Source organism: Myzus persicae, unplaced genomic scaffold, assembly GCF_001856785.1.
Source record: "Myzus persicae strain clone G006 unplaced genomic scaffold, MPER_G0061.0, whole genome shotgun sequence".
Taxonomy (NCBI): Eukaryota; Metazoa; Arthropoda; class Insecta; order Hemiptera; family Aphididae; genus Myzus; species Myzus persicae.
In genome coordinates, this window is record NW_019104391.1 from 1 (window position 1) to 64,972 (window position 64,972).

Below are 64,972 nucleotides of genomic sequence, written 5' to 3' on the forward strand. Positions count from 1 at the left end.
GATACGTCTTTTTTCACCGGAAACGTTATCATGACGTGAGATTATAAATATATTTTAATATTATGAATTCTAACCTCTCTGGAATAGTAAAGTTACTGCCGTTTTCGTAGGAAATAGAGAAAAAAATCCGTTATCAGATTTCATCAAAAAGTGAAAAATGATAAAATTCGAGTTACTTCCCTTTTCGTTGGGGGAGTCGATATGAGTAGCTGTACGTATATGCTGAACAATTTGAAACTTCTTTGAACACGGCACTTTTTTCGCACATATCTGGCAGTACACGCCATTCCGTCCGTAGTAAACGTAACTGGATATTCATTTATTCAAACCTGAATACGTGTATTTTTAGTTTTGTGGGAGCACTTGAATGAGACTGAACAGTGAATATAAAAAAAAATACGATTTGATTTTGTTCGAGTACGGTGAGTGCAAACGATGAGACGATAATACCTTATCGAAAACTCGATAAGATATATGAATAACGACGGCTGTAGAAACTCATCTGTTCAATTAGTTCGGTCAGTATGTGTTTTAACACATTTAATCAGTGTGTTTACGTGTATAAAAATATGATTACATGTCGTTTACATCAAGAATCAATGAAATATGCATACCTGGTAGAGAAAGGCGATTATATGAATTTTCATATGCAAATATGCAAATGCATATAATCCGCAGTCTAGTTATAAATTTAGTTGGATCCTTCCAAACCATTAGTAAAATGGGAATATTTTTCTGAAGTGTACAGGCTTGATGAAAATAAACTAAGGAAAGTATGTCCAAAAATTACTAGGAATCACATATATTTAACTAATTTGTCAAAAATGACAGTTAAGTTTGCAACTCAGGTAAATCTGATATCTAAATTGGTAATATATATTAAATAATAATGCTATTAAAAATTATCAACTAATTTTAATAATTATATTAGCTTTTCAGTAACTCAATGGCTGTAGGTATACAATTTTATAGAAATAGAAATTAACAAAATCTTATACATTCCGAAGAAATAGAACAATTTACCTTGTTTATAAATAATTTATTTGATCCTACGTTAGATTGTAAATTTCCTGCTGAAAGAATCAGAAAAAAATCTTATGAATTTGAGGTTTTTCTTTATGTTTAACAAATATTTATGTTGCATGAAGCTTTTGTGGTTTATTGTTTAAAACTATAACAACATAAAAATAGAGTTATGTTTGTGTAACGTTTTCATATATTGTGTTCAATTAGAAAACTTCGTGGAAATATTTTTAGGTAAATGTAAAAAACACTATTTTATTAATTAATTCAAGTCCATTTTTAAAATAATGTACTTAGATTCTTGAAAATGCAATGAAATGGTTAGATTCTTGGGAGTCAAAAGTCATATCTTCAAATTAATTTTTAACTCAGCAAACAGCTGAAGGATTAAGAGTAATAATTAAATCTACCATCAAACTTTCAAAATATCTGTTGGACAAATGTAATTTTTCATTTTTATTAACTGCTAAAATGAATCAAGATATTCTGGAAGTATGTAATATTTAATTTTAAAGATTGACCATCTTACGCTTTCTAACATGTATTGTTTAAAGACATTTTTTGTTGTAATACATCAAGTTTCTGGTCTTAACGACCATCCGCCTACGCCAACATTTTTACTGTATAGAAAATTGACTGTATCTTCTCTAATAAAACCACCTAAATTTTGGTAACTGTACAATTAATGATGGTGAATAATTTAAATGGGTATACATGACCTATAATAAGTACTTTATATATTTACCTACATACTCTACAGTCTAAAAACCAGTACTTCAAATATGCGACTTTACAGATCTTATTTCAAATAAATTATTGCGTGAAGAAAAAATTAAAAACATGAAGAATAAATTAGACTTGATAAATGAAGATAACTGGGACTGTGAAGATATATTTTTAGAGCATGATTATACAAAGAGTTCAGTTTTTGAATGTGTGGTATACTATTTAACGTACATGAAGTTGGCCCCCCGACTTTGTGCAAAAGTTTTCAAAATTATTGCAAACAATTGTAAGTTAATTGTAAATAATTGTAAATCCAATCTCCGAATTTGTAAACACCCCCCTCGGCCGTTGAGTCAAAAATAAATTAACTAAAGATTATGTACTTATAGATCAAAGTACATTAAATGGAATTAATGCGCGTAAAGTTGCCCCCCTCCCCCATGGCCAATTTCTGTGAAAATTATGTAATCATTTTGCAAATGCATAATTTGCAAATATTTGCAAATTGGTTTCCAGAATTGCAAATAAATACCCCAACCAGAATAAAAAAAAAAAAGATTGGGGGGCCAACTTCACGCAGCCCTCCCCCTTTTAAGCAACGAAATTAAAAATGCTGCTAACATTTTGCCAACAGCCGCTAACTTATTTATAATTTCGAGTCTAAACTCATACCAAGCGTCGATGTTTATTCGTATGTATACTGTATAGTATAATATAAAATTATATTATGTAATACACAATTAAAATAATATACTAATAATAAAAGTATTTTACATAATTCTATTTAGGTTATTTTATTCAAATTTTTTTTCATTCTATTTAGATTTTTGTTTTTTAAGTTTTTTTTATTCTTTTTACCTTTTTTTTACAAGTATGATTTTTTATTCAATTTGTTTTCTATTTAATTTTTTATTCTATTTAGATTTTAAGAAATTATTTTTTTGTTTTTTATTCTATTTATTTTTTTATGATTTTTATTGTTTTTTCTATTCATTTTATTTTTTTATTTCTATTCTAATTGTTTTTTTCAAAATCATTTAGCTTTATTCTCTTTAAGTCTAAATAGGATAAAAAATAATTTTGAATAAAATAACCTAAATAGATTTATGTAAGAAGTAGTATATTATTTTAATTGTGTATTACGCATAATATAATTATATATTATACTATACACTATACACACGTATAAACACCAACGATTGGTATGAGTTTGGACTCGAAATTATAAATTAGTTAGCGGCTGTTTGCAAAATATTGGTAGCAATTTGAAGTTCATGGTTCTAAAGGAGGGCTACGTGGAGTTCCCCCCCCCCTATATTATTTTTTTTATTCTGAGTGGGGAATTTATCTGCAAATTCTGAAAACCAATTTGCTAATATTTAAAAATTATTACACAATTTTCACAGAAATTAGCCATGGGTGGTAACGTGTACCCCAGCACTTGGATCAGTGTTAATTTTCACGAATTTCAACTTTGAACAGTACAGTACCTATTATGTATCAGAAAAACAAATTGTATTTTCTAAAAATGGAAATAAATTTAACAACAGTAAAAATCACAATGAAAATGCCGATGCAGAGTACGAAAAAATTGATAAAATTCACATAGATACATTTAACATTATACAATTACTAACAATTTAGACATATGTGAAGTTAGCATTTCAATGTTAGCAGAACTTTTCAGAAACCTTCCAACAATGTTCAAGTGAACTTGTTGGACATTGTTGGAATTTGTTGGAGCCTACCCTCCTCCCACCATTTAGTTATGCAATGTCATAAAAAATATATAAAAAAGTGATATTTAAAAAATCAATTTTTAATAAATAATGCAAATTACAAAAAAATATGTTTATTAAAAATTTAAATATATTTTAAAAAATTGATTTTTTATACATTTTTTTAAATTCCTTATTTAGTTTTATGTTTTATGAAGAAATCAAAATTTTTGTAAAAAACACTTATGATAAAAAAAATGAAAGTAAATAAAGAATTTAAATAAAATTTTATAAAAAATATACACTTAAAAATTTTTTTTTAAATATGTATATTTAAATTTTTATTAAATATATTTTTTTGTAATTTGCATTATTTATTAAAAAATTGATTTTTATAAATATACTTTTTTTATATATTTTTTATGACATTGCATAACTAAATGGTGGGAGGAGGGTAGGCTCCAAAAAATTCCAACAAATGTACATAATTGTACAAAATAAAGTACATAATACTGCGTGATTAAAAATCATGATTTTGAAATTACGGGTGCTGGTGTAACACACCTTTAAAAATGTCATAATTTTCAGAAAACAATTTTTTCTTAAATAATTTTTAAATATTAAGAACTTTTCAGAATTTGTAACGCCTTAATTTTTGCGCTAAGCCTTTTTTATATAAAAAAAAAATTATGAACTGATTGTTATATTTTTTAATAACTTTTTAGTCATTTTAGATTTTAACGAGAGCGACGATTTTATTGGTTGTATACACATTTTAGGACAGTAAAAATGCTTAGATTTTCTTCAATAGTACCTTTTCTGATATGAAAGTGAATCTAGTTAGTACTTTGGGGGATAAAAGTAAAAATTTTCCTTTTGTAAATCAGTTGCTTGTGGAAATTCCCCAAAAACTATATGTAAAGAGCGAGTTAAATTAATACGGAAAATATTTAAAGAAAATGACGGAGTATCTGGTTTGAAAGTTATAAACTCTGAGTGCAACGTAACATTCATAATTTATAAATTATTACAAGAANATGACGGAGTATCTGGTTTGAAAGTTATAAACTCTGAGTGCAACGTAACATTCATAATTTATAAATTATTACAAGAATTTCCTTCAGCTAAAGAAGATATCAAATGTTCTAATATAAATTGTAAAAATGCCAATAACTTCAAAAATTGTAGTACAATTATTTTGGATACAGAAAAACTTCAGAAAATATCAAATTTGGAAGGGCTGCTAAAAATATACACAGAAGAGAGAAATTATAACTGTCATCAACCATCATGTAACGGAATAGTTTCGGCAAACAAAAAATTAAGCAACCATATATTTATTGAAATGGACCAAGTCGTGGGAACCAAACATTTTACTATGTCTCACTTCCCGATAGAATTGAGTGTCAATAACGAGAGTTACGTATAATTTATTAATTAATTGAATGAAAATGAAATTATACTACATTATACTGTTTATCTAGCTTTTTATTAAATGGATCCATCAACTATACTAATGGACATTATGTAAGCCGTGTACGCCGTTTGCAAATATGGGAAATTCATAACGATTTGGTGAAAAAAATCACGAGATTTAAGAAACCTGGACAAATGAAAGTGAATCCACATTTATTGGTTTATACCAAAAAGTAATATTTTTATCGAGGAATTTTAAAGTTGTATTCTTTTTTTTAAACTAAAGATACAAGTTAGTGTTTTTAATTAATCATAATTTTTTATTTTAAAATATGTCATACTGAAAGGAAATAAACTATGTTTTAAACAAGCATATAGAAGATTTTAACTGAAGATGATCTCGGTAGGTAATGTACCAACAAATATTACAATTATTCTTGATTTAAAATAAACGTTTGATAATACTCACGAATACTCCAATCGAAGTCTTAACAAACATCATATACTAATTTGTAGGGGAACGTGGGGGAATGGCGGCCACCTAAGCCTTTTTAATAAACAAATATAAGTTACCTAATATATAAAATATAGGCAGGTAAATATGTACTTTCATAATATAATAATCATTAAATAGAATAGATATATAAATTTCAGTCCACATACTTGGTAAAATAAAAAAAACAAATTATAGTATGTATTATAGTACTTAGGTAAACAGTCTTTCATCAAATTTAACAATTAATAATAAAATTATCACTTTCATATAATAAGTAAACTTCAAATAGGATATATAAATTGCAGTCCTCTCCTGCTTGGTAGAAAAAAAACAAATTATAATATATGTATAAAACTTCAAATAGAATATATAAATCGCAGTCCTCTCCTGCTTGGTAAACAAAAAAAAAACAAATCATAATATGTATAGCTCTTAGGTAGACAAGTCTTTTCATCAAATTTAACAATTAATAATAACATTATCACTTTCATATAATAAGTAAACTTTAAATAGAATATATAAATTGCAGTTCTCTCCTGCTTGGTAAAAAAAAAAAACAAATTATAATATGTATAGCTCTTATGTAGACAAGTCTTTTCATTTAATTTAACAATTAATAATAACAAATACTAGTTAACACTTAGGTATAATTTAGTATACAAATATCAGGAACTTAATTATTCATTTCAGTCTTTCTTAAATATCGATTACATATATCACAAATGTAGCCTTCTGGTGAATCTGCATCGCTGCAATCAGCGTGTACCCTAAACCCACAACTAGTGCACCGATACCAAACTTCATTTTTACCATACTCTTCACAAATTAAACATACTTCACTGCCATCATTGATGTTGTCATCACTATCATCATCACATATCTCCATTATATCAACACTTTCATCATCACTTGATTGATCAAAAAGTCTTTTTGCAGAGACTTTTTTTTTTCAGCTATAAAAACACAAACCAATTTGATTACATATTTTTTTGTAGTTAGTAAAATATACCTATCCATCTTAATAATTTAATTAAATACTGATTCTACTTACATTTGTGTTTTAAATCATTTTCAAAGTCATCAAAAAGGTTTCGTTTTGTGATTTTATCTTTTTTTGTGCCTAAAAAAATAAAAAAATAAAATGAAAATAATATATTATATTATAATATATTATATTTTTTTTAGCTTGGTAAGCTACCAAACTATATTTACTTACATTTAGGTTTAGAATTTCTTATTTTTTGAAGTTTTGCTTCTGTTTTTGTTGACTTTTCTTTTCTTTTTTTTTCTCTTTCTTGCAGTTTATCTTTCATGGGAGTACCTGTTATCAAAGTGGAGTGCTGTTTAGCAGCTACTCTTCTCACTATTTTTATCGGCATTTTTTTAGGAATTGGTGTTAATTCTTCAATACTAACCAGGCTTTGAGATATTTGAGGTGAAACAAGAGAATCATCAGCATTCTTAGAAGATTGAGGAGTTGAGTTTGAAGTATTAGGGGTTTCAATTACATTAATTGGATCATCACAATTTAATGTGGCAGCAGCAAAATAATCTTCATCGGTGAAAATATTCGGATTCAGTGGCACAATGCCCGTTGAGGCAAACCCTGAAATCCCTTTCTGTATTGTAGCTACACAAGAATAAGCTTTATTAAATAACTCTGCTAAATCATATGGTGTTATTTTTACTAGGCAATGTGATTTAATATATAAGTCACACTCTCTTTTAAATGCAGCTTTTAGTGGACCAAAAAAACTAACATCTAATGGCTGTAGTCTATGGGAAGTATGAGGTGGTAATGATAACATAACAATATGTTTTGATCTGCAAAACTCATAGGCTGCCATGGAAATATGACTGTTGTGGTTATCTAATATTAATAAGACAGGATATTCTTGTGATGGTTTTGCATAATGATTGAAATGTTTGAGCCATTCAAGAAAAACTTCTTCATTAGTCCAACCATTTTTTGTACATTGATATAATGCTACAGGAGGACCATTTTTAGTTAATTGATTGCTCATCCTTTTCCTAGGAATAATAAAAGTTGGTGGAATAAATGTTCCAGATGAACTCATTCCACAGATTACTGTTACATTCTTTCCTCTTTCCCAACTAGTAATAGAGCCCACTCTTTTCTGGCCTTTTGGAGCAATAATTTTGCCTGGATCCTGTACTGTACTAATCCCTGTCTCATCCATATTATAAATATTAGCTGGAGTAAAATTATATTTTTCCATTACTTTTTCAAGATTTTGAAAGAATAGTGAAACCTCTGTTTTGTTAAATGCAGTAATTCGACTCGTACTAGTGGCTTCAGGTTTTCTTACAGTTACAGAAGGATTCCGTCTAATAAAATTTCGAAACCAATCAACACCAGCAAGCTTATGATGATGATTAAATTTGTTTTTAATATTATTTTTAACAGCAAATGTATAGGCAGCTGCTCTTAGTTGTAAAGGGATCAAACCATAAAAAAGATTAGCTAGTTTAATTACATGATCAGCAATTTCTTGTTCGTTTGATGATGAAAACACTGACATACAACCTAATCTTGGAGGTTGATAATTACTGTGGTTTATTCTTTCTTGGAGAGTACTGTATGGTATATTGAATTTTTTAGCAGCCTTACGCATACTCATCTCTTTATTAGCAACAACATTTATGGCTTGTACTAAGTCTTCGGTATTCCAACTACCTTTAGTTGTTTTTCTAATGTATGTTCGTGGCATCTAAAATAAATTATTAACCTATTAAAATTATACCTAATATTTAATATAATTTATTTGAGGCGGGGTAATGACAGTCAGACAAAATTTGACCGCAATTACCTCATCACATTTGGCCGGTAATACCCCTTTCATAGTTATTTTTAAATAAATGCATTTACTTAAAAACCATACTATTTAGGTGAATCATGATCACATAATTGTAATCCTCATAATATTTAGAGGTAAATACAACCATTAATGTAGAAAAAAAAATTAAAACTCTTACCTTCAGATGATTTTCGGTTTTGAAAAATATTAGATCAAAAGTGATAATAAAATTGATAACCAACTTTTGGTGGGAAAAATTGTGTTTATCATTTTGAGACATCTGATATTAGGTTTTGATAACAACACTTATCAAATAACGTGAAAATCTAAATTTTAGCTATCATATTTCATGAGATATGTCACTGACCGGTATTACCCACTGGCCGCCATTCCCCCCACGTTCCCCTAACAGTAAAAACAATGCATAAAAACTAGTCAGGTGTTTTCACAAAATTTTGATTATTTTGATTAAATTATTTTTTCAATTTTATGCAATCATATAATTATAAAATGTTTATAATATTATAGATAACTTTTTGTTTTGCCATAAAAAGATCGGTTGACAAAAATTTAGATTAAACATAAAAAAAAGAAAATGTTTAACCTAACCTAACCTCCCAGAACCGTTTTACACTTCTACCGATTTTTTTATTGTATCCGGGAAGACCGATTCTATAGTTATATAGAACTATAAAAAATCAAGTGAGCTAAAATGGGTAAGGTCAAACCTTAACTTTGGCCTTAGCTTTTAAGCATGTAGTTAAACAATAAAATTCAGCCTGATGGAAAATATAATTTATTGTGATTTAAATAAGTAGATATCTACCTAGGTATTTTAAATCTTGAAGTGGTTAAATTACAATTTATTTAACAAATACTAGTAGAGTTATTGCAAATATTTTATGGATACTTAAAAATTTACTTTTATATGGCATCAGAACGCTGTGATTATCTTGGAAGCTGTGGTGTGCGACAATTAAATGCACAATAATATTTATATTTACTTAGTGGCTAGTACGATTAGTACCAATGAATTATTCATTAATTATAATCAGCATTGGCACCTAAGGTATATGTAAGTATGTAACAAAAACAACACTACATGTAATAATTATAGTTTAATTAAAAGTTTGTTTGTCCCCCTCCCCCTTTAATAGTAATATTTTAATAGTGTGATTTAATAAATTATATTGAATATAGGTAGTTAACTTTTATTTTTAGAATTTAGACGTTTTTATATAACTATACGTCTCAATTGATGTTTTTCAGCTATCATAAATTTACAGAGACTTAACATTTTAAAAATTGAATTTATTTTTCATTATTCTTGGTACATAAACGTATTGTATTATATTGGTCAGTAACATATTTGGTCTTATTTTACTAACAACAAAATTTAACAATGAACCAAATTACCTAATATCAACTTACTAAATAAGGTATTAATATTTTTGTTGTATAGATTACTTAGGTACAGTATTTTGTAACTAACAGGAAAATTTACTATTTTTTTCTTGGACCATAAACTGTGCAAAAAAACCGTAATCACGATTCCATGCGATAAAAATAAAAAAAAATGGAAAATATGCAAGTGCTTCACAACAAGTTTCAAAAGTATCATTAGAAATAAACAGTGAAAAACTAAAAACCAACAAGACAGTGTTTGATAGGTACGACGGTACCATATAATAATATACATAGCATTACATATAAATACTGATGAAAATATATAGTATGTATTTATACTTCTTTACTAGGCTTCTGATAGGTCCAAGGATAACAGTAATAGTAAATTAATAAATAGATACTAAATAACATATCATAGTTTCATTATCGAGTCAATAACAAATATTTGATATATTTTAATAATTTAATAATAGTTTAACATGAGTCTTTAAAGCTTTTGAGGCCTGAGGCCTGTGTGCGGAGCACACTCTGCACAGTCGATTTTTTTGAATTGAATTGAATTCAATTGAGTAGGTAACAACTAATATTATACGACAACAGTCAAATTAAGTAATAATAACATGTTTATAATATAATACATTTGTAATAAAGTTAATTTACACGCAAACAAGTTTTGAAAAGAGGTAGATGGTAGAAATTCTATAAAAATTATAAGAAATTACAGGATAAAATCAAATAAGAAATTAATGTAACTTCCACACTACCTTATAACTTAAAAAAATATTATTAACAATATTATTCTTAATCGTCTATTTATTAAATATCAGCCAACATATAGTTGGTCGGATTTCTGGGCTCTGGACCAAAGTCGGGGGCTACGTGAACTTGGCCTCCCGACTTCTGTTTTTTGATTTCTAAGTTTTCTGATAATTTACAAATTCGGGTAATTGCGTTCACAATTATTTACAATTAATTTAAAATCGTTTAAAAATTGTCCGAAGTCAATCGGTCAAAGTCGGGGGGCTGCGTGAACTTGGCCCCCCAAAATTTATTTTTGACTCAACGGCCGAGGGGGGTGTTTACAAATTCGGAGATTGGATTTACAATTATTTACAATTAATTTACAATTGTTTGCAATAATTTTGAAAACTTTTGCACCAAGTCGGGGGGCCAACTTTATGTATGTTACTATTTAGGAGGGTAAAGATGGTTTAATATTATTTATTATATAAATGTCTGATACATTTTTAATTAAATCTGCAGGTAGGTACTTAGCTTGATGACTATGCAAAAAATCTAAGGTATCTAAGTATGTTATACAAAATGTAAAGAGTGAAAGTAATTTACTTATGGATCAGTTAGTAAATTTAAAAAGTAAAGGTTTTTAACTCGTTCTAGTGGTAACTTATACAAAATATTTAAAGTATTAGAAACTTGTTTTTGTAAACATGCAAGTGCTGGTGATGTATTTGAAAATACTTACAATGAATTTTTTCTAAATGTAACAATCCTGACATTTTCATGTTCTATTCATAAATATGAAATTATTATAGATATGTTTACCATGTATATAGTAATGCGTATGAGACAATTTACATACATTGAAAATAAAAAAATCAAATAAAAATAATAGGACCAAAAATAAACTTTCAAAACTTGTATCCAGTTGGATATTATGTTAGTACATTTTTTATAATATCCGTGTTATCATCATGTATTATAATTGTTTATTTAAGTAAAAAAATCTCATAAAAATCTTAAAATAATATGTAGATTACCTTGTATGTTAGGACTAAAATACATGGCGAAATTCAAAAAGTATCATAGAAAAAATAAATAATTAAATTAAATAAAGCTTAATATTACCGCATGGGGCGCTAGAAATCATTTTCGCTGGTATCCGCGGATTGACACACTAAAGCCTCAATAATCACAGCAGCGTTTCTTAACCTGTTTATCTTGAGCTATTTTTTGTGCTTTCAAAATATTTTATTTAAAAACAATTCTTAAATATACACAATCAAGGGGAGTTAAGCTGATGGGCGGCGGTAACAAGTCTTTCTGATGTATCAGCAGAATTGGCAGAGGCGGCGTACATAGCGTTAGCGGTGTTGGTAATAGCGATTTGGATGCTACTGTGGATGGTGTCATGTGTGAGCTTTCCAGTCAGCATCTCGCGTACAGGGTTATTGGTTACGGAATGCCGTGTCAAACTGTCAAAGATGGTTTGAAAATCAGGGAAATCCTGTAGGAATTCGGTACAAAATATCTCAGATTGGAGGATCTATGTGGGTACGGTGAATCTCCGTAGAGTTTATGTACTAGATGCTTATTTCCTATTACACAATCAAGACTGTTATATTCTATTCATTTTTATTTTCTCTACTTTCCATCATTTTATATTGCATTTCCTTCTTCCCACCTTCACGGTTCTTGGCACCTGAAAACCATCGGCTAACTTGTCTTGAAATATCCTTCAGTTTTAGACTCGGACCTTTGATAGTACTGACTTCTGGCGTAACCGCAGTTAAATTTTCTGTTACTTTCATACCACTTTTAATATTTATCATCATAAAACATTTCTAAAATAATAAGATAACAGATTTATCAATAAAATAAAACTGTACAGTTCGAGAAGTAATTTTACCAGTTTCTTTATTAGCTCAAGGTCAGTTTTTTTTTTTATAGAGAATCGAAATTCTGAAAATCTTGCAAGTTCAATTTGGTCATGTTTTTATTTGTTCTTCTTGCATTATTCTGTCAATATCTCCAACATTATTATAGGCTGCAAATAAGTGTCTTGTTGTTTTGGCCTCTTGTGTTATCCTATATTCTATGCTTCTTCAGGCCGATTCCAAATTAGCTTTTGTAATAATTTCTGAAGCTGACGTAGGAACCTAATAAAAATAAATAATTTAAGTATGTGAAGTTGGTAATTAACATAATCAAATCATTTTTTTGTTGATAATTATTAAGAATTATAATAATAATGTAGGTAACTATTACATTATGATTCTAACATCTATTTAACTATTTTATAGTCAAACATTAATAATGGTAATCAGTTAATTGTATATAGTATTTTAAGGAAAGTTTTAGAATATCCTTTTAGTTAAAATTAACTGTTAACTGTTTCAATTTAGAATACTCAATGTTTTTTTTATATAAGATGTATAATGCCTTATGAATTTAACTGAAAATATACCTGAAGAGCATGTACAACCACATGTTCTGCATGGTTTCATCTTTTTAATGTTTGAAGAAGTTTGAGCTAAAGACAAAAAATATTTAAATATTGTAAATATTTTAATAACACTGTAAGTTAAAAAAAATCTAATTATTGGTAGATTAATTTGAATATGTGCCAAGTTAATAAAACTCACTAAATCTATGTAAATACACAAGATATATTCCTTTTTTATTATTGATTCCTTGAAGTGCATTATTCTTTAGATTTGTGGGAGACTTTATCTTTTTATTTTGCAATTTCATTATTTTAGTTGTTGCTGATGGCAAACCCTTTAAATGTTGGTGTAGGTGATGACGTGGTTGATGAACTAGAACTTGTAGTTTGGTCTGAAATCATAATTTATCATTATATAGATATTCATCATGTAATCATATAAAATATGTTATTTTCTTAATTAAATTAATGTAACCTCATGAAAAAAGAAGGTAGGCTAGTACCAAATTTAAATAATATACATACTATAAAAGCTAAGTCTATTGAGAATTTAAAAGAAGTTTATTCAAAGAATGCAGATGTTCTAAAACAAACTTTTTTCTGTTGTTTACTTTTTGATCGTGCATCTGGGGGAAAAGTATTTGTGCAAAACATACTGTGAACACTATGAGCTGTCACTGTTAGGTGCCATATTAATACAGTTTGCGGCATAATGGACTCCCACATTTCCGAGGAGAATTTAAAAAAACGATACAAGATCAAGAAAAAAAATTTTATTTCTAAAAACGTTATTATAAAAGGTTTTTTTAAAAATTATATCGTCTAAATGATGCCTTCACGAGCGACGCACATATGGAGCCGTTCTCGAAAGTTTTCCATCACTCTCGCCAGCATATCGAATAGAATAGCGGAGGTTTCTTGACGGATGGCCTCTTTTAGTTCTTCAATGGTTCTAGGTCGGTGTATGAAAACTTCAGTTTTAAGGTATCTCCATAAGAAATAGTCACACGGGCTCAAATCAGAGGAGCGAGCAGGTCATGTAATGTTTTCCCGTAAGGAGATCAGGCGACTAAAAAACATTTTTTGCAATAAAGCACGAGAACAGCGGGCCGTATGAGCTGTGGCCCCATCCTGTTGAAACCAGAAGAATTAGTTCGAAAGGTAGGTTCTTCTATAATTTTACTTCGTAACTTAAGTCCACTAAAATTATGCGATGGTATACAAGATTACAAATATAATCTTTAAAAAACTGTCTTCTTGAATGTATAATCCTCACTGGATGTGGAGCTGGGGAAATGGTCTTGGTTCCTAGAATACCAATGATACCAACCAATTTGTCATTCCAGTTCAAACGGCTCCAATTTCCTGTGAATTAAAGCTTAGCAATGACTATTAATAAGGCACAAGGTCAAACATTAAGCGTTGCAGGTTTAGACTTAACCGTCCAGTGTTTTTCCCATGGTCAATTGTACATAGCTCTGTCACGTATCACGTGCTACAAAATCTATTTGTGCTGGCCTCAGAAGCGAGACACTTGAAGTGGTGTATCCAGAAATATTTAATGCTTAAGACAAATTGATATGATTGACAAAAGAATAAAAATCACACATCATAACGTAAAAAATATATTCCACACTTAAATATAAAATTATACTAAATAAATTAATCAAATTAAATATCTGATATAATTCATATTAAACTTTTCACATATTCCTAAACATATATAAATGTACTGAAATCTAGCAATAGCAAAGCATTGCCGGGTCACCTAGTATAATAATAATTAAGAAAATAGAAAATTAATGTTTACTGCAAAAGAAAATTTGGACACACTTCATACATTTAAAAATTGGATGGCAGATGGAACATTTCAAGCAGTTCCGAAATTATTTTGTCAATTATATACAATAAATGGTTATAAAAATAGAACAACTATTCCGCTTATCTATATTCTCATGACCAACCGAACGACCAATTCATACAACGAAATGTTACAAATGCTATAGCATAATAATCCGGATTTAAACCCTTATTCTATCTTAATAGATTTTGAAAAAACATTTGAAACAGCGTTTAATGATAAATTTCCGCAAATCAAAGATAAAAGGAAGTTATTTTCACTTTCAACCTGCCTATGGCAGAAAGTCCAAGAAAATGGTTTACAGGAGCTATACTCTGGAAATGTTGAATTCTCATTACAAGTACGACATTTGGCAGCTTTGGCATTTGTACGAACAATTAAAGTTAAAAACTATTTTGAAAAATTAGTTGACTCGACTTATTTTGTTAACTATGAAAACAATTTATCGACGTTAGTAAGCTACTTCGAGGATACCTTCCTGGATCGGCCGCGCAGATTCAGATTAAGATTTAAAATCACCATAACTCCCATGTCCTATAAAACCCCATTATCGTGGACCTATTATCTTAAGTAGGTACATAAAGTTAATTAACTCAAAACTACTCATTTCAATTTTGATACCAATACAATAAAGTTTTCAAAAAAATTAACAAAAAAATAACTAATAGAAGAAAATGTTCTCATTTGAAAATCAGAAATTTATATCTCCTCAAGATACTTCTTCAGCAGATGCCGCATCCACATGTGTTGTCTCCGTTTTAGTACATACGACATGGCAAATTTTCGTTCTCTAGTTTCAATATTGTATTGTTAACTTTGATTTAAGAATGAATTGACCTATTATCAAACTTTAAGGTAAAACCATAATCTGTGTTCTCTCGAGGTTATTTTTACGATATTTTAATTTCTAAGTGAATTATGGACATTTTCAAGTATCAATACTTTAAGTACTCAAAACTTACTTTAAAACAAGGGTGCCCCAGGGGTGGAGGGGCCATGGCGCCACCCCCCTCCCACTGTTATTTTTTGACAATGATTGTACTTTATAGTATATTTTTATGAATATTTTAAAAGCTATATGTTTTTCATTTAAAAAACTAATTGTGTATTACATTTCTTGTTTGTACTGTTTTTTAGTATTAATGAATACTATAATAATACGGACCAATTTATAGTCCATTGATAAGTGATACGTATCGTGCTATCGCGATCGTGGTCTAGCATCTGACTTGTCTGTTGTAAATGCATTCAATAATATCTTCTATTATTTTCCTTGGTGTACGCGGAATACCACTTGGAGGAAAAACTGATGACACGGCTAATTTACTAGTTTTTCAACATTTTAGAGTTGAAAGTATACTTATAAGTATCGTAGATTCTATTATGTAATTTGTAATATGATTTTAAAACGTGTCAAGGAAGCTGAATGTTATTCAATGGATATAGCGGGAATAGAACAATTATCAATATATTTAGAATATGTGACTTATGAAATTAACTAAACCGCTATAAAAGAAGACTTTGTTGGGTTTATTCCATTGGAAAAATTGGACTCAGAAAGTATATCAAATAAAATTATTTTTAGTTTACAAGAATAGGGTTTGAACCCAAATTAATTGATGAGACAAGGATATGATGGCTTGGCATGTCTATTTACATACCTTATTTAGATTCACTGATAACATCGTTAAATGAAAGGTTTTCAAAAGACAATTCAAAGAATGAGATTATTTCAGTTCATCCCAAGTATTTAAAACAAACTAAAAAAGAAGAATTTATTATAGAACTTTAAAATCTAAAATCATTTTATGGAGAATTTGTAGAGAATATTGAAGAAGGCCAAGTATGGTATAATATGTGGATAGAAAAAATGATAACAATATGGACTCTCAAAAGGTATTAGATGAAGCCACATTTCTACCTTCAATAAAAAAAATTAATTTTAATAGCACCTACACTTCCATCTGCTACATGTAGCTTTGAAATGTCTTTTAAGCTTGTATTACAATTTATAGTATATTGTTTTGTTTGGACTATTTCAATTATTAACTATGTTTCATATTTGTTTTAAATTAGCTAGCTCAAAAGACTTAAAACATGGCATCGTAGTACTGTGACCGAGAACAGCTTGAATGGCTTGTCAATAATGAATATTAATAAAACTTATGTGCTAAGTCAAAAATCAAACATAACAAATGAAACGATAAAAATATTTGGTAGGAGCCTAGGCGCATGCAATTTTTATTCAATTGCTTATAATATTAATATTTTATAAAATTACTTATTTAATATAATATAAATAATGAGTTAAAAGTTTTTTTCAGAGCTCTTGATGTATCATAAAATATTTTGATGAAAATATACAATCCATCATATTATATCATCAGTTTTTTTACAAATTTTGTAATAAGTTATACACTAAATAAAGACAATTATTACAGTACAAAATAATATACTCTGTTCGGCGAGAGACCACGACTGCGCGGCGGACGAAAACTGGACGATCCCAACCACTCTTACTCGCTACGGCTACGCGCCACCTAGCCACCGGTAACTGCTCAGAATTCGGTCCATGCACACAGTGTCATGTATTTGTGATTTCAATTCACATGTTTGAGCTCGTTTCGTGTTATTTAATAAATAATTAATTTTAAAAAAATGTGTTGTATATACTTTATAATAGAATATTATTATATTATTATCATTGGTATAATACGTAGGATATTATTTTAACAGCCGGCACAAACGTTGATTTGAATTCATTACGTATACAAAATAGTTTTAGTTGTAGAGAGGGGATATGTGAAGGAGCGCCCCTATTTCCGTCAGTCATATGCGAGAAATGGTCCTGGTCTCTCGGCGAACAGAGTATAATATAATGTGTTATGGCTATATATACGTGTAAAACACACCTTCCCCCGGTGAAAATTTATGCGGGCGCCCTTGCTTAAAAATTGTGATGAACGACAAATTGCAATGTCATACGCGTGTAAGACGGAAACATCCATGTGGTTGCGATGTCCTCTTAGTATTACAAATATCCTTAATGATTTCAAAATCATAAGGACTTAAGGTATCTAAAAATCAGAATTTAAACAAATGTTTTATTGAAGGGAAAATAGGGAAGATTTTAATCAAAATATCACTAACGTCAGGGATTTCTTACTGTTAGCTATGATTGTTTCCGTCTTTTATTGTTTTTTTTGATTTATTGTAATAAATAAAAAAATGTATCTGGTTAACGATAATTGATGTTTGAATGCTTATATCGATAGACTGTTTATATTTATGTTTAAATAATTATTATTTATAAAAATGGTCCATAAAAACATTTTTGATTATAATACTCATTTGTAAAAATACTGTTACAACACAGTTATGTCGGGATGTTCATCAAGAAAACCTCTTATCGTGTTATTAGAGAGCAGAAGACGGCAATTTATTTTTACAATGTTGGGTGAGGATAAAGTTTGTAATTATATTAGTTTTCTTTTAGTATTTATACATACTGATTACAGGAACGCAAGCCTGGGCATAAACGACTTAAAAAGTTATAGCTAAGTTGATTTTAATCAAATCCAAGTTACGTTTATCACTTAATTTATAAGTAATTAAATAATAAATATAATGAAATCATTATTAATGATACATATTCCTTAAAAATTTACTTTTTTTTTCTTGTAAACCTTATTACTGGCTATTTATGTTGTAGAAATAAAAAATATAAATAACTTAGTTAATTGTAATGTTCCACATTCCTTTTTTCTTAACTGAGTTAAAAAAAATTGGGATAATTATTAACTTAAAACTCTTTAAAATATTTTATATCAACTTAACTTAACTCAGTTAAAAATTATAATTAACTTGCCCAGGATTGCAGAAACGTATATAAGGTGGGTTATTTGGGTAGGGTTCATTCCCCAAAATGTTTTCAAAAAATATTTATTTTTATGACCTACTTCCGTCCACAAATTATATTTTTGTGAGCATACCTGTAGACTTAATATACAGAAAAATAATATGTTTAAGTCATTTTAATTAACTGATTAACTGCGGAATACTAATACCATTATTAAATTATTATGAAGAAATCCAATTAAAAGAAGACGTGATGTAGGTTAGGGTTGGATACAAATGAGGGAGTGGTGTTATTATAGCTGAATTTTTGGTTAGGTACTACTTCAAATATTTTTATCTTTTATAATAGTTTATTAAGGTTATTTACAAAAAAGTGTTAGGTAAACTTTATTGTTTGTATCCGTACCATCTTCAGACTGAAAACCCTCATATGTAAATAACTTTTCATCGATATTTTAGCGTATCAATGGCCTATTACATGTTATAGGTGGGTACGAGTATTTTATTTATGTATCGTATATAGGTGCTTATTTAGTCTAGCCCAATAAACCCATTCTTTTCTTTTTTAATTCTTAGATCACTCCGGTTCTTTGAAATTGATTTCTTAATTATTCCTTAAGTATGCAACAGGACTGTCAAAACCCGATTTCAATTATTTAAATTGTTTACAATAGTTTGTACTAAGTGGAAAATGATACACTTCCAGTAGATTCATCATGCATTATTACTGATAATGATCATCTCGACATTAAATTTTGCGTCTTTAATAATATTAACATTATTAAGAATTTAACATCAAAACTCTCGATTAATCTTTAAATATTCCAAAAAATATGTGTCATCACTAATCACATTTTACAAAATAATTGTTTTGATTTTGTTGATTCATGAAGATTTCAATGAAAGTGTTCTGCTCCAGCTTAATTTAATTGAGAGGTATATAAGTAAAGAATTTCAATTAGTGTTGAAAAAATTATGTCTATTGAGAGAATTTTAGGAAATAAATTAAAGATTATCTATCTATTGTTTTTAAAATGAATAAGTACCTAAATATTATTATTTGGAGTTTATATTATTGTAGTTTTAAAATTAAATAAATCACATTTGAATTATTACTAACCAACCTTTTTTCCATATGTATTGCTCATTCAGAGTGAATGTATTGAGGCATTGGTGAAAACACTTGTGAAGCAAAAACACTCGAACATCACCTTAATTATTATCTATTATAAATAAATGTTATAATATAATACATTATGATACCTAAAATTATTAGTTTTATAAAAACTATGATTCCTATTATTATTTTTTCAAAGTAGTAAAATGTAGGTAGTTTTTAATTGTATTATTTAGTAGCTTCGTGTTCATTAACGATTGGTATGTGTTTGGAGTGGACGTGGTGTTCGACAGACATAGAAAAGTACCAATCGAAAATGTTGAAAGATCTTCTGTTTCTTGGAGCAATTACCAGCGCTGGACCTGCGGCAATTGTAGCGTCATTGGTTGGTCTTAAATCGGTACTTGCCATAGGCATGGTTATTACTTTCTGTGGATCCGTCATAATTGTGTATTCAATGGGTGTATTGACGGCACTATATACAGGACGTATCTTGCAAGGCTTTGGCGCTGGAGTCGTGTGTGTTATCGTACCCAACTTTGTTGCTGAAATTGCAGAGCCAAAATTCAGAAGTAAATATTTTATTGCATCAAATACATATACTTTATAAAACACGTTCGTAAAAGTCGTAAATACAAAAACCTCCTTTAGAATCTAAACAAATGTATCTATGTGGTATTTATGTTGTATGTGTAGTGATCTCTAGCGTACAGGTACCGTTGACTGAATAGGATAAGGTAGAGTTGTGATAATTGGGTGCACAGAATACTATGTTAATTGTTTTTATTTAAATTCTTCAAAAGTGTTATGTGTTAAAATTAAAACTATAAAATATTTCTATACTTGTTCAAAATAAGATCATCACCCGGCAGCCAAGTTGTGCGCATGGGCGTGGCTTTGTTCTAAAGCACTGGTCTTGTGAGTCGACATGGTAGGGGAAATGTCTAACAACGCATCTGACCGCTGCTTGTCGAAAACTGGTCACCGTAAGGTAATGATCTCATTTTGAACACAGTATATGTATCAGAATATTCAGATCTTGAAATATTCTAAATATCTAGAAACTACACGATTTCAACTCGTATATTTTCTGAGTTCAAAATATCGATGAACAAATTAAATACGTCTATTATAAGTATAATTAAAACTTTCAAAAGTCTACTGGCTTGAAGAGGCTCGTTATACATCTGTCAAATCACTTATAAAATATCAATTTATAAATCATTAGTGTCTTATTTAAAACTATCCTCCACCAGACCATTACAATGAGAATACTGCTCTCGAGGGTCGTAACGCGGTGCAATTGAATTCGCTAACAAATACAGGTAGTTAATATTTTGCCCATAATAAGTATCTTTGAATAGCTCACTAATTTTTTTTCCTAATAATATTGGTTACTAAAGTGTTATTTTCCAGTTATTATCTTACACAAAATTATTTAGTTAATATAGTGCAAAAATCTTACAAGAGGGGAAAAAATAAAAGTTAATTAATTATTAAAAATAAATAATCATAAACATAATATTAATATATCATAAATAAAAATATTATATTAAACCATTTGTCATGGCTTATACTTATTGTCTTATATATTTTTATGTATTGAAACATAGAATTTACATTAGTGTCATGTTTTCACATTTTATCTTCTAAAAAAAAATTGTATTTTTATTTTCTTTCCAGTGTGGTTTTTTTATATAGGAAATTCTCATAATAATTGTAATAACAACTTGAATACTATTTTATGCATTTTTTTTTTTAAATTTGAATTTATTTTGATGTGGTGAATAAAGTTGTGAATTAAATTTAGAATGAAAAGACGAGTTAATTGGTCGATATTCACTATTGCTTTTTTTCTGACCAAATTTCCGATGGAAATATTGAATCATCGTCTAAATAATTTCCAACTAAACAATCATTTAATTTGATAAATTTTTCATTCATAGGCTGTATTTTGGGTAGTTAAACGGAAAAGCAATCCCCAACTAATTGTCGATCTAGAAATGGCAATCCATTAATATAAGATAAATATTGCCCTCTTTCTATCTTATCCCATTTTCTTCATGATTAACATGTAAAAATATTTTTTTCTTACGTTTTCACATCCATGTCTTTCAAAATATCATCCCTCTTGTCTACTACTAGGCAAGTTTGGACGTAAAGATGCTTGAGCTTGAAATGTATTGTCTTATATATGTCTTTGGTTGTTATTGCATTTATATTATCCTCCCCATTTTAAGCATTTAATGTTTGTTTCATTTCATTAATGACTGTCATTGATGATTGGTCTCAGTCGTAATACCTCAAAAAAAGTCAAACAATGTTTTAAATATTAACAAATTTGGAAAATGTTAATGTTAGCATGTTGTGAAAATTTCAAATGTCTACGGTTATTCGTATTGTAATTACAAACATTTTTTTCAAAAATCGATTGATGGAAATTCGTTAATTTACCGATGAATTTTTAACATCTCATAAATGTTAAAAACTAACCGAACCAATGTTAGAGGGTCTACATACAAAATTAAAATATGTCTTAACTCTATGCCTAAAAGCCACCCTAATAATGCTCTTTATTATTTTATTTATTTTTTTTTATATTATATAGGTCTGTTAACTGGTTTCCATTATCTACACTTGTTAATTGGTATGATTTTGTCACGTGTCATAAGAGAATTCTATAATTATTCATATGTGAATATGGGAACTGTAGCTATGGTTGTTGTGAACCTTCTAGCACTGTTAGCTGTCAACGACCCACCTTATTATAGGATGAAGTTTTGTGAAAAGTGGTCTAGTATTTATAATCTTGATTATAATCTACAGATTCAAGATTATTGTCATACTAAAGTGTTACATCATAATTATTACAAAGTATGATTCCAGGGACTAAATATCTACTGAATTATTGTTAAATTTATATGTATAATTTCACAGATTTTTAAAATCGAGGACAACCACTATTTGTTTTTGTATTTTACGAAAAAACGATTTTGGCGACCGCTATTGATCAACGTCTGTTTAATTAGTATTCAACAATTTAGTGGTCAATTTTCTCTAACGTATAAGCTTCAATGTCTTTACGGAATACTATCTATAAGTGAAATAATACCAACCGTGACTGCAGTCCTACTTCTTCAAGTAAGTATATCCGTGTTGCATGAGGATATTAAGTATTTCTAAATGAAATACCTATATATAATTGAGTATCTGTGATCTACAGATACTCCTAGTACTTAGTCACAGATTGGCAACACGCATGCCAAAGTTATAGCCTATAGCCCAGGTGGGTTCTCACGGCTTGTGGCTCGGCGCACAGTGGGAGGAATATGAGTTCTAGCCGGCCAAAATTAATAAGGTCAAAAATCAATACATAAATGATAGATAAATAAATATTACATATATACTAAATTGTATTTCAACAGAATTTATTACTTTATCATTTATTACTATCAAGAAAAACAAAACATCACCAAATAACAATAATATTAGTTCATTTTATAACTTAAGTCAAATACTTATAATTTATTATTTGTTTAAACGTTGACATTGAATTTGAATAATAATATTACAAACAAAATCGTTTTATTTTTTATAATAAACATTTATGTATGAAATTTAAAAATTAAATTTATCTGGTACTTAATTGGATAACTAAAAAATTAATAAATATAAAAAACATTAATAATTATTCAGAATAACTACTATTTATTTCACTATCACTAGTTTCTGTTTCATTCAGTTCTGAGCTTTCGATGTTAAGTAAATGAATGGCTTCTGGAGGTAATTTAGTATGTGATTTGTTAGGTTGTGTTCTTAAACTTGTAATTAATGGATCAGATGACACTAATAAGAAATTAAAAATATCTGTATTTGTATGAATACGTGATGATTTTCGAGAATGATGTTCTCTGAATCGATTGTAGTTTTTATTACTTGCCTCTTGAGCCTCTTCCGACAACTGCCCAATCGGTACAAGAGCATTTTTTATAATTAATGAGCCATGCATTAAAATTTTGTGTATACTTGGTGGCATTCTGTACCAATTATAATGTTTGACATAAAGTTCTGCAGTATCTTTTGCATAGTTTTCGAATTCGTCATAATTTATTTCAGAACCACAAAAAATAACTGTTAAAATAGTTGAGAATCGGTTTAATAAATTTAAATTGATTCCAGTGATTTCAGCAACTTTTTCTGTGTTCCTAAAAAACCGTCTAGCTAAATTTCCTGTATTAGACGTACCTCTACCCTGAACAACTTTATCAACTTTAATACCTAATTCATTCCAAAGACGAAATTGTATTTCCTTCTTTTTTTCCTCAATTTTCTTCTTTTGTTCGGAAGTTGTTCGTTTCGTAGTAGGAGCCGATTCTAATTTATACGCAATGTGCAATACTAATTCTAAAAATTAACAGAATAAAACAATGCTACTGTCAGTTATAGAATTTTGTCTGCACTCGGTATCATCAGTTTCTATATCATGAAAACTTTGGTGGTATTCGCTGTGACCCGAACTACCATCGCACCCCCACTTACATATAAATTTGAGCTCGGAATACTCTTCCGCATAATCAATTGTATCATCAAAATCTAATGTTTCCCATAACCGTTTAATTGTATGGTCCAACAAATTTTGAAGTGGAACTGACGCACTTATTTCACTTATAATTATACTTTCAGGGTAACATCTATATTTAGCTAATCGAACTCTATCATACGAAGGGTATATGTCAGCTCCGTGTTTTTTAGCACCTAATCTAGTTTTGTGATACGCATTTTTAGTCATGTGAGTATCGATGATAAATGCTACAGCCTCATCATCTGTGTAAGAAGTATATTTATTTTTCACTTCAGTTTTATACAATTTTCTAATCTTTATTGCACGTTGGGGAGAATACTCTGTTGCCTGGGAAAGAAGATCGGCTGCAGCACGTTTCCCTTCAACATACAATGTCGATTTCGCTGCACAGATTAATTCATCTGATGAAGTTATTTCTCTTAGGTTTTTTATTTGCCTGCGCTTAGAACGATCACTTGACTCTAAAAAAGATTTACGTGGCCTACCAGAACTTGTGGAAGGTTCGTACAATTCTTCACATTTTTTCAATAATGGAATTTTAAATTCTAAATCCAACCAATTATCATTTTTCTTTAAAAATTTAGTCAAACACCGATTTGAATCTAACCATTTCTTCTTTAACGTACTACTAAATCCTTCAACTTTATTTTGAATACATTTATCAAATTCCTCATTGCCTTCTAAATTCGATTTTTCTCCCAGCCTATGAGTTATGTAAGCAATCATTGCATTTCGTGATTCATAAGTACTTGATGTTAAAGTAAAACTATTATTTTTTAAAACTTCAAATAAACAGCGATTTTTTACGATGCTACTTTCATCTAGAAAAATAAATTTATTTCAATAAGGGGCAAATCGGGGCAACTTATAAATGAAATAATTCAAAGTGTACATATATATGCTTAAACTAAAACAAAATTCAAACCTCTAAGAGCCTCTAAAAAAAATGTCTACACAATGAAAATTAAATAAAGTGGAATTTCTTTAGATTCATGATATCTATGAATTTTTGTTACGACATATTACTTAGTAAATAGTACTTAGAACAAATGTAACTTACTCATGTCTGTTGGTTGATCCATTTTTGATTTAGCAAAAAACAATTACATTTATACTCATGAAATAACGACAACGGACAAACTAAAATGAAAGCTATGAACGAATAACAAGTGATTGCGCTAAATGCAATAATCTTAAGTACATTACCTACTCCTATCAGCTCATTAATTAACAATTATTACATAACGTGATATATTTACCATCGTCATATCAGTGGGTACAAATATTCTCAGTATTAATCGTTAATTACAATACCTAAATTTTCTATTTTTGGCCAGCTAGAACTCGTATTCCTCCCACTGTGCGGCGTGCTTGTTGTACCGATCTCTAATATTTACATTTTTCCACCAAATATCTGAGTTTAAAATTACTAAACTCTGTCTCAAAAGAGAACAATCACTTTTTGCGCATCGCAAATGATTCTATTGGAACCTCTAAGACCACGTGATCTCGCTGAGAAGTTAACGCGAAGAAGCGCTAGCACCAGAAGTTGGTTGGAAATGCATTATTCGCTTTTGAGACAAAGTATTGTGCTGTAGATTAGATATCAAATCTCTGCGCAACTGAATTTTTTATTGACCACTTATGACTGGCCCACGAACCACCGGTTGGGAACACTGTGTTAGGCGAAGAGCACGGGCGCAAATAGTGTTTGTTAGCCGAATACTCATATGACCATTGTATGTCCATAATATGTTAGTATTTCAAAATAATTTGACTATTTTTTTAACTATTTATAGACATAAGATATTTTTTATTTTTATTAGATTTTTGGAAAATTATTGTCGATAAAAATAATTTTCGCTTAGTCAAAAAACTTGAAAATTGCTACGAGGTTTTTCATACATTTTTTATGATACAAGTTGAGAATATTAAAAATGCACAGGCACTAATTTTAAGAAGCATTTTAAGTTCAAATTTTGGGAAAATTATGACATTTTGAAAAATTATTTTTTAGTTAAAAATGTATAAAATGTTCAATTTATACAGCCAAGGATTGACAATTTAAAATAAGGTACCTCATAAGTTGCTACAATAACAGTTTAAAAATATTATCGATTAGGCACAATCTGTTTTCATAGACATTGATATTATTGCCTAGTCATTTTAGAGAATACCTATCCATCATAGACAATTAAAGAAACAATTTAATAGTAATACATTAGTTGTATGATTGGCCAGTCATTGTCATTATCGACCAAGACTATGTAGTCATTAACAATTTATACAATGAAAAACTAACAGCCAACCGGGTAGTGATAATAGGTACATAATATATTATGTTATTTACTTTTTAGGAATAAACAATGGGTACTTGATGAAATCAAATTTTTAATAATTTCAATAGTTGTATGGAGATCATGTATGGACATCACTTATTATCACATGGTAAGCTGCCATGGAACTTTAACGTTTAAAGCTGATTCGACAAGTATATTTATTTGTTTTGTATCTTTGAAATCCTTTAGTTCCTATAACATTGTTGACCCAATCGACTTCACGGAGTGTTATTTCTTTTTCGGCAAAAAACTTCAGGTTGTTTTCAAGGAGAATAAAACTTTTTGTCGCAAGGAAAAATATCTATTATTGTGTATAAATGTTAGTGAAAACCGTTCTCTGTACCTTAACATACTTTTTATTAATTTAAATTAATTTCTTTATTTTTAAATTTGCGTACATAATTTATACATGTTGTATCCTATACTAATGACGACAGTCAACAAATTTCGGGGTGAGCCTTTAGCTTGGTCAACATCGGGAATTGAAACTCGAACATTTACCCCTACTTCAAGATCTTCAAATTTTTTATTAGATTTTTTAATCATTTTTTTGGCCTGATTTTCCAAGCATTTTGCAGATAATTGTCTTTCATTCAATATTTGGTCATGTTTAACATTGACTAAAATATAAAAAGCAGTTGTTTAATCGTCGCGATTGTTTTTTGGAATAATTTATTTTTTCATTAATTTGTCATTTGCCTCATTTCGAACCTTGCCACTTTCACATTCCTGGGAACCCTCCCAGGAAGCTCAGAAGGAAATGTTGTAGAGATTTTCTCAACGAGTTATTAAAGTAGCTTTATACATTAAAAAAAAAAAATATATCAAGTAGGGGTAGTGTAACCACTGGGTGACTCCTCCCATCGCGTTTTCATATGAATACTTTCTAATATCACATATTTCTGAAGGAACAGATTGTATATCTAATAAAAAATAAAAAATTAATAAAATTAATTCGTCATTTGATACATAATAGTGTACACTGTACACTCTCTGAGTCATTGCTTATAGATTTAATTCCTCATTCTTTTACATTGAGAACATCATACTCAAAAATGTATCTATAATCATTTGCACTTTTCTTCCCATATTTTTCCTTAGCTAATTTCACTTGATGTAATCTTAACGTTTATTTCTCTTTGTTTAAAAATGATTTATTTTCCTCAAGTTTATTCTTCAATAAATCAGATAAATGATAATGCATCGTATAACTTTTGACGCATTTCATTTGAATTCGTGTTTTAAAAAAATAGTTTAACTGTGATTAGTTGCTGTGGGTAAACTATATAATATTTGTTAAAAAACACTAAACAGGAATCTAATCTTGAAGTGGGTATTAAAATTAAAACCATTAAAGATAAAATTGACTACAAGACGATACGAAATGTTATAATGACTAGCCAATCTATCAAATTACAATATCGTCTGATTTAGAAAGTCAATGTTATAAATATATGTCCATTAGAAATAATGACAAAGTTACCCAGACATTATATATTATATTATATACAAATGCAACCTCTGTCACAAGAACGCCTTTACCGATTTCATTCATCTTTTTTTTCAAGTAAGATGACATCATGGAACAGGTTTTTAGACATAAATTTGGTTTGAAAAAATTACGATTGGAGTGAAATGTGTGGTGGATATGAAATGACAGTGGCGATCTGTTCATCAAAAAATAAACTAAATCATAATATATTTTTTGTTACTAATGACAACTATTAGATATACCTTAGTAAGAATGGTATTCCTAATTTTTCGTCGGTTGTCCGAAAAAGCTAGAGGATATTAGATAGGGTAGCTTGAGCCTTGTAATTTTTATTATCTAAATATATCTAGGTATAATTTTGACACTTACAAGTTAAATTATACATATACATACGCACCATGCATTTACAGCGCGTGTAGGGACCACTCCTGGTTATTTGACTCGTGGCTCTATCTACGCGCCGTGGGAACCACCCTTAACGATTGCTGCTCGATTACCATTTCTATTTAGTATTTTATTATATTGTATCATATGGTACGGTCAATTTATGTTTAAAAATTTAATTTTTGAATTTATTCATCTTTTTTAGCTTATTACATGTATTGTATGTTTATGCATCGTCAGTGTTTTGGAAAAGAAAAATTTATTAATCATTTCGGGATTTGGAATGGCAATAACTTTATCTTTAATGAATGTCACATACCATATAGAAATTAAAGATAAAGATGAACTATGGTTAACTAGTTTAATTTTAATTTATATTATATTTTATTCAATCGGATATGGTCCAGTTCCTTGGATGTTGATGCCTGAACTATGCCCAAGATCAGTAAGTTAACTATTACATGTATAGAAGTATTTAACTGTTAGGTTAGGTTATTTATAAATATTTTTATAATTAAACTGTACTGTGACAAGAAGATATTTACTGAATTATTTTGATAGGTAGCAGGTACCTAATTTATAATATGTAATGTACAAATAGGTAGGTACTGAGCAATTTTAATTCAGTTAGCTTTTTTTTTTCAGTCGAGATTGTGGACTTCTGGCATCACAGTCAGTTTATACGCTTTCCTGAGTTTAGTCAATAATCAATCATTTTATATTATCAATTTTAACATTAGATTAGTTTACGGAATGGACATTTTCACAATTGTAAGTTTAATTGCTGCATATGTTGCGTATTTGTATGTACCAAAATTAAAAGACTGTGTTCTAACATAAAATATGTTTTTTTTTATTGAATTCGAAGTTTTGTAAATTGTTTTATGGTTGCTACAACAAAAATATAATTATCACAATCATAGATAGTAATAATTTCACACTAATAATTTTGTTAACAACTTTTATATAAATTTAACATGATTCATATTTATAAAAGAAAATGTACTGTAATAGAGTTAAAAAAACTACCATTAGTTTAAGTAATCATGAAAATACATCTTTGTATTTTCTACCAAATTATCATTAATTGTAAAGTAAACATTTTGTTATAATGTCTGAATACGATTTTTATATTTTACATTAACAAGATGTTATTCAATTATTACCAAACCGCTTGGTAAATGGTACTAGTGTTAGATAAAAATAACCGATTGTTTGGTAAACCCTATCCAACAGTATCACTGACATCACAATTATTACAACTCGATCTATATTTTCGCTGCAGCATCGTAGCGACCTGCACACTATATGTTTGCATTATTCAACTGTAATCCGTAATTACTACGACCACAATGCCATATTTTCATTTTTCAAATGTTTGTACCTACATTTTAGGTTACTCAGTTGACAGTTTTTTGATTTTTCGGTTTCAAGTGTTATTTTAAAATACCTAAATAAATCTGTTCTCATTTCGGTCGTAATGTGCGCTCGTTAATTGTTAGAAGCATGCTCCCCGCTCTCTTATCAAATCTTTAACCACAGAAAAAACGGAAAGAAATCTCAAGGCTTATCAAAAAAACTATCTTAAATTTACATATTTTAAATTTAACAGTGATGCTTGGATTCAGATATTTCCCTTTTTTTTGATTTCTGTGGTCTGTGGGTACACGGTTAATCTGAAATTTTTGCCACGTCACCAACATACATAACTTAAAGCGGTTTTCGGGCAAAACGCTCTTACCACTTTTCTTCGTCGACGTCCGAAAAGCTAGCAATAGCATAGACATATTTGAGGTTAAGTTCCTTCTTAACTCAGCAATCGTTGTCGAAAATCTCCATCCATCAAAGAGCCCTCCACAATGCTATGCCAGTCTTACGGACATACCCAAAAATACTGTTTCCATGATTCACAATGTGTGAAATGTGAGGAAAATCACACCTCGGATTCTTGTACCAAGACACTCTACTCTCCAGCTAGATGTGCTTTATGCAATGACAGCCACCAACTTCAAAGGCTGCCCGATTATAAAAAACTTAAACGTCCTATACTTCCAATTAGGCAAGATCCTCCCGCACCTACTCTTTCTGAAAACAATTCTACCAGAGCTTCTCCTGCTACTTTGCTACTTATCAACCGTCTTATGCTCATATCACTTCCTCCGGTTAAAACTACTCTCAACTTTATTCAAGTATTGAAACTATATAAACCTAATTTATCTCCGAATTATCGAATATCATAAAACCAATCCTTTCCCTTATTCTTACTTCACAATTAAGTAAGGTCCTATTATAAACAATTTAAATATATTAATTTTATATTATATTAATATAATATATTAATAAATGTAGTAAATCAAGCTTTACCACATTGTTGACTATCTATTTACGTTCACATTATATCATATATATTATATTTAGACTTGATTGTAATTTTATGTTCAAATTATCTACTATACGTAATGTAATTTTATCTACCTAAAATGCAATGTTAAGTTATCAGTCTTATACTTGTGGCTTTAAAAAAAAAAATTTGAACTTACTAAAATGTTGTTATTGTAAAAATTGCCGACTCTGATGTTAGAAACATGCTTTCAGCTTGGGAAATAAATTCGTATATTGATGTATTTAAAGGTAAGACATGTTTTATACCTACTTTATGGTAAATATTATAAGTAGGTGGTATCTATTTAGATAATAGCATTGAATATATACCTATAAATATTATATTATATAGTTTACCTACAAATACCTACCTACTTATTATGTACTCAATGGTGAAGTGTAGAATATAGATTATACATAAGTGGTTGCCGGCTTGTTAAACTTAAAGGCATTAAATTATTTATTGGCACTTATTTTATGAAAATGTACATACCTACAAGGAATAGATTTATAATAACTGAAAACTGTTAATTGCATTTGATTATGTACTTTTGTTTTTATATATTATTGTCACAACACTGAATAGATTTATCTATACAGCTTGGGAAAATACCTTATCATGATTGTACTTCCTAACTATTTGGAATGCTTCACAAAAAGAATACCAAATATTTTTGACTTCTATTATTGTGGGCACCGAAGACGATTCTTTTCCTCATTGACCAAGGTACGACTAGCAATTTTACGACTATTACAAAATGTTACCATAATCTATTGTTTTCTCTAAAAATAAAGAAAATCTAAATAATTTCATTAATTGGCAAACATATTGGATTTACGTTCTTTAAAATGTATTTTATGAACGGTTGAAGATACGAACAAATGTTTATTGTTTATTATTATATTACAAATAATGTAAAATTACCGTCATTGTTATTGAAACGTAGATAAAACTTGAATGGCGTTAAAAAAAAATTTAATATTAGCTATGAATTATACAGATAAACAATATAATAGTTATTAAAGGACGTTGAATATTCAAATAACTGGTTCTAAATTGTCTTCCAAGAAGGACTGTTTATCTGTTTTCTTCTATTATATGCGCTTAGTAAACCTAAATTTACATGATAGTTCACTCTTGGTTATTGATGAATGTTCAATATTTTGGAAGAAAGCTTGAATTCGAACACATGATAATTCAGATTACATTAAAAAACTGAAAAAAATATATGAAAAATGGAGAAAAATAGACAAAAATAAAACAGGAACAACAGAATTACAAAAAAGTAAAACACATGAAAACAAATTCAAAAAACCATTAGACAATTTATTTGATGTAGCCCTCGCCAATGACTTACAGTTAATTAAAATATTAGGAGATAATCAATTTTTATTTAGACAACGAGAAAAAGGTCGTCCTGGTTGTATGCTTGGTACAGATATGAAATTAGCGGATATTGAAAAACGTAAAGCAACTCTTATAGAAAATGAAGAAAAAAACGAGGAAAAGTTAAAATTGACCTCTTAACCCTTTCAGTCCTGAATTTTTTTTTTTTCCAAAAAATTTTTTTTTTCATTATTTCTTTATATTAGGGTATAAATCACGTGTATTACCAATTTGGTGAACTTTGGACTTGCCATATGGGTAATAAAGTTATGGCTTTGTACGAGGCCACTGGTCGGTAAGGGAGTCAAATAACTTAGTGATTGACAGTTGTTATTATGCACAATTTTATTGAATAAAATTATAGAATAAATAAAAAAAAACATTTCATTCATCTTGAATTTATTTTAATTTTAATTCATCTTGAGTTCATAATAATAATATTATTATTATAATATATAATTAATTATACATATATATTGATAGTAAAGTATATGGTTTATAATAACAACAAAAAAAATAACATAGAATCTCATCTTGAGTTCATAATAATAAAATAAAAATAAAAATAAAAATAACATTGAATCTCATCTTGAGTTCATAATAGTCTTTTACAATTACATTTGGTTCATGGTAAATAAAAATAACATTGAATCTCATATTGAGTTCATAATAGTCTTTTACAATTACATTTGGTTCATAGTAAATAAAAATAAAATAATGAATAAGCATAAATAAGTAACAAATTTTAGTCTTATAAATTTATATATCACAAATTGGTATGAAATTAGGAACTTTATTTGATGTGGTACAATCTGAAGCATACATTTCTTTTAGTAAAACATAAATGAACACCACATTTAGTACATTTTACAGGACTTCGTAGCTTGCACCCCTCATTTTTACAGCGAACAGGGTAGTTACTATTGTCATTTGTTGGTAAATGGTCAATGTGATCAAATCGTACCTCTTCAAATGGTCTTTGATCAATATTCCTGAGTCGTTTTCGAACTGGAGTTGATAATGGTGATGGACTATTGCTAGGCCTACCTCTTTTCTTTACAAAAGTCTTACCTACTAAAATTAGGGTTTCACCTAAGCTTTCCTTGAAGTGCAGTAGGTCCATTGTTTTATAAATGCCAATATGTTTACAATCTAATTTGTATTCCAACCAACTATTTACACAGGCCATGTCAAAGGCATGTGTGATCATTCTCAGTGTCCACTTTCTAGATTTAATAAATGTTCTGAAAAAACTTACAAGTTGATCATGCTTATCTACTCCTCCCATAGACTGGTTGTAACATTTTACAATTTCTGGCCTATTTACCATAATGTAAGTTTTTTCTTTCTTGTCATACCTTTTTATGTCATCAGGAACCCCAGAGGTTATGAAATTAGACCCTAATACCACTGCCTTATTGTCATACCATTTGATTAATCCAATATTACTATTAGGCATGTTAGAACTCACTTCAAATGATGATCCACGACCCATTTTTGATAGTTCTTTGTCACTGATAAAAGGCGGATTTGCAAACCGATTAACTCTAACTGTGCCTGCAGAATATATGCAATTTTGTTGTAGTGCATGTAATAAGTTGAAAGAAGTGAAAAAGTTATCCATGTACAAAAAATGACGGTTTTTTTTTAATAGCATGGTAAGTTTCAAAACCACAGCACCACCTAAACCAAATACTTTTTGTATATTACAATTTAGTTCAGTGGTAGATCCTTGGTAAAGAAGAAAATCATACACCAGACCACTCTCGCCACACATAAGATATAACTTAATTCCCCAGGGATTTGGCTTACCACGCATATATTGTTTTACGCTTAGTTTACCTTTAAACGGCACCATTTGCTCATCGACACACACATTTTTTTCGACAGGTAATTCATTACATCTTTTTTGCAAAATATTGTAGATTGGCCTTACTTTTACAAAACGATCTTTATTGTTTATTGGAATGTCGTTGTTATCCATAATATGAAAGTTTGACCTTAACTCAAAAAACCTGTTTCTTGTAATATTTTCAGCAACAATATTTATTCTGGACTTTTGTTCCCAATACATTCGTATTCGTGGTAGACCAAACACCCCCATAAGTAAATGAACACCAACAAATATTTTCATTTCCCTGGAGTTTGTTTCAATCCAAGTTAATTTACCATTCTGTTGTGCATAAGTGTTTGTATATGTAGCCATCTCATCATACACATTGTCTGGAATATATTTCATAAAATAATCTAGTGGTGTTGGTATTTCTTCGGGAAAATGACGTTCTTCAAGTTCTTCTAAACTAATTTTCGAAGGTACAAAAGGCTGTTTTTTCCATTTTATACTTCTTTTATCAACAAACGCTGGCATAAAATCATTTTGGTTATCAAATGGATCTGTGATTGAATCTGGCACAACCTAACATTCAAAAATGTATTGTACATAAAAGGGAGTAGGTATCAATTGTTCAATATGTATTGGGTACTTACATCAATAACATTATCATGTTCATCAATATCCTGTGCAAGTATAAAATCATCATCATCTTGCAAATCCTGTGTAGGTATAAAATCATCATCACTTTGCAAATCAAAATCAAAATTCTCTATAAAACGATTAAATTCTTCGGATTGAAAATGTATGTCCTCTTCGTCAGAGAAATCTGATAAATCCGAATTTCTACCATCTCCTAATAATTCAAGAATATCTTCATCACGTAATTTATTACGTGACATTTTACGAAGAAGTAAACAACAATAAGTCAATAAATAAAAATTGTAATGTTAACGAATAACACTGGTAGGTTAACACTGGTAACGAATAACGACCATAGAAAATAATATAATTTAATAACGAATTAATGAATAAACGAAGATACTCCAGCAGACAGTTTGTATAGTAATTGAGTGTTATAATTTTGTTACTAAGACTAGAGAGTAAACCAATTTAAAAAAGGAAATAAAAATATAACTATCATCAGAAATGTGTTGATAACGTAAATCATAGATAATATATTATCTATGACGTAAACGCCCAGTGGCTTCCCTGGATGCCATAATATAACCATGGTTGTACGCTTCCTCGTGAGTCATATTGACAAAACGACAGTTTTTCACTATATGAATACCTATTTTCATGGAAGAAATGATAAAATCAGATTTTTAATATCACAATTCTTCGAATTATCAAAAAAAATAAAACTGATAAGAGGATTTTCAAAATTTTCAAATTTTTTTTTGTATAAGCTCAAATAAACCTTTAAGTACATACACCACACGTTTGGCTCAAATTTTAATAGAATCTAAATAAAATTTGCTTTTTAAAGAGATATATAACGAGTTTATACATTATGTAGATGATTATCTATGAATTTCTCTAATACATGGCTTCGTACGAGGCCAAGGGGACCGAAAGTTATTAAATTTAAGTTATTAAATAATAAATATAGACAAATAAAAAATAAATAATAATAATATAGACTATTTAAATTGTATACATATTTTCTTAATTTTTATTAGTATTATAGTTTATTTTTAAATGATAATTTTTCAGAATTAATTCAACTTTATAGTTCATCTAGTTCTGAAGATCAAGCTAATACCTTTTAGAGGAGGATTTAAATGAAATTCATCCTTGCTCATTACAAATGCCTAGTTCTTCAAACCCAATACGGGCAAAAAAAATATTATGACATCTCGCTTATCAGCAGTTCTAGATAGATGCAAAATTAATGATCGGGATGCAGTGCATTTATTAACAGCTGTAGCTGAAAATTTTCATGTAAATTGTTTGGAATTTACAATAAATGGGTCAACTATTAAATGATTCCATGAACATTTTCGTAAGCAGTCATCTGAAGCTAATAAATCAACAGTTATTGATCAAAATTTCAATTATTTAATTGTACACTGGGATTCTAAACTATTGCCTGATATATTAAGTAAAGAAAATATAGATAGACTTCCTGTTATTGTATCAGCTTCGAATGTAGAAAAACTTTTAGGGGTTCCTGCTCTAACTTCAGGTACTGGAGAAAAAATATCTTCGGTGGTGTAGAATTTATTATTAGATTGGAATTTGGTGAATAGGGTTCAGGCGTTGGTGTTTGATACCACTGCAAGTAATAGTGGTCGTCTTAATGATGCATGTGTTCTTTTAGAACAATTAATAAACCGTGATATTTTATTTTTCGCATGTCGTCATCATATATTTGAGATAGTTTAGCAAGCTGTATTTGCTCATATGCAAGTTACAGTTATGAATGACCACCCTGACATACCTTTATTTAAACGGTTTAAAAATTACTGGAAAAATATAGATTTAAGCAATTTTAGAATATATTCTACTTTTCAATATTCGCATAAATATATTTGAAAGACGTTGAAAATGATTTATTTTTATTTTGTATACAAAGATTAAACCTTATTTTCCCGAAAGATGACTTCAGAGAATTTCTCGAACTGGTTTTAATATTTCTAGGACCTCCTCGTGGAATTAAATTTCGACAACCAGGCGCTTATCACTTGGTATAATGGATGGAAAAAGCCATTTATTGTATTAAAATTGTATTATTTAGTGATCAGTTTAAAATTACTACAAGAGAACCAAACTCTCTTGATGAAGTTTGTTGTTTCATAGTTAAATGCTATATTCAAGAGTGGATCACCGCACCAAATCCAGTTACAGCACCCATGAATGATTTGTTGTTTTAAAATAAACTGAAGAACTACGATGGTAAATGAGGAGAATAAGAAAATGTATTAACCATTTATGGTATTTGAAAAAAGCAAGTGAATAAAAAGCGAAGGAAAAAAAGCAAGTGAAAAAAAGCATATGGAAAAAAAGCGAATGAAAAAAAAGCGAAAACCAATTATTATTATTATAGGTATACATTTTACATAATAACAAAATTTACTACTAAAGTATTAATTTTAGGATTATAACCTATGCAATAGCATACTAGTGAATTATTTTGATCAAATTTATATTTCGGGAATAAATAGACCAATTGGAATTTCACGGCCAGTTAAAAGAACTTAATTTCGAAATATTCCCCCAATCTTCCCACCTACTACTTGGAATGTACACGAAATAACTATTAAAAATGCAGAGCGTACTAATAATCAAACAGAAGGATTTAATCATCGATTTTTTAAACTCGTTAGCTAGTTAGCTATAATCATCCCTCCATTTGGACACTGATTATAAAAATAAGATTAGAGATAGATTTAAACAGCACTATCATGTTGATGCACTTAACATGTAATACTTACACTTATGACTTATTATAATATTATAATATACACAATATATTTAATTAATGAATTATTTTTATTTGATTTTTTTTTAACAAACTATTTGTAATAATTTATACTTAAAATAATAATAATTGGTTTTCGCTTTTTTTTTTCAATTTGCCTTTTTTTCCTAAACTCATGTTTTCTATATTTGACGATCGTGTTAATAACAAAACAAAACAACGTATGGCAAACCACATATTAGAAGGGAAAAAACAATATTATAGTAATGACAGCGAGGAAAAAAATGAAGAATCTAAACAAAAATTAAATTAAAAGTTCGATGACTTAACTCATTTTTTAAATGAAGATCCTCCATTTGATTTATTAACTAATATATCATGGAAACTATTTGCACGGTTTCAAATTTCTGATATATTTTAACGAGCAGACCCAAGTACTTTGAAAGTCATAGAAGGACATAAACAAGCTAAAAAAGTTATATCGGCATTAAAAATTGTTAACGATGCAGCAGAAAGAGGTATCAAGTTGACAGAATAATATAATCTTTTTATTTTCCAAAAATGAGGAACCGACAAAATTAACTTTACAAGAATTGTAAACAAGAACTTGTTCTTTAAAGAATCAATGGAATGCCTAATAATTAAATATACTTTTCAGGTTGTTCAAGAATATCGCAAAACATGTTAAAAAAAAATGTTGAATATTAATTTTATTAATTTCTTCTTCTTCTTCTTAACAGCTTAGCGGACCATGTAGGTCCATCGCTGCCACCATTATTTCACTCCATTCGCATCTTAAATTTTTACGTTATCATGGATCATTTTTAGATCTTTTACTATTACATCCTTCCATCTTGTTCGAGGTCTTCCTACAGGTCTTTTCCCCACAATTCTTCCTTCTGTAACTCGTTTTATAGTTTTCCCCTCTGCCCTCCAAACATGTCCAGCCCATTCTTTCCTCTTGCTTCTACTATACGAAAATATATTTGGTCTTCCATATAAATTCTGTAGGTCATTGTTATGTCTTCTTTCGTATGTTCTTGTTTCTATATTGTAAACTGGGCCAAATATTTTTCCGAGCGCTTTTCTTTCTGTTGTACATAACTTAGCGTAATCACCTTTCGTAGTAGCCCATGTCTCACATCCATATGTCAACACGGGTCTCAAGTAACTTGTGTATAGAGTTACCTTCGATTCTCTCGATAATAGCTTCGAGCTGAATAGTTTAAGTAGGCTTTAATAACATCGGTTCGCGCTAGCTACCCGTTCTTTTATTTCTTCATGTACGTTGTTTTTGCTGTTTATGTTTATAGTTAAATATTTAAACGCCTCTACTTGTTCGAAGATATAAGTATCTACTTTTAAATTTAAATCATTTTTGTCATTCCGTGAAATACACATATATTTTGTTTTCTCTTGATTGACTTCTAGACCCATAATCTTGCCTGCTTCTAAGAATTTTATTGTGGTTTGCTTCACTTCGTTTCTAGAATTACCCAGAATTACCACATCGTCTGCATAAGCAAGGGTGGTTTCAATTTCACCTACTTCCATTTTTCAAGTTTCATTTGCTGTTCTCACTATCCATTCCTAAGCAATGTTGAATAACATCGGTGACAATGTATGTCCTTGACGAAGGCCAGATTTTACTTCGAACTTTTCTGACATTTCCTGTTGGAATTTTACATTCAAATTAGTCTTACTATTACACATCTTGATTAAATCTATATATTTAATTATAATTATAATTTATATAATATTCTTATAATTAAACTGAATAATTTAACAAAACTGTTGATTCAATAATATTTTTACTCATAACATTATTTGTAGAAAGTTCAATTATATTTAAATGTATTAATATTGTTGTTCAAATGTCAATAATCCGCATGTCAACATTATATATTTTATGTTATATTGTATAGATTATCAAAATAAACTAATGTTTTGGAATCATGTACCAATTATTATGTAAAAATTGAAAAGATATTATATGGTGTGAAACCATATTGTACAAATTCATTGATTTGAATAAAATGCATATTTATTGTATGATATATCAAGAATTGTGTAATATTTCCAAAAACTTTTAAGATCATTGCCCTCATCAGTTCTTTTTTTAAGCAAACTTGTTCTATAATTTTTCTTCATAGAAGCAATTACCCCCTGGTCATTGAGTTGGACGAGGGCTGTGACATTAAGAGGCAACAATTTGACAAAAATACTTCCATCTTCCGATTTCAAATCAACTGGGTGGGATGGGGTATTATCAATAAGCAATACAGCTTTCTGGGGTAAGTTTGAGACTTAAGATGTTCTCTTACTTGGAAAATAAATTTTTTTCCAAACTACTTTTTAAATATTTCTTGATTCATCCAGGTTCTTTTTTGGTTAAAGTAGTGTACTAGGAGGTTTTCAGCTCTTGTCCCTTTAAAAGATTTCGGCTATTTGATTTACCAACCACAACCAGTTTTAATTTTTGAGAACCTGTTGCATTGCTGCACGTCATTATGGTTAGGCGTTCTTTACTGTTTTAATGTCCTGGGCGTGCAGCTCGCTTTCAAATGCAAGTGTTCAGGTTGGAAAAAATTTCCAGAACAGCCCCGACTCATCAGCGCTATACAATTGTTCGCAAGATATTTTCTCTTTTTGAAGAAACTTTTCAAATATAATTTTGAAATCTTCCGCTGCTAGTGAATTCGACATGAATTCCAATTTCTCTTATTCCGTGGCGTTTTTTAAACCTTATCAATCACCCTGATGACGCGTCAAATTTCCCTTCTAATCCTAACATTTCAAAAAACTGTTTTGTTTTTGCAGAATCAATAGGTCCAGAAACAGGAGTTCCCTCACTTCTTACTTGATTTATCCACAGTAAAAGAGTCACATCTAATTTTTCATAAGTGCTAGTTTTCGTGGTTTTTCTTTTATTCATTGATGAGCAGTTGTCTGATGCGGACGCGAATTTCATTAATTTATCTTTCTGTTTAAAAATATCCCTAACGGTGCTTTCTCCTATTCCATTTTGCAAGCTGATTTGTTTTTTCGACGTACCCTTTTCAATAGTGTTATTCAATTCAAGTTTCTCTTGATTTAACAATACCACTTTTTTTCTTTTTTCACTTATTTCGTTATGGACTTGCAATAAAAAATATTAAAACTAAAATGACGCATGTATATTTTTTTGTACACATAGGTATGTAGACGATTCCGCGGAAGATAGCGGATAATCGAGAGTACATTGTACAGAAATGGAATTAGTAAATACTAATTAACTATGTTAACTATTACATACAATAAGTATAAGGTCCGAGTTTAAAATATTAATAAAAGCTCAAATATACTACTACTTACGGACCCAAGAACACCTAAATAAAAAATCATAATTTATTATAGTTATATAGGTACCTATATGATATATAATAACAAAACAAATTAAATATTAAGCATGATGTAGAGAAGATATAATATCTTCAATAGAGAATAGAATATATTAACAGTTAAAATAATGTTGTCATCCGGACTCAATATTGCCATACAAGTTTTTCGATTACTTTCGACAAATGCTCTAGTAAGACCTCTTCTTGGTTATAATGTCTCTGGTGGAAAACTATTAGAAACAATTACAACTATGAAGGACATGATAGGTGATGAAAAATATAATAAAAAGATTGATTTTTAAAATAAAATTGATGACATACTGGACAATGTTAATGAAATACCAGTCGATAATTTGATCACAATAGTTGATCATGACTATACTGCTCTCCAAATAAATGAAGATGCTTTAACTGTATTAAGTGGTTATGTTACAAGGAAGATGAGAAGATTAAAATCTACCAAATGTTGTCAGGAATGTTACACCATGTTGTGTGCAACAAATGATAATGAAGTACAAGATAGAGAAAAATTGTTAGAACTGAAAACTCGTGGTTATTTGCATGTACCATCTAAAGAACTTAATGAAATTATTTACGAAGTAATATAATAATATAATATATAAATATTTAATAAATATAAATATTCAAACAATTTGCATAGGTATGATATATATATTTGAATATTAACTAATAATAATTACTTTTATTATTTGTTTTAGCTCAGAGATGCCATTTGCTTAATTATTGTAAAAACATTTATTATTTTTAAAATTAGATGATCTAAGGATAGACAAATTTAATATAAACTTAATCGGGTGTGACGAACATGCAAATGCATTAACCAAAGATATTATAACTTTTTATTTACAATCTAGAAAGTATTTTGTATGTGATGCAGAGAACGCCAATCGAGAAAAAAATAAGAGCCAAAAATATTCAGCGAAGCAGTCTAAACTCCTATAACAGTGTAAATAAAGTTGTTAAAATATAATAATTATATAATAAAACTTCCTTGATTGAAACTATTTTAAATGTTACCTTACTGAATAAAATATTTAATTAAAAATAATTCGTACGTGGTTAATATTTTAAATGTTGAACTAATTGTATCAAAAACGACAAAACTTTATATAATTTTTGATATTTTACACAAAAAAAAACAATGTATTCACAATATAAAAATCGGCCATCGTTTGAATGGTGGCGCTTCCTGCATGAGACATTTGTACGAGTGAACTGCCGGGAAAATTTGCGACCGGAATACTTATAAGTAGTGTTACCTTATCTTCTCTACATCGTGCTTAAAACAAAGTAAGGTATTGATTATTTTTTTATTCAGGAAACTGTAAAATTGTTGACAATTCTAAAAGTTGAAAGAAAAAATCAAAAGCATCAGTCGTCACAGGAAGACTTGCTTTGCTTTGATTGGGTGCCTTTTACGGCTATTATTGAGTATCAGACTTTCGGCTATGACTCATTACCTGAGGTTGGTCTTGGGTTTGACTGTTATTGATTTAACTTATATAAAATTGAAAGGCCTGATTCTTCACAGGAAGAACTTGTATGATTAGCTTATAAGCGTTTACGTCAGACGGAAGATAGTGATGAAGGAAAAAAGCTGTTGCTTGGGCATAGGAACTTAAAAAAATGAACGTTCAACAACAAATATTTGCAAATCAACGACATTTTTTTTTGAAGGTCAAATGAGAACATTACATTGAAATGTAATTCAAATAGTTGCAGCTTCAACTAGATCATCAATCACGTTGTATGGTAATCCTCCAACGCCCTACCGTCATTATTCTCCAACAAATAGTGGCCCCCCTATATTACAACAAACGGCCTACCATGTACCAATACTTCTTTTACATGAACTATTGATATTTCAAAGAATTATTCTACAATTGAGAATAATACCTGCACAGCTTCAAATTTTTTTCAAATATTTTAATAAAATTAATTTAAAATTATGTTAAATAAAGTGAATATAATAATATAAAATAAATGTATGTTTTTTGACATTAATATATGTTTTCAAACTATTAATAATTGCTTGACAAGTTTCTTGTACAATATTACTGATGAACTATGTTGACATTTCAGGTCTTCGAACGTAGGTATTACCAGTGGCAAGGTACCGTCATGTTATGGATAGTCTCTCATTGACAGGAATAGCTTCCTTCATTGTGGTATTCTGTTTTCGGAAATGTGGAGTTACAAGCTTTAATGATGATACGATTATTATAGAGTCAAGTAAATTAAACTTATCAAATATAGGCCATTTCACATACTTTCAATAAATTCTTAAAATATGTAGGGTCCATTCGCAAAATTTTTTCATGACTTTATTGCGCTTTTTGTTCATACCACTCTTTTATCCAATGTCTTCTTTTATTTTGTTTGGGATTTGTTTGGTTGAATCCAAATGCTACAGCGATTCAAATTAATTCGGTATCTTTAAGATACATTTGCTATTGACTGCCATCCCGCGTTAAACTTTATTAGAGCATAATTAACATTGCATTTCCCTCCAACTGGGTGATCGGAAGAGTATAGGCTAAGTACACCAGGCACAAGTAATGATGTATGAGGGAGGAGGCGTGTTGAATAGTAAAGTATCGTGACAATCGTAGGACTTGAATTACCGGAAAAAGGATTAGTATGTTAGTATAAAGAGTCGAGTTTATCATTTCGTAGAAATCCTATAAACAATGTGGACATATAAAAAACCACTGGAACAATGATTGTACAAAATAATAATACAAAATAAAGAATATAATTGAATTAAAATAATATGCATAAACGCACTCGTAATAGTAATTTCTGTTATCGTGTATTAGATATTAGGAAATGCCACCACATCCAGGATGTGCACTCATAAGTCATATCAGAGAGTGGGCAGTAGGTATTTCCGAGAAGATTTTAGAAGGACACAGTATCCGTGTGACGATACTCGTATCGAGGAGGCTAGGAGAAGGAGAGGGTAGGCTAAGGCATATAGAGAGCCCCGAACAGCAAATATTCAGATGTGATTGGACCAGACGAGCCAAAGCCTACCAACAACTTTGTCATAGATTAAAGCAATTAAAACCTAATTTATGTCCAGATTTTTTATCTTGTGATTTAAAAAATACTACTATAATATCTATGAAAGATGCTTTTCCAAAAGCTCAAATCAATGGATGTTTGTATCATCTGATGAAAAATTTCCAATTAACAATGTGTAGTTTAGGTTTGGTTTCATATTACAATAGTAATGAAGATTTTGCCCCCTCCGTTAAAATGATAACTGCATTAGCTTTTGTGGAAATTGAAGAAATCGATAAAGTCGTTAATGAGCTAGCAGAGAATTTACCAGACGACTTATAAGATCTTTTGAATTGGTTAGAGGATAACTACATTGGCAGGAAAAATATATCCAAAAATGGACGTAGACCAGCACTTTTCCGAAGTTCTCAGAATATATCTTTGAAATGATCTTTTTATTTTAATTACATATTGACGTATGTTATGCAGGTATCTTATAATTATAAAATATTTACAAGTTTATGCTTTTTTATGAGTTAATTGTTTTCAACAGAGAAGTGGCGACGGCGATTTGTCTGTGTTCGAAATTATGGCTAGTCTGAAGGTACTTAAGTTGGCCGTACTCCAAACAATATGCATTTTAATTTCTATTATTATGAAATGGCTAGATTTATAATTATTTTAGGTTATTTGCTATTCTTATTTGTTCCCATTAGAAATGAGTAATGACTGCTGTACAATAGAGTCTGCAATTGTTTGGTTGATTGGTTCTCTTCGTTTAAAATGTATGGTTAAATACATTATATTTCAAAGAACGCAAGTTCAAGTAAATGAATAATTCAGGAAGTAGATGATGACACTGCAGATGACATAAGATTCCAATAAAAATAATGAAACATCAGAAAATGCATCACTAGAAACCTTACAAAAATCATTTTTATTTAATGAATAGTTCTTTACTATTCTACATAGCGACGGACTTAAGTTAGTAACGCAATGCGAAAACTGTCCAAAAGTAATTCATGGTCAAACAATGTCGGGTGGACATTTCCTAAGTCACTTAAAAGTAATTATTAATAACTTGATTAATACACAGATATATTATAAAAAGCTTTAATAATTTTAATTAACAATTATTATTTACGTCCTGCGGTTCGCCTTTATAAATTTTTAAATTGTACTTCTTTATAGCATAAACATAAAGTATTATTACATCAAGTACAAATGCTCGAAGCAATGCAAAACTTTCAAATTAAATGTAATCCTCTGAGTGATGATATGCTTGAAATTCTTTAATGTTGTAAGTCTAGTAAATGATTTTTTTCTTCAAATAAGTAGAGGAATCTTGTTGCATGATGTTAAATGAATAAATAAATTGTAGTAAAAGTAACCCATGTTAAACATTTATTTAATCTGTACCTATTTATGTATATAAATATAGCCTTTTCACGTCCGCTACTTGTCTTCGATCCCTCTATTTTTCCCTTGTCCGCTCTGTCTTAGAATATGGCTCAGTTGTATGGTACCCGTATCTAGCCAAGGACCAATTACGTTTAGAGCGTGTCCAAAACCGCTTCCTTTCCTACGCCGCTTTTATACTCAATATTGATCACCCACCCCATGATTACCTATCAGTTAGAACTTCCTTAGATATCCCTACTCTCGCATCTCGTCGTATCGATGCTGACCTCTCATTCATCACCTCCCTCCTTAACGGCTCAATAGATGCACCGAACCTTCTGTCCTCTGTCTCTTTCCGGGTTCCTGTGCATTTCACTAGAAATCACTCTTTATACCTTGTCTCCTCTCACCGTACTAATTACTCCCATAATAATCCATTAGACAGAATGCTCCGCCTACTTAATAGCTCCTGATCTGTAGCTGACTATATTATTATTTATCTCTACTGAATGTTTTTGTCTTTGTTTTATTTTACCTTAGCATGTACTCTTTTTAGCTGAACGCTGTTTAGTATAAGTTTAAACTTAAGTCTATAATTATATCTATATTTTCCATGTACTTTATTTCATTATTATCTCTTCATGTTAATCTTCTAATTGTACAATGTATCTATAAATTGCCGTTTGGCGTTAAATAAATAAATAAATAAATAAATAAATAAATAATTGTGTTCCATAAAATAAAAAGATTTTCTCACATGCAATTATATTTAAAGTTTATTATTAAGACATAATAATTTACTTTTATTGATTCCACCTTAAAAATAAGACTTCATTTTTAGTAGATAGTGACTAGCTGTAATTTATTATTTTAACCTTATATAATACAACAAATATTATTACCAAGTTTATATTTATTATTCATCCAGATCTCTCTACTCCATTGAAAGGACACTGAATTCTGTAGTTGTATTAGTTATGAAAATAGTACAGTTAAAGATCTGTAGTAAAAAACTATAAATTTTCATATTTTACAATTGATCTTAAATTTTTTTTTTTCATAAAATGGTTGTTTAATTATCTTTATCTAAATACAAATTGAATTCATTTATTTCTATCCTTATCAAGATAACATTTTTATTGTTTATCTTTATCTATATAAAAATGTATTTATCTATTCCCAACACCAAGTCTATTAACTGTTAAGTGACTGGAGGACAGATATATAAAAATAATAGATAGCCGACTTGGAAATGATTTTGAAGCCCACAAAATGGCCGAAATTCTCTTATCTAAGAGGTAAATGTTTATATTTTCACAACAATGATATACAAAGATATGTATGTATATCTGTGCTGATATATGATATTTTGTAAACATTCACCTCTTAGATAAGAGAATCTCGGCCATTTTGTAGGCTTCATAATTTTTACATTGTAGGAATAGGGAGTCATCTATCTAGTATTTTTATATATCTGAGGACTGGAGCCCCCTGTCACTGGAGATTTATGATAATGTGATCATAACAGTGAAAACAGCTATTTGGCCTGACTTAAATGTTGGGACCTCTATTTAAAATCTGAAACGGTGTCCACCAATGATGTGGCCTCCTTCTTTAATAGTAAGCTATCGAATGCGATTGATAAATGTATACACTTCAAAGTATTTCATGGTCATAAATTTCCTCTCTGGGTATCTCCTGAACTCAAAAATTAATTCGGAATTAATTTCCGCATTGCCTATTATATTACGCATTGCTCAATGCTGTGTAGCTTTTTACCACGAGATTCGAAGTGTTATATTTTAAACTGTGTGTTTTTAGTTTTGAACTGTTTAAAAATGGTTTAATTGTGAGAAATGGGCGATCAAGATGTTACGGATATGTTAACGGCTTGGAGTCTAGAAGCGTATGTTAACATATTTAAAGGCAAGTCGTTAAAAAGAAATTATTTTGCTTAAAGCACATGCTTATAAATTTTAATACTAAAAATTTAATCAAATACTAGGTACGTACATACTACCAAGTAAAATACTAAAAATGATGTACCTATACTCTTTACAATTAATTCAATTTTTTTGAAAAAATCAGAAGTCTTCTAAGACATTAAGTTATAAGTATTATACCGGTTATACCCGTTAAAGTATTATATTATTATATTTGAATAACTCGGCTTCGCTCGTGTGTAGTTATTGCTTTCTCTAAATGAAATACTTAAATCAAATGTTTATTATTTACATTCTTTCTTTTTCCCGTCCCCTAGCAACATTTCTTAAATAAACGAAGTGTATTTTCAAACGAAAATATAAGCACGTAGGTTGTACAGTTAAGTTAGTTTTATAATAATTAATAGCCAGCCTATGTGCGCTTCTCAGCATCAAACAAAAATGCAATAAAAATCATAAAATTTTTCCTAGAAAATCATTTATTTTTTTCCAAATTCTTTATAATCAATCCAACACATTTGGGTTAACAATATTCTTTGTTTGTTCATTTGGGACGTACACAAATAAACAATTTGGAGTGCCAACTCTTGAACTGGCCACGTACCTATAGTAACTTGCCAAGCCATACCAAAAAAATTGCTATAAACAAAATTATATATCGATGTTATATCATTGAGTATACATTGTGATCAATAGTTATATACTTATATGAACAACACAAATATTGTTAATTAATAATATTAGTAAAAACTCTAACTATAATAACTTTTATAAATTTTATAGATTTAAGGTTTTAAATAGTTTAAATACGAATTCATGTTTTGTACTTTTGAATCAATTTATTAGTATTTTAGTACACAAGGTAACAGTTACAGTCACTATTGTACCTTCCCTAACATTTGAGAGCTATACCTTTCCACCCCCAGTCATGTAAATCATAGTTCGTAGTTCCCACCTGGACCGCTCGGCGACCGACGGCGCGCTCTGACGACCGACGACAGCGCGCTCTGACGACCAGCGGCACGTCTCGATGATACCGTCATCGGTACACCCGCCACTCAAGGAGAGAGAGAAACGAATAACGAAGCTTCGGCAACCCGTCGGTCTGCAGTCTGCGTCTGCACTCGTCATTACACACCGTAGAGTACAATAATAGATGGACGGTTATTCTGTTAAACAGTGAACATGAATTAGCGCTCCCATTATTATTCTTTAGACTTACTTTCAGCTTGTGTGCAGTAGTGGCACTGGAGCACCAGTGTTTATTTTCTATTAATTATTAATTATTATTGTTATTTCTAATCAACTGCTTTGAAGGTTGAACAACAAACTTAAAAGAAGAAAAAACTTTGCTCGCTCTTGTAAAAAGTATGCTTCGAAAGAATACTAATAAAAAGATGTGAACAAACTAAAAGTAGCCTCCTATGTAAAATTAGGGATGGACTTTAACAGCATTAGTATTGTTAACAGATGCTTACAGACTTAAATTGTGCAATGTTTTATGATTGATATCAAGTATAAAACTCCCCTTACAATGCCAACTACTCTACAATGGAGGCGGCGCAGAGCAATACCCACTTCCACTTTTTATTATTAGGTACTATTTAAATAGTTAATTTAATGCAAAGCCTGAGTTGAGCTATATGTTTTGCATAACTTTAGTAACCTGTCTGTTGGATGCTTGATTTCTGGCTGAATGAGATCATGTACATACAAATCAGATTGTTTGATAGGCGAAACCTTTCAACAAACTCAATCACGAGGATGTCGAAAATAATCTGGACGCTGCCTGAATATTCTTTCGATGTTCATTCGCAATCAAGTTTAATGAACAAAATCCTCATCCTACAATATTTCGTTATTCATTTTTAAATAACATAAAAGATTCCTCGCACGATTAATTATTTTAACACAAAATATCAGTTTAAATGTATTAATGAATGAATAATGGATCTATGGCAAAAATATTGATAAACATTTTTTTTAAACCATCGAGATAGGTTTCTTAACTCGCTTTTAATCGGAGTTAAGTATAAACTTATTTTGGACTAGACTGGTATAACTGGTATAACCCTTAAGGATCGAGGACAATTGGCCTCCGTCATCCAGCTCGACGGTAGTAAAAAAATAAAAAACGGAGCGGTCATGACCGTAGTACATTACACGAGCCAGAGTTTACCCATTGAATGTGCGTAAATTTTCCCATTTTCTTTAGCCTGACCTACAGACCTAATGAATGGACATATTGGTCGGTTTATGGTATCAATAGATCGGGCATGATATGCAGATTATACATTTATTATTATTGAAACAAATTGGTGGAATAATACAGAATATATTGGCCAAAAAGTTAAATATTTTTGAGGTAATAAGGTATTGTGCTGAACCGTGTTTTTAGTTGTAACGTTCGACGTTGCAGCGCTAGAGACCATATAGTAATATAACTCCCTATATGCCGTATCGTCATACACTTGGCAGCGATTCCCGTCGTTACCTGCGTATTATTTCAGCCGACATTCTGTGTTGACATGTATATTCATTATTCGCAGCTGTGCCGTAATATATAATAACAACGTGTTACTTGTTGTAATTGTAACTACAAGTAATAAATAGTTATTTTATTATTTGTTCCTAAGTTTTTTTTAAATGGATTTTTAAGTGCGTCAACAGAAATTACCATTGTCTATCTGTGAATGAAGCCTATTATACTCGCATAATTTTACACCAAAATAAATGGCTACGATGTAATGACACTGTACTTTGAACGATGGTCTTGAGGGGGTAAAGATGTATATACTTATTATAATGAGAAAAAAAATTGAAAATGATTAAAAAAAAAATCGAATGTATTGAATGAACAAACATAATAATATAATATATAAATAAAAACACGAAAACCTGCGAATCCTGCCGGTACATAAAAATATGTTACAAAAAAAAAAATACTGATATGACAACAAACACACTACGTTCAACTCTGTATAAAAAATTGCTAAGTAAAAAAAAAATAGTCATTTATAAAACATCAGCATTATAAATATGTGATATCATTGACAAATGCGAAGTAAATTAAATGTAAAATACAATTATTCTATTTCAATAATTAATTTACTTAGCTAGAATTATTTCGACAAATAAACATGTCCGTTCACAACTAGACTATTTAACAAATTTCCATTACAGGTACTAAATTTGTTTTGTAAAAAGGTTTTAATTATTAATTTATAAATAAAATAAAGTAAATAAATTATTGAGATGGAATACATGTATTTTAAATTTAATTTACTTTGCATTTATCAATAATATCACATCTGTATAATGCTACTTTTATAAATGTCAATTTTGTACACGGAGTTGGACGAAGTGTTTTTGTTAGACACTATAGGTGTATATATATATTACACCTGACTGACACTTCATCCACTACATAAAATCTACTTACCTTGTACAATGCCACCCGTTTACGTGATATAATAAAATATTATTATTATTAACGGTTTGTTTTCTAATTCTAACCTGTTGTGAATTTCGAAGTGGTGAGATACCCACCTATATTTATTATGTTATATGTACAGAGTATTTCATACTTACAAAATAAAAATTATAATAAGAGTGACATCTATTTGAAGAATTATACCTATAGTGAACACCATGTTAATCGGCAGATGCGTTGATATCACGTGATCACGATGTATGGTGTTGATAATATCAACTGGAGGTGAAAATCGTTTTTCGTTTTGAAATACCTATATACGAACTACTTTCAAAACTAAACCGAAAACACGTTTTGAAACGTACTTCGTACTAATGCACTGCTGCATACCTGTACGTCTGAACACTGTACACTATAAGCGTGTGGACTTGAAATAATATAGGATCTATTGTCCTAACGTTAAGTAAAAAATAATGTAATAATATATAGGATAGGTAAACTATAGAAAAAAATATAACACAACTATATGGACACAAGATAGGATTTTGGTACATAAAGAAACCAAAAAAAAGTTATTTTACAATAACAATATTATTTCCACGGCTGACACAGATTTCACTCAATCTGTATAGTAATTATGTTAAAGGTATGCCGATCATAGGCACACATTCAGTCTTAAACTTGGGAGTGCTAAAATGTTTAAGTCCAAAGTGACCCGTGGGGGGCTTTGCCCCTATACGGTTGTTATACGTATCAAACATAAATTATTTAGTTTTAAGTAAAATCATAAATCACAACATTAAAAAAAAACCAAAGTAGTAAATCAAATTTTCAATAAGAATTATTTTTTCCAACATGGGATCTGTTAAATACTTTCCTTTAAATAATAAATCAATGAATTAAATAGTTTTACTAATCAATAAATTAGTTCGATATTCGAGCGCCGGGCGCCTGGATAGATAATGGAGCACCGGGCGTCCGGTAACACTGTAGAGTACCGGGTCACACTGTAAATTACCCGCTGCATTTGAATATTGGCGTCTAATTAAATATATAATAATAGTTATTTTATTAGGAAAACCTTAATCGTTTATTTGGCCTTACTAATCTTTATAGGTATCTTTCCCTTCAACCTCATGAGTGTAGTACAGTACAGCACAGCACGGTATATGATATAGTTTTCAGTTTTGTTTTTTTCGAAGTTTAAAGTTTTTTCCAAATATGAAAATTTTTGATGTTTTTTCTTCATTCGATGAATTTGAAAGAGTTTTAAGTCACTACAAAGACAAAAATTATGTCGACTATTATATCAAAGACTGCAAAACCTGGCATCAATCAATGCTAAATTCCCAAATGGGAAAATGGTAACAGCATCAACCAAAATTAAATATTACGATATAAATATTGTTGTGTGCATGGAGGATGCCACAAAAAAAAAAAAATACTTTAGACCAACGTGCCACCTCGTAAGTACATTTATAGTTTATACATATTTATACATATTTTATTTTATATTACTTAGTTACAATTTATAAAATATATAAATAAATTTATATTCAAATGTTTAAGTACAATGCGCCAATGTTGTGAAGCTTTTATATATTTAAAAGCTTCAGCAAATGGACAACAGTTAGAAATAACTAAAATGAACGAGACTCATAACCACGAGATATCAAAAATATTGTACAGCCATCTTCCCAATCAGAGAAAGATCACACCGGAAAACAAGGCCATAGTTAGAGTTGATGGATATGAAGACAAACAAAAAACTTATACAAGAAAAAATCATGAAAGAAAGCGGTAAAATAGTTACACTTAAGGATTTATCCAACATCCGTACCACAGCTGGTAAGAAAAATAATATTTTAGTTTAGTGCTTTTGATATTTCTAGTTTTTTTTGTAGGAAATCATTATTCAAAAAATGATTTAACCGAAGTTGTAACTAAATTAAAGAGGAAATTCAACTGTACTGTAGAGGTATCAATAGACGAAGACAATAATTTAAACGGTATTTTTATTCAAGATATGATTATGGTAGAATCATTCAGTTCATTTCCAGAGGTATATTATATTATATAAAAGTAACAATTTATAAAAATACTTTTTTAAATTTTTTTTTGTACAGGTAGTTTTTGCAGATGCCACGTACAAATTACTTGATCTGAGGCTTCCCGTTTATGTTTTAATGACTGAGGATGGCAAAGGGAACAGTGAAATTGCAGCGATTGGACTGTTGGTAAATGAGGAAGAGTCAACTTTGCGTTGGTTTTTTGAAACATTCAAAAAGAACAACCCAATATCAATTCAAACTCGCGTATATGTAACCGACAAAGATATGAAGGAAAGAAAGGTAATAAGGCAAGTATTTCCAAATTCTTCATTAACAATATGCTTATTTCACACATTACGGACCTTCAATCGGGAAATAACATGTGAAAAAAGAAATATAACTCCCAAAGAAAGGGATGATGTGAAACTGATATTTCAAGAATTAACATACTGCAAATCCGAAGAAGAATATGATACGATATACACCCACCTTCAATCCATAGCACCTGAATCAATCATTAATTATTATAATAAAAATTGGCACAATATAAGACAGGAATGGGTGATGGGCATGACATTTAACACTGGAAATTTCATGAACAAGACGAATAACATATTAGAAAGTTTTAATGCCAAACTTAAATCGGTAATATCTACATTTTCCACACTGGAAGATTTTGTTGAAAAACTTTTTATTGTTTTGAGCTGTGTGCGACTATAACGGGATAGGAATGCAGTGAAATTGGTCCAAAAGCAGCCCACTAAAATAAATGATATTCCAGAGCTACGGCAGTATCATAGTTTTTTAACGACGTATGGAATTAATTAGGTATTGAATCAATAATACTACCTGGTAAAATCAGAACTTGTGGTCGGCCAAAAGGCGCAATTATGACAACAATCGGCCTTCCTAAACGGCTTAAAACTGGTAGAGCATTGGCTAAAAAAATGGAAATAGGGATATAGCTGTCGATTCAGATGAACAAATCTATTGTCTTTGTAATCAGATTTCATATGGAGAGATGATATGTTGCGATAATGATTTATGCACAGTAGAATGGTTTCATTTTTCTTGTGTTTCATTATCAACAAAACCAAAAGGTAAATGGTTTTGCCCCAAGTGTCGCGGAAATCGTCCAAATAAAATGAAGCCTAAAGTGCAGTTTCTCAAGGAAAATGAAAGATACAACAAAGAAGATTTTGTTTTTAACCAATGACTATTGGTATTCGGATAAAATCTGTATTTTTGTGATTTATTATACTATTATAAAAAGAATAACTATTAAGTAACTATTAACTAATAACTCACTATATTATTATCATAGACATGTATATAATAAGAGATTATAATATTATTATCATATTTTTATAATTACAGTGTGACCCGGTACTCTACAGTGTTACCGGGCACCCGGTGCTCCATTATCTATCCGGGCGCCCGGTGCTCTAGACACAGCGTATATTTATCTAAAAGAATTACAAATTAAAAATAAATTATATTAAATCTAACCTTCTTGATTTTTAATCAAACTTAGTAATTATATCTTCATTTTTTAATACGTTCGTTAGTTCTCTATATGATTCATTACATTTAAATATACTAAACATATTTAAACAAGTAATATTATGTAAGTACACAAATTGAATACAAATCACATAAATTACTTTACACCGCACTAGTAAATTGTTGGTTGGAATTATGTAGACAAATGGAAAGAATAATGATATAAAAGTAGTCAATATCAGCTAGTAATATTGTCATTTGTCACTGACACAAGAACACAATTGAACAACTAATGGATCAACTACCTTTGATTCATATCTTATGGTTATACTAAAAATAGACGGACGACGGTTGAAAATGTCTGTATTATAAAACTAAATAATATTAATTAATATCATTATTTTCATAACAATTAACCTAACCGGTATCGGGAGGTGTACAAAAACAAGATCCTATTCAGTATTCCAGTAATAAAATAATACTAAAAATAAACATATGAACGCAAAATTATATTGTAAACAATATTTTTAGCTCAATATAAATTGGGCCAGTTGGGGATGCTAATTTAAGACTCCCCTGGCAAACCCCGTATGTGCGCCAATTATGCCGATAGCGAAAAAGCGGCTCTAATGTAATCCCTCCGTGTTATTTTCATAGTACATAATTGTAATTAATCCCTTATTAACGCGATTATATAATTATTAGATATATAAAATCGAAACAAACAGGATATCTATTAACAAAAACTAAAATAAAAATAATAGAATTAATGAAATCACCCGGTGATACAACCAATGCAATGTACCGTAAAAAACAAACAACCCAAGCCGCATCCGGGGTTGTCGCCTTGGTCGTCGATGGCTTCAGTTCCACCAGCCGGTTCCACGGGTTCCTGATGTTCACTCTCGAATATGATTTCCCTACCGTGTCCATGTCATCAGCGGGTGACATTGATGGTGACGGCGGCGGAAGTGCATCAGGGAACTTCATCCTCTGATGCAAAGCTGGCACAACTTCCACTCTTTCGGTCAAAGCGGCGACCTCTCTTTGGTCCTCCGGAACTTGTCTGGGTGGTGTCGCATACACGCCGGAAAATACGAACCTGTTGACGGCAAACCAACAACGATCTATTTATGGCTCGTGGTAGCGGCTGTGGATGTGACGGTCATCTGCACCGAATTCCTAGGTGGCAGTGGCTACCGCTGGACCGAGTACTGCAACATTTTGGGTTGTACCTTTGGAGCCGGTCAAGAAATAATAAGATAGATAATAAGTTGGAAGTTATAGAAAAAATTGTATTTACATTTAATTCTTCAGATACTAAAGTCTGTATTGATATTTTTTCTAAGGTTGAAATAAGAGCAAAAAGACTATCCGATGGACGAATCAAAAAACCTATAGAGCGCATATCAATGAGTTTGTCTCTAGATGAAATAACTTCATTTTTTAAACTTAAGAGACACCTTTGACATTTTGTGAATCTGGTTGATTTTCGAGCAACGTATCCAGCTAAGTAAGATAAAACAACTCGATGTATCAGTCAAACTATATTCATGATCATGAATATATGAAGTAAATTCAATTCTTTCAGAATGTCCTTTGTCTAAAATGTCATCTAGTTCTTGATTAATTCTTTGGGCTCATACATTATTGTTGGTTATATTTTTAATATTCATAAGAGTATTTATCATATCTCTACCGGAAACAACTTTGGCCCCTGGGCCTCAAAATGTCTTAATCCTGACTTTCCCATGTGTTAGATAGTTTATTATTTATTTATTTATTTATTTATTTAGCTTACAATACGGGCGTGAGCCCAATTTCATATAGTATAATATAACAAATTACAATAATTACAATAATGTGATAATAGTGAAAGTATACAAATACATAAATACTTGGTTACAGGTTATGAAATAGAAAAGAAAGGGTCTGAATTGGCAATAGACATACAACGTCGAAGTGGTTCATTTAAACCATAATTTGTGTAGGCGGAAGGTAAATGAAAAGAGGTGTGTTGACGAGTGTAGCGTGGAGGGACATTTAAAGGAATTAGAGAGAGAAGGTGCGGTGAGTCAATTTGCCCATTTAATAATTTAATAACCTTTCAACAAACTTTATTCAACTTGGCACATCTGACTAATGTAACCCATTGAGACGGTACATAAATGATTTTACCTTTTTTAGCACACTCTATTGTAGCGTGCATACTGTTGCCTTCATTTTGGGTGTGTCCCACCTCCAAAAATCGATGGACAATGGTAACTTTAAGAGTTGCAGGTGCATATTCCCACATCGAATAAATGAATCGGTTTCTGTTTTGACCGCCATAGTTGTCAGAATAAAAACTGAATTCCTTAATACCACTGTAACTCATAAGTTCATAAAATGTAACAAACATGTAGCAATTTCGTTTGATCCTCGTTTAGCATCAGACTCGGTCCACATGTAACAATAACCTTGGCGTTTTCCAATGTCAAATATAGTGAAAATGTAAGTTGCATATTTACGTTTTTAATAAAAACTACTGACTTCGCATTGATGAGCTGTCAATACCTTTTGAAGGTCAAATACGGCAACACAAAATGTGGGATCTGCTAATGCCCTTCTTTTGTCTTCTTCTTTAAGTTCTCTTAGTAATGATTTGTTTGGTAAATGTTTATCATATAAATCTTTTTGTTTACGTTTTTCTTCAGGACAAGCCAGTTTGTATACCTCACTTACATCACGTTGGTCTTTCTTAGGTTTAAAAAAAGACAAATTATACTTAGTATTGAATATATCAGTATACTGTCTTAAAGTTGCATTTATTACACTGTTGTTGGAATTACTCAAAGATTCATCTGAAATCCATTCCAAATATAACCTGTGCATTTTAGAAATACCGAGATAACTTTCAAGATATTTATATGCTTCCTAATAGCATTTTTAACATCTTTTATGGATAATGGTCGATTGCTATGTTTTCCCCTCAGATCTGTATTTAAAACTGAAGATTGTGTTATTGTTTCGCAAACATTATCAGCAACTTCGTCGGATATGGCCAATGTTTGTAAAAACATTTTTTGACAAACCTGATTCTCTAAATGTTTGATTGGTTAATAATATTTTCTAGACTTGTTTCTTCTTCACTGCGATGCTATTGAGATAGTTATTTGTTGTTTTTTTTCAAATATTTTCACATATTTAGTTATGAAGTCACGTTGCCTTATATGAGTACCCAATCCCCAGTACAAATAAAAATGATTTGACGGACATCATTATTCAATTTGTCAATACACTTCATTCTACATTTATCTGTACAAGGTGGTCCCAGTTTTTTTTGCCTTTATAATGTTGCCCTTTCGGTTACAATGTTCAACTCCAGCATTCAATAGTTGCTTACTTTTAACATCATTCCGTTCTTTTCTTTTTGGAGATTTTTCCATGCCTGTTTTACGTGTTCTGTTTTTTACAATGACAGCATTCTTAACCTGTTTACATCAAACAAAAAACTACAATAATTGTGTATAAAATGTAATTATCTGTAGGTATGTAGGTATGTATGTCTTAATAAGAGATACACCTATTTTAAGGCATGAAAAATTATTTTTTATAGTTTTCCAATTACAAACATGATGTATTGTGAATAGAAACATGCCAAAGTATATAATGCCAGATTCAAAAAAATACTGTTTTTTTAATACCTAATAATATTATAATTGTTTGAAATGTAGTTTTATAAATTAATATGATTAAACATTATATTAATTTAGGCCATATTATTATAATTCAAAGACTGAATAATTTATACTATGATTTTTTTAAAATAAAATACTCAATGAAAATTGTTGGAAAAGTTGTTTTTTAAATAAAAAAAAAATAATGGATGTAATTGAATAATTTCAACGGTTTTTTTTTAAATTCCAAATTAGGTTTCTATTCAACTTCATTAGAATTGAATAACAAATCCTATGAAAACTAAATAGGTAGTTTTTTCACTCACACATGCAGGTGAATAGAAACATCACATTTAAAAAAATTTATAAAATTAAATTTTATAGTTGGGTAATTATTGAAATTTCTATTTTGTAGTAGGTGCTTGGTAAGACCCTTATTTTCATGCACTTTAAAGTATTATCCATATTTTAGATTTAGAGATAATAATTAGACAAGTGAACGGTGTATCTGTTTCTATTCACCCACTTTTACAGTAAATAGAAATAAACAATTGCAGTAAAATTTAAATTAGTTTTGAGTTCCAAAAGCTCAAAATACTTAAGAGAATAATAAGCATAATATAAATAACAAAATATTATAATCATTGTAATAAAATAAACTCAATAATATACTTACAGTGAGGGTTGCAGTATTTGATGAGATTTCATCAAAATTTGAGCTTGATATAATAGCTGGTATAAATACAGGGTCTTTATCACTATCATACGTTATATTTTCATCTTCATAATTATACTGAAATAAATGTATAATCAGAAATGTTATTTTAAGTACCATGACACTGATACAGGCGGGTTATTGTTTGGTTACAATTTAAAAATATTTAATTACTTCATCACTACTTATAGTTCCATATTCATAAGTATCCAGTATGCTTTCAGTTTCACCTGATGACAAATACTGTTCAAAAAAATGAACAATAATTAATTGAAATAAAATCATAATAAATAAATAAACTACAATAGCTAAATTACTTAAAATTACCGTACAATTAAAATCTAATAACATTATATTTTTATTGTCACAGTATTTTAACTTATATTGTAATGTGAAAAAGTAAAATATCAAATAATATTAGTCATTAGATTTTAGGTACAATAGTTTTAAGAATAAGAAACTTACCATTTCATCTTCATTAATAAAATAAGTAATGCTGTAACAACACTGCTGTACATCGATATGAATAATAATAATTGCGGTTAGTAATATCAACCATTATCATTCTATAATTGTATTATCATAGAATAAACAGAACGGAATCTTATTTCATTTAACATGGGCTCTTATGGGAGATGATAAAACTACGTCCGACATTTCTAGATTTTAAACGTGCTGCTACGTACCGAGAATTTCCCTTTTTTTCTTTATATCATGCAACACTGTTTGTTCAAATTTTTAATATATTATTATATTCTAACAATCAAACCGATTTTTTTTAAGAAATTGCATTTTTACCATTTATTTAAGTACAGAATGTAAGAAAAACAAAAACTACACATATTTTATTTATCATTATTTAGTTGATGAATGAACATAAATCCATAGGTACACAGAAGATTACAAAACAAATTACGTACGCTGGTTTTAAATAATCTAAGAAGTACTAATTTTTTGTTTTATATATATAGTACTTGTGTAATTAGTACACACAATTGCCAAGAAAAATTAAAGATTTATCCTAAATAAATATACTTTTAGGTATATGTGACATAGTTACATAATCTGTACCTATAGTCAGTAGGAATACCTCAAATTCACTTTTACTTCTCTCTAGTACTGTAAAGTATCAAAAACAAATTACATCATCGTAAACAATAATTACTAATAATAAAACAAATATAACAACCAACAAGCATAACAAGTTAACATTATAATTTATTTAATAAGAAAATTCAGACTTTGATAATGACCAAATGAGGAATATTAATTATGAAAGCACACATTAGTCCTTTACTAAAAATTTACAAAATAATAAGGTTAAAATAATAGTAATAGTAATAATAAAATTAATACAAACAAAAATCATATTTTACAAAAGTTTTACAATTGTTAATTTTCCATTTTTCCTAACTCTTTCTGATGCTAAAGATTTATTTAAAAATTTAATGGATGAATAAATTCTAAACCTTATAAATAAATTTAATAAAAATGTTTTGTTAAAATATTCACAAGGGTGTTTTAAACGTGCGTTCTCTAATAAATCTTTTAACTTGGCCCCTACATTGTCTTAAGTTACTAAGGAAGAAAAATGTTCAATAAAAATACTTTCTAATTTAAAGATTTAATTGTAAAAGTCATCGTGTGGCATTAATAATTTTCCATAAAGAGAATTGTCATTAGAAGTAGATTTGAAAAAACATAAAAGAAAAGATTGTTCAAGTTTTTGTTGATAATTAGCATAATTAATACAACAGATGCATCGACAGACGTGTTCGCCATGTGCTGTTGTTGTTATGAGTGGAATTGCCGACTGACAGTGTAGCCACAAACCACAGAAAACTTAAAAAAAGGGAATTTCTCGGTATGTGGCAGCACGTTTAAAATTCAGAAATGTCTGACGGTTTTTCGATGAGCCTTAAGATTCCTTTCTGTTTATTCTGTGGTATTATCTTTATTGTTGTAGTATTTATAATTTTAAAGCGATCATAACAACAATACCATTAATATTTTCCTGAGTTACGTCTTTATATTCTAAATTTATATTTAAAAATAGACGTAACTAAGGTTACGTTCTTTTTCGCTGAAAAGTCAAATAATAGGAGTTTATATTTTATTTGATTTATAACCTCTTTGGCAGAGTTGAGTTAATGCCGTTTTCGTCAGAGATAAAGAAAAAAACGGCTATCAGATTATGAAATAAACCAAAAAAGGAAAAAATTGAGTTACATCCTTCTTTGTCTTTTTGTATTTCCTTTTCTGTGCAAACACAACATCTTTTACGAAGACCCTTCCATTTTTTCCTATTTCATGTGTTTTTGAAATGTGTTTCCTTTTAGTATCTAGTCTCGGTTTTGGAAACGCTGGTAAAAGTTCACTTAAAATAGACAAACGAAAATCATAGAGTGTCATCTTAGATCCGACTTGTGATTGATTGTACACATTATAAGAGTTTAATAATAGCATTTGGATCACATATGTTTCTATCTTCTTGTACCAACGAATGGTTTTTCGTAAAAATGGATAGTAACTGTTCATTTGGTCCTGGCGATCAATACCACTCATAAATTTATTATAATTTGCAATCGGCTCTGGTTTTAGTTTTCCTGGCTCTTTTTATTTTTTGCAAGTATCAAATTATTTTTGAATTCGGTAGGAATATACATAACATCCCTTTTGTCCTTCCACTTACCAACCAATACGCCATTAGAGTACATCGCTTTTGTTTCCCCAGGTTTTAATTTCGATTTTACTACTGCCTCAGGAATACGTTTTCAGTTAGATCTTAATGTGCCTATACAGCATGTCTTTTTTTGTAATAATTGTTCAGCTAAATCAATGCTATTATAAAAATTGTCCATGTAGATTGATTGACCATTATTCAATTTATTGAACATAAGATGTAGGACTAGGTTTGCAGCATGACTTTTACCTCCTAGATCATCTAAAACACCCGTATATACAGCAAATTTTATAATAAGTCCATTTGGTTCGGTAAGCATAATATACAATTTTACACCATATTTATTGCGTTTATTTTGTATATAAGTTAGAGTAATCCTGATTGTTTATCAAACGTAAAATTAGAAATATCAATTTCTTTTGTTGTCTATTAGTTGTTATTGTGTTGGGAAATTCGAAATTTTGTTCAGTAGACATTTCACATCCAACGTCCGAAGTCGACGAAGAATCGGAATCACTTTCACCCAAATAATAACTGCCAGAATCACAATAATCAATATTTTCATCAGATTCAAAAGAAGTCTTTCAATTTCATTTTCAGTAGAACGGAGATCAATATTTGTACAAAGTTTTTTGGGTCGAGACGAACCAGCATTATCAGAACTATCCATATTTAATTTCAGTAAAAGTATATGCATAAAAAAACGATGAAAAATAAAATGTATATACGTCAACTCAATTTATAGGTATTTACGTTGTTGATTAGCTATCGTATAATTATACAGATAAAACTACTCACTTATTGGTACACGTCCATACTGGCTGAATAACCAAAGAAAAATAAACTAAATATGAATGCATACGATCGATATCAATGGATACTAAGTACAATATGTCTATATTTAACGTACAGAAATAATTTTGCTATGACGATAACGGGTGACCATCATTTGGGTATGCCCAATAAAAATAAAACAACATAATAAAAGTAGATAATAGGGAAGTACATAAATAGACAATAAATGGTTATTTTTAGAAATGGTTTTCAAAATTATGTTTAAAAATGTTTGTAGATAACGCTGACAAAAAATTAGCGCACTGGTTCTAACGCTGGCCGAATTATAAGCTCATAACAATCGGTATATCAGAAGACGCCAATTGGCGTCGACCGCACATAGAGAGTGACGCTATTGACGCCAATTGGCGTTGTACGCAGCGAACGTGTTAAAACATAAAATACTTATTTACTTTTATCCAGCTCAGCAATTTACTCGCTACTAATGACTGTGATGGGGAGACATGGTGTGGTATTGTAGGACATCATCAACATCAAGAGCCAGCAGCAATAATGGTGAAACACTAGCAATATTCATGTAAAATATTAAGCTATAAAGTTCATATGTATGATACTCCCTGCACCTTGGGAAGAAATACTTGCCCAAGATAACATAGAAATTCAATATGTACCAAACCCCATTAATCGAAGAGTAACACAGCAAAACATTGTGCGGCAGGCGTTAATAGATGGTCACTTTGAGAGGTAAATTATGATTAAATATAATAATATTCATAAAAAATATAAGCAGGGATTGCGAATATTTTTAAACGTATAGAAATATAGTTTCAATTATAGTATCATTATAAAAGTTGAATGCATCAATTGTATTATGTGCTAATGAATGATTTGGGCATTTGAATTTTTGGTACCATAAATCAAATTCGGCTACTGCTGCCTTAACAAAATTTTCTGGTATATCATTTTTATAAAATTCCAAAAGTTTTAAATACTGTGATTTTTCAGTTTGATTAGGTGAATTTCCAGTTGGTAGAAGGCACTTAAAACTTTTAATAACACATTTGTGCTTTAAAAACCGTAATATAATTACAAAAATTATAGTAAACCATGTCTACACATATTTTCAATCTGAGAAAAACCATCGTATGACTGTAGAAAAAACGAAAAGAAATGATGTTATTGATTGGATACGTATACTTTTTAACACAACCAGTTTGACAGATGTTGAACAATGGTTCAAAATATTTTCAGTAATACTGTTGTCACCTTATGGTACAGGACCCATGAAAAATGCCATTAGTACAATGAGAGCCAAGTGTTATGATAAATACCAATCGCCAAATGAATCGAACAACAAAGGTGAGGATCACTCGGAGGAAATAAATACATTTCTATGCGAATCCAACACGAGTAATTCCATGATGTGGTGTAGATTTCAGTCAATCAAAGAACAGGTTAAATCTGAAGTCTCGAATTGTGCTGAAAATATTGAAAATATAAGCATTAATGAATATTATGATGAATCATATTTACACGAGTTTATAGTTAAGTGTGTACCTTTCTTAGCACTGTGGACACCTATTATGAATAATAAACTCAGCAATGGCATTGAAATCAACCAGAGTAATGCTAACGTTGAATCTTGGTTTAAAACAGTCAAACAGGACATACTAGAAGGCGACCGTAGGTTTAAATGCGGCCGGTTTTTAAAACTTATGAGACAGCGTGTGACGAATGTACACAAACAAATGAAATACAATATTAGAAAAGGAAAGTGCACTCGTGCGCTTGATTTTGACAATAAGTCTAAACACAGTACTACTAAAGAAAATGGAAAAAGAAAAATTTCAGAATTGTCTAGCCTTAACCATTTAGACGAAACAGAGAGTTGGGGAAAAAAAAGAAAAACAACACAAACATCTCCAACCCATCAAGTACCGTCCTTTCACAGCACTGTCATTAAAAATCCCAAAATCTTCGACCGCTAAAGCAGATGAAAATTACCGTAAGCCCAAAGTGGTCGATGGTATTGAAAGCGTTGTGGTTATAGAATGTGACAATGAGACTAGGTTCACTGTTGATGAGCCTATTAAGGGCGTGGTTGTCCGTGATTTAAGTAAGCCATTGTCGGACGATTGTTTAATGAAATCCGTTTCAACACCTGGCAGTCATAAATCTCCGTTTCGACTACCAGTAAAATCTATAGATTTTTACGACAATATGCTCCCAAAAGATTTGACGTACTATAAACCAATTAAGTTGCCGAAAAATAAACATTATCTAATTGTAAAATATAGTTACTTAATATCTAGTTATAAAAATTGTAACATATTAGACGACCTGTATTTCCCAGATTTTGATGCATTGTCTGGAGAAAAGTGGTTGTGTAACTTTGTTATAGATATTTGTTTGTTGTCATACGCTTTGAAACTGCGCTTAGAAAACACACACATTTTATCATGCAATGATGTTGCATGGCTATTGGGAAAAAGAGTAGTTGGGGAAGTGCATAACAAAATTACTTTCAATAAAAACAGAATGGTTATCCTGCCATGGTTAATTGGGAGACATTGGATTATAGTCTTAATAAATTTCAACACCAAAGAGTGTTATATCATGGACCCGATTAGTCCATATGATACAGAGAGTCGAGCATCAAAAGATCATTTCAATAGAGTATTTAAAATATTAAAATCAGATGTCATCTACGGTGACGGCACACGTGAATGTCCATCATTAACACAGATTCCATGCCCTTTTGAAAATGGCCCAAAACAAAATGATGCATTTAATTGTGGAGTTTACATAATATATTACGCATTTAAATTTATGGACAGTTCCAAGTTCAGTTTAGAGTTCGATCCTAACACTTATAGAGAATATTTAAAGACCTATCTATTAGAGAATTCCGAAGACATGACAAACATATGCTT

The 64,972-nt window shown here is 29.7% G+C and overlaps 3 protein-coding genes and 1 pseudogene across 3 annotated transcripts; 2 read left to right on the forward strand and 2 right to left on the reverse strand.

Annotated features, from left to right (window-relative positions):
- Positions 1–6,264: 6,264 nt before the first annotated feature.
- Positions 6,265–8,243, reverse strand: LOC111041824. The gene is made up of 4 exons (XM_022326260.1): positions 8,211–8,243; positions 6,596–8,111; positions 6,431–6,499; positions 6,265–6,332 (listed from the first exon to the last, which is right to left on the reverse strand). The coding sequence occupies exons 1-4, from the start codon at positions 8,241–8,243 to the stop codon at positions 6,265–6,267; spliced, it is 1,686 nt and encodes a 561-aa protein (XP_022181952.1).
- A 9,724-nt stretch (positions 8,244–17,967) lies between these two features.
- Positions 17,968–29,262, forward strand: LOC111041827 (sugar transporter ERD6-like 6). Its single transcript, XM_022326263.1, has 6 exons — positions 17,968–18,107; positions 19,862–20,197; positions 22,234–22,499; positions 22,563–22,766; positions 28,628–28,867; positions 29,068–29,262. The coding sequence occupies exons 1-6, from the start codon at positions 18,029–18,031 to the stop codon at positions 29,260–29,262; spliced, it is 1,320 nt and encodes a 439-aa protein (XP_022181955.1). The 5' UTR covers positions 17,968–18,028.
- Positions 29,263–32,984: 3,722 nt separating this feature from the next.
- On the reverse strand, positions 32,985–34,924 carry LOC111041826 (piggyBac transposable element-derived protein 3-like). The gene is made up of 2 exons (XM_022326262.1): positions 34,679–34,924; positions 32,985–34,607 (listed from the first exon to the last, which is right to left on the reverse strand). The coding sequence occupies exons 1-2, from the start codon at positions 34,922–34,924 to the stop codon at positions 32,985–32,987; spliced, it is 1,869 nt and encodes a 622-aa protein (XP_022181954.1).
- Positions 34,925–52,191: 17,267 nt separating this feature from the next.
- On the forward strand, positions 52,192–53,638 carry LOC111041825 (annotated as a pseudogene).
- The last annotated feature ends 11,334 nt before the right edge of the window (positions 53,639–64,972 follow it).

Excerpts from the sequence above, each read along its gene's own strand:
- LOC111041824 (XM_022326260.1), bottom strand. The coding sequence starts at position 8,243 with ATGAAAGGGGTATTACCGGCCAAATGTGATGAG. Across the intron at positions 8,112-8,210 it reads TACCGGCCAAATGTGATGAG|ATGCCACGAACATACATTAG; the intron begins GTAATTGCGGTC and ends AATTTATTTTAG. Across the intron at positions 6,333-6,430 it reads AAATGATTTAAAACACAAAT|CTGAAAAAAAAAAGTCTCTG; the intron begins GTAAGTAGAATC and ends GTGTTTTTATAG.
- LOC111041827 (XM_022326263.1), top strand. The coding sequence starts at position 18,029 with ATGTCGGGATGTTCATCAAGAAAACCTCTTATCGTGTTATTAGAGAGC. Across the intron at positions 18,108-19,861 it reads ATTTATTTTTACAATGTTGG|TAGCTTCGTGTTCATTAACG; the intron begins GTGAGGATAAAG and ends TGTATTATTTAG. Across the intron at positions 20,198-22,233 it reads TGCAGAGCCAAAATTCAGAA|GTCTGTTAACTGGTTTCCAT; the intron begins GTAAATATTTTA and ends TATATTATATAG.
- LOC111041826 (XM_022326262.1), bottom strand. The coding sequence starts at position 34,924 with ATGTCACGTAATAAATTACGTGATGAAGATATTCTTGAATTATTAGGA. Across the intron at positions 34,608-34,678 it reads AACATGATAATGTTATTGAT|GTTGTGCCAGATTCAATCAC; the intron begins GTAAGTACCCAA and ends TTTGAATGTTAG.